Source organism: Sus scrofa, chromosome 15 (genome assembly GCF_054392235.1).
Source record: "Sus scrofa isolate SSC_HxYL_T2T_F1_AM1 chromosome 15, Sscrofa_HxYL_maternal_Yorkshire_Landrace_v2.0, whole genome shotgun sequence".
NCBI classification, from domain to species: Eukaryota; Metazoa; Chordata; class Mammalia; order Artiodactyla; family Suidae; genus Sus; species Sus scrofa.
In genome coordinates this window covers 151,496,982-151,566,569 of record NC_139397.1, presented here as the reverse complement: position 1 = coordinate 151,566,569, position 69,588 = coordinate 151,496,982, and the positions used below count along the sequence as shown (strand labels likewise).

Below are 69,588 nucleotides of genomic sequence, written 5' to 3'. Positions count from 1 at the left end.
TTCAGTCCTGTGGGCATGAACCCAATATCATCAGAAGTCACCCGGGAGGTCTATGAGCGTGGGTGTGGAGCGCTGGCTGTCTTGGGGCTGCCCCCGTCTGTCTGTCTGTGTCTGTGTGAGTGCGGGAGGCCCCTGCACCGCTGTGTGTGTGCATCCAGTCCTCAGCGGGGGGTGGGGGGGCAGAGGCGAGCAGGCTGGGCAGGACCCCCTGGAGGAGCCCAGGGTTGCTGCAGAGATGGAGACAGGCAGGGGGTGGGGGTGCTGGGGATGCTGAGCCTGGACCCCGGTGCGGGGCTCTTTTCCTCACTCGGCCGGGCTCCATCCTGCCCTGTGCCTGCTGGAGAAGGTCAGCCGACAGCAGGGCGCTTTGTCCTTACCTAGAGCACTCACCCTCCCCATGAGCCCAGATCCAAGTCACTGAGTCTCCAAGATCAACCTGCAGCAGGTGGACCTGCCCCCACCCAGTCCCGCTGGCGGGGAGAGGAGGCTGCGGTCCGTGGAGGCACCCAGAGAACCCACTCCTCACCCTGCTGGGGCCGAGCATCCGTTCTGCAGACTTGGCAACTCCTCCTGTAGGGGCCCCACCCTTGGCACTTCAGGAACCATCGGAAGATGCCAGAGAGTCTGCCTCCTTCGGGGAGGGCCTCTCTGCCGACCTTGGCTCTCCAGCCTCCCTGAGCCCCGCACGGAAAGTGGTCTCCATCTGAGAGATTTAAAAGACCCACCCCTCTCCTTTTTAGGGGCATGCTGGGGTGTCACACGCAGTGGCAGGGGTCTCCACCTTGGAGGAAATGGAGGTGCCATCTTTGAAACAGAGTGATGAAGAGATGCACGCCGTTGGGGGCCCAGCTGATTGCTCCTCCCCCTGGGCTGGAACCCCTGCTGGGTGGAGGGGATCTCAGGAGACCCCGGAGGTGTAGGCATCTGGTTCCTTATCCAGGACCTTCCTCCAGCTCCAGACAGCGGGAGGTTTGCTGTCCTGGGGGGGTTCCCAGTCTGCATTCCTAGTGGGGTGGCCTGGACAGCTTGACCCTCTGTCTCCTCCGTAGACAGTCCTGTGCCCCGGGGCCAGCAGGCAGGGGTGGCCCTCAGACGCACAGTGGGTGAGCTGGCTGCCCCTTCTGTCCACCCCCCACCCCCTGCCGTGCTGGTTCTGGCTGCCAGGACAGGGGGGAATGTTTGTGGGGGTGGGGGGTTGGGGGCGGGTGGAGGGTGGATGTCAGGGACCCTGAGCCCTCCAGCACCTGTGAGCTACTCACCGAGGTTCCCACGGGGCTGGCGAGCGCTGTGGCCGGAATGGTGACCCAGTGGGAGCCAGCTCACCGTTTTATAGCCCCAGAGGAAGGAGCCCACCCTGGCACCCACCCGTCCCTCCCCGCCCGCCTTCCTCACTGGGCAGCGTCACAAGAGAGACTTTTCCTTTTTTCTTCTATTTTTTTTTTTTCAAAATCTCTCATCAGTGATGTGATTTGGCTCTTCCTGGGTTATGTAATTTCATTGGGGCTGAGTGGTTTTAAAACACATTAGCGTCCCTCCTTCACGCTTTGGGCAGACTGCAGAGTCAGGTGCCGCTGGTCCAGGCATCACCGAGCCCTCCAGACGGCTGACACAGAGGTGACCCTGCGGCCGCTCCCCCCTCCTCCTTTAAGTCAGGGTTTCCAGTGGAAGGGAGAAGGGACAGGTCGCCCAAGCCTCTCCAGCTCTTTGAGGCCCTCGTAACCCTTCCCAGGCCTGGTCCATCGCCTACGTGGCTCTCCACAGCTGTGTTCATTACAGGCAAACCCTTTCGTCCTGTTTCCATCACTTAAAATATTTTTTCCTAAGCTTTTCCAGAGTGGATACAATTAATGCTTGAACAAGTTTATTACAATGATAAATACATATATTTCTGTTAAAAATAAATAAGAAGCTAGTTTATTTTTATTATAGAAGCAGTTTCTTTATATTTGAAAGTAATTTAGCACATACAGAAAAATGCAAAAAACATATCCATAATATCAGAGAAGCCAATCTTAGTCACCTGCCATGTATTTCCTTCTTGTGTTCTTCTCCCAAATGTTCTGGGTAGATTCACTGGACTCATGCATTTTGCTTTTTATTTTTCCAATTTTTTGTGGTCACACCTGCAGCACTTGGAAGTTCCCCAGGCCAGGGACTGAATCTGAGCCACCTTTGCAACCTACACCACAGCTGCAGCAATGCTGGATCCTTAATCCAGTGCACCTGGCTGGGGATCGAACTTGAGCCTTTGCAGTGACCCAAGCCGCTGCAGTAGGATTCTTTTTTCCTTTCTTTTTAGGGCTGCACCCACGGCATACAGAAGTTCTCAGGCTAGGGGACAAACTGGAGCCACAGCTGCTGGCCACAGCCACAGCCAGAGCAACTCGGGCCAGGGATCAAACCCACATCCTCCTGGATACACCACAATGGGAACTCCCTTCGGTAGGATTCTTAAAGCTCCGTGCCATTGCACGAACTCCCAGACCCAGGCATTTTGAATCTTCTCTTTTCAATGAACACCCATGTCCTTAAGTTCTTAAAAAATCTGTGTACTTACAGTAGCTGCCTCTTGTTGTACCACTCATCTTGCATCTGAGACCGGAACCCGTTTGTATGGTGAATAGTTACAGGTGACATCCAGGGTGAGCCGAGTGCCGTTGAGCGTGGTCTGAGGGAGCTCACTCCCAGGAGGAGCCCAGGGCCGGTCCCCTCGCAGGTGTGAGCGGCCAGGGCGGCCCTCCTCCCGCCCCTGTCAGGCTTCCAGGAAAGCTCCAGAGCAGCTCCTGGCCTCCGAAGGTCAGTCCTCCCACTGCTGCCTGTTCCTGGCGATGAAGCTTTCGTGGGTGGTGGGCTTCCCGGGAGCTGTGGGGACAGGAGGAAAGCTGATTTTAGGGCTGGCAGGGGCAGAGGAGCCTGCGGGGCGGCCAGGTGCCGCTCTGTGCTTCTGGAACTCCCCAGAGAGGCCTCGGCCGTGGACCTGAACACAGGTGCGAACAGAACACAGGTGGCCGTGAACATCCCGGAGAAGATGCGCGCACCTGGGTGAGGGGGGAAGAGGCCAGGTGGGCAGAGGAAGGATGGGAGGCGCCCAGGGAGTAGGGCCACGGAGGCCGGAGGAGGCAGGGCCCAGCAGAGGCCCAAGCCCCTGAGTCAGGGCTGGGGCGAGGGCGCCCGCCAGCAGGGCCCTTTGCCTGGTGGTCTGCGGTTACCACTCCCACCCCCACCCACTCGGCATGGGGGCCAGAGGGTCTCTGAAGCACACAATCAGCCACCTCATTTGAGATGGCTAGCCAAGGCGGGGTGCCTGCCCGGTGTTCTTTACGAGAATGCCAGGGGCCGGGTTTGGCCCGTGGGCCGCAGTCTGCTGCTCCCTCGTCTGTGTCTCTAGCTGGAACATCGTAACAGGTGTGGGCTAGGCATTCACCACACAGGGTGACCCTCAGCCCCTTGGGGAAAGACCACAGGCTGGCTTCTGGAACCGCACATACGTGGGATCTACGGACCCTGCTTGTCCCAGAGGAGGGCTTCCCAGGGCTCGGTGCAGCTCTGATTGGCCAGCACGTGGGGCACGCGTGGCCCTGCTCACTCGGTCTCATGTGTCCAGAGCCATAAGCTGTGGGCGCTGCAGGCTCTAGTCGGAATCAGGGCTGGAGAGGCCGTGGGCACCTCCTGAACAGTGCGATGTGCAGCTCCCGGTCCAGACAGAAGCTCAGAGAGGTCACTGGTGCGTGGCCCCCCTCCATCCTGGGGAGAAGGCTCCCTGGGAGCCGGGCTGCTGTGGGCCGATGCTGTTCCTGCCCTTGGGGAGCCAGGCGGGGGGGCCCCTGACCTCGGTGCAGTGAGGACCCGCTCTCCGGGATGAAGCTAGAAGATTCTTTTTTTTCTTTTTAGGGCCGTACCTACCCCACAGCTCACAGCAACCCTGGATCCTTAACACACTGAGAGGGGCCAGGGATTGAACCTACGTCCTCATGGAAACGAGTCAGATTCCTAACCCACTGAGCCACAGGGGGCACTCCGAACCTCGCCGTTTTGAGATCTCTGCATGTTTATAGTTTGCCAGGCACGCAGCGGGCACTAGGAAGTAGCGTGATGATGGATGGTCTTGGTTTGGGTATTTGGACCACAATCGTGCTCCAGAGCGGGTTCAACAGTGTCCCTCCCAGATTCACGTCCACCTGGAAGCTCAGATGTGACTTTTTTTGGAAATAAGATCTCGGCAGATGGAATTTGTGAAGATGAGCTCACTCTGGAATAAAGGAGCCCTGAATGCAGTCACTGGTGTCCTTACAAGAGGGTAGACGGGCAGAGACACGAGGAGAAAGGTGACGTGGAGATGGAGGCAGGACCGCAGGGACGCAGCCACAAGCCCAGTCATGAGGTCAAGGGCTCCAGCAGCCACCGAAGCTGGGGGAGAAGCATCAGGAAGTTTCCCCCTTGGAGCCTCCGGAAGGAACCAAGCCTGCTGACACCTTGATTTGGGGCTTCTGTCCTCCTGAAAGGTGAGAGAATGCATTTGGGTCTTTCTAAGCCACCTTGCCTGTCGTCCTTTGTCAGGACAGCCCAGGGAAAATAAGCGACACTCCATAAGTGTGTCTGAGTGACTGGTGACCCATTTCTTTCTGGCTCTTGTTCCTAGAAAAAAACTAGAGTCTGTGGTTTTGGTCCTTGTGTTTCTTAAACATGGGATTCTCCTGGACTCCTGGAAACACACAATCGGACAGAAAGGGAGCCTGGGGAATTGCCCGAGTTGTAGCTGCTGATCGATCGGCCGTAGTGAGCGGAATCTTCAGTTCCCTGCAAAGCTCTTGCTGATGTAGAGGGTGTCTGCGGATGTAGATGGCATCTGAAAATCCAGATTCTCGGGAAAATGTTGCAGCCCTCGTCTGCAGGTTAGAAAGCTGGGGTTGAAGCCAGAGACCTGAGTGAGATGGAGTTGCAGTGAGAGGCAGATGGGCAGTGGCGGGGTCTCTTCCTGCCTTAAGAGGCAGCGGCTCCGGGAACCTAGCCCTGCCCTCGGGACCCAAAGCAGGGGTGTCTCCAGGCCAAGATCGTGGCTCCCGTCCAGCTGGTTTTGAAGCTTCAGATGCAATGATTTGAGAGACTTTGGATGAGGCTTTTACTATGTGGGAGCTGTGTGCTAATCAGAGTTCTGCTGAGAAACAGGACCAAGAGGGTGTGTGTGTGTTCAGGAGAAGAGAGGGGGAGAGAGAGGCATTTTATGGAATTGGCTCATGCGACTTTGGGCCTAGTAAGTCTGAAATCTTCGGGCAGCCAGTAGGCTGGAGACCAGGGAAGAGCCGATCTTGCAGCTCGAGTCTGCAGGCCCTCTGGAGGCAGAATTCCCTTTCCTGGGGAACTTCAGTCTTTTTCCTCATTAAGGGCTTCCACTGATTAGACCAGGCCCACCTTTAATCTCACCCAAAAATCACCTTCACAGCAACCTCTAGACTGGTGTTGGACCAAACCCTGGGCACCATAGGCAAGCCACATTGACACATAAAATTAACCAGGGATGTAGCAAAGCATCACTTTCTCCAGTGTGACAATTTCCTTGGGATTCTGAGCCCAAGTGCCATCAAGCTGCAGGTATAGAAGGACTTTGAGGCTGGCTTGTTTATTTATCTCTGGGCAGACTTTGCTGTAGACGTTTTCAGGGGAATCAGGGCAATGGAAGAGCATAAAACACTCTTTCCTTGGCTGGCTTTTTCCTGAGACGCTAGAGCTGTGACAGAATTTCCGGAATGGGCTTCACCTACTTACCAGTAAATCAACTCACAGAAGTTTTACCTAAAAGCTCAAATATGAATGGATGTCTGGGGGAAGAAACTTGAGAGAGGATTCTTTTTCTTTTGCTTATCATATTCTCTTTCTCTCTCTTGCTCTTTTTTTTTTTGGTTGTGCCTGTAGCATGTTCCAGGGCTGGGGATCGCATCTGTGCCATGGCAGCTTCCTGAGCTGCTGCAGTGACAACCCCGGATCCTTAACCCACTGCACCGCAAAGGAACTCTGCTTTTGCTTATCTTCTTTTCTTAGCTTATCTATCTTTTCTGTTTTCTTCCCAATAAAGTGTAAATGTACCTCATATGTCATAGCAATTCTTTATAAAAAATAGCTTTGGAGATGCAGGCACGGTGCTTAAAGATTCCTTGGCTCCAGGACTTCCCATCATGGTGCAGTGGCAACAAATCTGACTAGGAACCATGACGTTGTGGGTTTGATCCCTGGCCTCGCTCAGTGGGTTAAGGATCTGGTGTTGCTATGGCTGTGGTGCAGGCTGGCAGCCGTAGCTCCAATTGGACCCCTATTCTGGGAACCTCCATGTGGCACAGGTGTGGTGCTAAAAAAAAGATTCCTTGGCTCCAGCCATCGTGCTGAATGCTGGTTCTTGGCCCTCAGAGGGGCCCTCCCATGTGCCTTTGCGGCTGGGTCCTTAGGCCCCCAAGGAAAGCAGCTGATGAGACCTGGGAGGTCACCTGTGAAACCATACCTGGTTTCTTCTCACCTGAAACCCCTGCAGTTCTGCCCAGGAGCCATAAAGGCACAACCCCTAAGCCCAAGGGAAAGCCTGGATTGGGGGTGAAAGACTGGGATGGCAAATGACTGTCCTCCCAAGTGGCTGCATTGAAGAGGGTCCCCCAGGACCAAGGACCCATGGAGAGCTTGCCCAGTGATGATGCTGGGAGGAGGGCGAGGGCAGGAGGCATTTGCCATTTACTGGAGATGCTGACACGGCAGAAAAACAGCACCTCTAGCCTCTCTGCAGTCCTGAGGTGGAATCTGGCCTCTGGTGGACCAGCTTGGGTGAGTCTCGTGACCTCTGTGGCATTTCCACTTTTTTACTCAGCAGAGGAGCCCACTTCCGGCTGGGCTGCTGGGTGGACCAGTGACAATGACTCTTTACTGGCCTGGGACCCAAATATGGTCACGTCTCCCATTCTCCTGATTCATCTTCTGTGTGCCCCCCAGGGGTCACCATCAGGACCTCATCCCAGGAAGAACAGGTGCCCCGGGGCTCCGTCAGCCGAAGAGGTCAGCACTGCTTCTGAGGGCCAGGTGGGAGGGTGCCCATCTGTGGCTGCCGCCACCCATGTCCCCGCTGAGAACCCTCAGTCCGGTGGCTGCGTGGCAGGTGGTGCCAGGCTGCTGTGGTCCCCCGCGTGCAGGGCTGCCTGGTGGTCGGGCTCCTGTAACCACTCCGCGAGGTCACACACACAGCTCCTGTTCCTGCAGCATTGCCCTGGGTCCGGGAGCAGGGCCGCTCGCTGCCCCGGCACAGGTGTGCCTCCTTCCAGCCTGCTTCCCTAAACTGGTGCTGTGGGTGGTTCACTTGCACAGACTGGGGCCTCTGGCCTCTAGTGGGTGCACCTGCTACTGGGAAAAGGAAGAAAAGGACTCAGGGAGCTTTCCAGGAAGGTGGGGCTGGGGGATGAGGTGCAGCATGTGGTGGCCCCGGGATGGAATGGGGGGAGAGCCGGTGACCCTCCTGATGCCCCAGGCAGAGAGAGCAGCCAGCCCTCCCAGGGGACACGAGTCCACAGGTCACAACGGTCTCAAGAAAACAATAGCACACTGACCCCACGTTACCCTGGAAACAGAAGGCCAGCTGCCATGTGACACATGACAGGACTCAAATAAACACGCTGAGGGGGGGAGAAGGCATGAGCATGTAAAGCAGACCTGGAGTCCCAGAAATAACCAAGGGGCAGCTTTGGCATAAAAATACACTCCAAAGGAGTTCCCATCGTGGCTCAGTGGTTAATGAACCCGACTAGTATCCATGAGGTTGCGGGTTTGATCCCTGGCCTTGCTCAGTGGGTTAAGGATCCTGCCTTGCTGTGGCTGTGGTGTAGGCCAGCAGTTGCAGCTCTGATTGGACCCCTACCTGGGACCCTCCATATATCATGGGTGCAGCCCTGGAAAAAAACCCAAAGACCAAAAACAATAACAACAACAACAACAACAACAACAACAAAAACAAAACCAACAAAAAACTCTCCCCACACTCCAAGGAAGGAACCCAGCCGCTGAGGGGGGGGATGGTGGGAGGTGTGGAGTGGTGCCAACGAGGGAGGCAGGGCAGCCTGGTTTCCCCAACAGGACGTGGCGTGAAGGAAAGGGTAAAAGAAGACCCTGAGCCTTGGACGGAGCCCTGGGGAGGACAGAGTTGGTCTCAGTGGGCACAGCAGGGTTTGGGGGTAAGACTGCATGGGCTGGGCTGACTTGGAGATGCAGGAGGAGGGGGTCTGTGGTGGGGACTCGGGGTGTCTGGGCTGCAATCCAGTGACAGGAGCCTAAAGCCGTGGGGCCTGATGAGGACGAAAAGGAGGCCAGACATCAAGGGGCTGGAGGGGCCGAGGAGCCGGCACAGGAGACTGGACGGAGGACTCACACCCCGCCACCCTGGCCACTGCCCACGAGATGAGCACAGATGCCCAGGCCCTGCACGTGGTCAGGTGACTCTGCTGAGTGAATGAATGAGTGTGTATGACGCTGACCCTATCGGAGCCCCTGCGAGGCCGTTCTCAAAGAGGGGACCAGGTGCTTCTGGGGTGGAGGGTCTCTGAACTCGGGTCAGCAAGGAAGCTCAATGCCCACTAAGGCTCTGGGGCAGAGGACCCGCTGTTCCTGTTACACCCACATCCAAGGGCGTGCACAGGCCAGCAGACTCCTCCTCGATGCCGGGAACTCACGTGGACTTCACGTTCTGAACAAGGAGAGGTTACGCCAAAAAGACGGACACTTAACAGGAAGCTTGTCATCGTTTTAGGCGTAGAATTAGGAGCTGCGTGTGTCAACCGGCTTTCATTCTAAGCAGCATCAGATCCACCTTTTCCGCCAATCCCAGCACAACCTGAAGCCCGGGCATTCGGATCAACTCTGATGCTGCTTTTTTTGCTTTTTAGGGCTGCGCCCGCGGCATATGAGGTTCCCAGGTGATGGGTCCAATCGGAGCTGCAGCTGCCAACCTACATCACAGCCACAGCAACACGGGATCTGAGCCGCATCTGCGAACTTCACCACAGCTCATGGCAACACCGGATCCTTAACCCACTGAGCAAGGCAGGGATTGAACCCTCGTCCTCATGGATACTAGTCGGGTTCGTTAGCACTGAGCCACGATGGAAACTCCAGGATGCTGTGTTCTGAGCAGTGCCCTGGAGCCACCAGGGGCCAGCCGGCCAACGACGACGTGATCTCTGCAGTGACCGTGACCTCACGGGCTTAGTGTGAAAGGAGCTCAGGTGGGTGGGTTGTGTCCCCAGTCGGCTCGGAAGAAGGTCTGGCATAAAAGGCTCTCGGGCATCCTTTATTCACCCCCGTCTGTCGGTTACCGTTTCATTTGGACACAGACACCGAGCCATTTGAGAGAAAGGTTAAAACTGACCCAAAGGCACTCTGGAACGTGTTAGAGCATCATCAGGTGGCTTCTAGCTCCAGGGGAGGCTCACGCTCAGGGCTCAGTTCCCTGCTCTGCACAGCGGGCTGTTCTGAGGATGAAGCTGGCCCCTGAGAGGCACAGAGCCACGCTCGGGACAGGGGTGGGGAGACAGGGTCACTGAGCTCAAGGCGGCTCTGAGGGTCCCAGGGCCTCCCCTCAAGCTGGACGAGCTGCACAGACACGCAGACGTGGCCCTGAATCCCAGACTGTCCGCAGTAGAGACCCCGGAGCTGGTCCGCAGACCGGAAGCAAGTGGCAGGAAGGCAGCACTGATGGGTGTGGCCCTCATCCCCCGGATCCCACTGTGGCGGGTGGTGGTGCCAGGCCGGACCCCGGGCTTCTGTCTGCCCACCTACAGCTCCGCCGACTGCACCTGCCTCTGGGCTCTGAATGGGTGCTCACTCGCTCCCACTCGGGGGCTCTGTCCTTGACCTCAGCGTCATGCCTCCCGCCTGTGAACCCCAGGGGAACCCGCAGACCAGGTGTGTGTGTAAGGGGCCAGGGGTCTACCCCACCCTCTTACCCCACCCTCTTATTCGGACAGACATGAGTGCAGCCACTTGTCCTGATGTCCAGCAGCAACCCCCCCAGAAGCCCCCGCCCTCCCGCCCACGCTCCAAGAGTCAGAGTCAAGAACACACAGATGGCAGGTGCAGTAACGGGTCACCCCTCTTCCCTCCACTCCTGAAAGCAAGACGAGCGAGCCCGCAGAGAAAGGCGTAAAAGATCACACTAGCAAGGTCTTTGTGTCCTTCAAAAAGTTTAAACCATGTTGCCCTAAAAGAAAGACACATCAGCTTGGGGATTCTCATGGGTCAGAGCAGGCTGGCGGGGGTGGCCTTGGGGGCTGTCTGTGAACGTGGGTGAGGCGGTGGCGGTCTGAGAACTGCTATCAGCTGGCAGATGGGACTCCAACCTGGATGGGACCCTGTGCAGCAGCACACGCAGGGCAGGTGGCGCGGGAGATGGGACAGGCCGCTCTGTCACTCTGTCCTGTGCAGACGAACCTCTTTTTTAGGGCTGGTGGGTCATCACAGGCTTCTGCGAACACACGTGGACACATCAGCATGCACCATTACAGGGGTGCACACGCGTGCACACACATGCAGGCACACGCCCAGAAACACCCAGGCAGGCACAGAGGCAATGCACTGGTGTGTTCACAGGTAGACACAAACTTAGATTATAAGTGTGTACACAAACACACATGGGCACGTACACAGACAGACACACAAATACACGTATGTACACACACACCCCTGTTAGTCAGAGGTATCAATCAATCTCTTCTGGGTCTTTATTCAGTCTTTCTCTGCCTCCGTGTCCCCAGCTATGAACGTGGGTCAACGACTCTCATCAACTGGGTTGTAAGGACGGAAAGTATTTGACATTTTCAGCTCCGACGCACAGGAAGGTGTGTTCTAATTTGAAAGCATTTAGACTTTCAAGTTTCCATTGGCAATTTCCTCCTGTTCCTTTGCGTGGCCGCACCCACAGCGTATAGAAGTTGCTGGGCTGGGGACTGAACTCTCCCCTTCACAGGGACCTAAGCTGCTGCCATTGACTTCTTAACCCTCTGTGCCACAACGGGAACTCCAGCACCTTCTAATTAATTTCCATTGGCCTCCTGCCTGCTGGACCCGTTCTGGTCAAGGTCCAGGTGGCCTCTTTTGGGCTCAGGCAGGCCTGGCAGGGCACCTCTGCCGTCTGTCATTCCCCTTCAAATGTGTCCCCTCGTCCGGGGTGGCCTAAAGCTGGCTGAATCAGCCACGTGTGCCACCCCCCTGCCTGCCAACATAAGGCTCGTACACAATCATAGAGGCTGAAATCCCATTTGAAAGTGGAGCTCCTGGAAGAACAGAGCTGTCTCCCCATCTCCCTGAACAGCCAAGCCGATGGCTCAGACTCCTATAACTGGTGTGAAGTCAGATTCCCTGCTGGGTGGTGGCAGCTGGCAGGTGGATGTGGCTGTGGACAGCTGTGGGCCTCGAGGGTGTCTGGACCTCTGGACCCCGACTGTGGTCACTGAGTCCTCATGCCCACCCATGTGAAGTGGGCATGACTGCGTGGTCCTAGGGCTCAGCTGTCTCGAGCTGTCACAGCGCCCTGTTTGTGAAGCGCTGCTATGGCTCCAGGCAGGGGGCACCTGCATCAGAAAAGCCAGCGCTCCCCCAGGCTTTCCTGTGGCTGGAACCACCAGGTCTGTAAGATCAAGGCCACGGCCCCTCCTGGCCAGCCTGATACTCCTCGGGCTTTGGTAGGAAGTGCAAGCTCCTTCTGCAGGGAGCCCCACCCACGGAAGTCGGGGGACAGCCTTGACCCTGGCAGCTGCACAGGTGGCTCACTGGAACGATGTTACAGACTTGGGGGGGGAGGCAGTGGGGCTCCCTGCCTCATGGGCTGTCCCCGTCCCCAAGCCGAGACCCACCCAGGGCAAGCAGCCCATCCCCAGGAAACTCTGGTACCTTTAAGGAATGCTTTCGATTTTCCTTTACAGCTTTTGCTGATGTGACTTCTCATCAGTTTATCCCAATCCTTTATCTGAAGATGTGTTATCAACAGGTCGATCTGACAGCGCACAGAACTGTAAAGCCGCCTCGGTAAATAGAAAACTTACCGCAAAGCTGTGGCTGGCGGCTGCCTTCCTGCCGTTGGGGTTCCTCTGAGTCAGCGACCCCCGGTACACAGATTCCCGGGGGAAGGGGTCACCCTCCTTGTCTTTGGGGGAAAGGCAGGGAGGTTGCTTGTTAATCACAAACCTACAAACAATTGTCTTTGCCTCCTAAGAAATTTTAAAAGGCGCGTAGAGATCAACACGTCTTTTCTCTTTTGGGAAAGCCCGTCTGTCCCTGGGAGAAGACATAAATCCAGTGCAGGGGAAAGGCCCCCAGGCGGGCGAGCGGAGGTGGGTGGGGGTCCCGCAGGTGGCAAACGAGAACGTCTGGAAGCCGGACACAGCAACCCCACTTCCTTCTGTAGGCACTTGGGAGCCAAGGGCTGTTTGTGAGCAGGGGAGGACATCAGAGACCCCCTTGTGGGACCAGGGAGGTGGGGGAGCTGGGAGGACGGGGTGGCAAGGGTTCCGCTCAGACACAGGCTAACAGGAGGCATGACAAGGGCCCGCCCGCAAGGGCTCAGCAGTGGGGGACCGGGTCGGGAACTGGGGCAGGAGCTGTGGTCGGGCTGCGAGGTGAGTGATGGACCAGCATCCAAGATTCCCCAGAGCCCCGCCTGGCGCTGCGCAGACGACCAGGCCTTACAGCCCTTTGGCCAAGCTGATGTCCTTGCCACCAGCAGGACATCAGGGAGGCTAATCACGCTCTGGGCCCCGTGTAAGGCCAGGAGCTGTGCGCTGCATCAGACGGTTTACAACGCAGGACACAGAAACCACCACCTCCACCTGTACAGGCGTAAAGCCGCAAATCCAGGTACCCCGACACCAACGCGCAGGGACGGTCCCTGAAGGTGGTTGGAAGCATCGGAGTGCCCTTCGGGCATCAAGGGTGTGAGATGCTGGGTCCCACGGTTACACAGAAATACAGGGCCCTGATCATTTTCACGCCCCTGAGTTTATCTCCCAGGCCCGGGGGACGAGGGAAGCAGGTGACTCTTACCTTGGCCTTTGGAGTAATGATTGAGCTTCCCCCTCACAAGAGAGGGCACAGCCGCCGCCTGGAAGAAAGATGCCGTCCCTGGGTATCCCTGTGCTGCAGCAGTGATTAGTGGGAGCTAGGTTTGAATTGGCCATTGTTCTTCCAGACTCTGATTAATCAGGGCAGGCGTCTTCTGCTCTTTGGCAGTATTTGAACTTAAAATGCATGTTTGATAAAGTCAGCACTAAATGCCAGGATACAAAAGAGACGCTTAATTTTCGGAGAATGGCCAACTTTGGGTGGGTACGGGGGAAAGCTTAACTTTCAGCCCCATAGATCTGGGTTCTAACCCCTTCCCACTGTGATAGGGGCCCTTTGCATTCTCTCTGAACTCAGTCTCCTCCTCTGGAAAGTGGGCCAGTAGCCCCCTTTTAGGATTGAAAGGCTAATGGTACCTCATGTGTCCCAGCTCCCCATGGCTCTTGGCCCATACCTTTCCCTCCCTCTCCCTTTTCCTGCTACTTGCTTCTCTAACATGGGCTAATTCGTTCTCGGATTTGCCTCTTCAGGGGTGAAGCGGGAATGAAACAGCCTAACTGCCCTGGAAGTCTTGCCAACAGGGCCCCCTGGGACTCAGCCTGGCTCATGTCATGGGCTGTACCAGGAGGCCGGGTGCAGAAGCCTCTGGGCCTAGGCTTCCCGTGACACCTTGGGGAGCAGCACAGCCCTGAGGAGAGAGGTGGGGAGTCAGGGGGCCTGAGGCGGTCACTGTGGTTGGTGTGATCTCGGTCCAGTATGTCTACCTCCCTGAGGCTCCCTTTCCTCCTCGGGACAGCGGGGGTGCCGTCCACGCCCGCCCCCCAGGTTTCGTAAACATCAACAGGAAAGATGGAGAAAAACCCCATTTTTAACTGGGAAGAGCCACCCACTGTTGTCATGAGAAGCAGGCATGACCAGAGGTTCATTATCGGTGACAGGGGACCGCAGGCAAGACCTGGAGCACAGGCCACCCTTGGTAGGTCCCTGGGTCTGGCACCTCCGGCCACACCCTGAAACCCAGGAGATTCTGCTCCCTCCCAGACCGCCCCTCCCCCACGCTCTGCAGCTGTTAAGAGTGTCACCCTCTTCCCCGCTGCATGCTGTGGGGCTGCCGCCCACACCCCAGGTCTGTCCCTGTGCCATCTCGTGCACACTGGCTCCTGGGGTCACTCCCGGAGCCCGGACCCACAGCTCCCAGAGGAGGCCTGTCCCCAGGCCCTGGAGCTGGCTGCCCCTGTGAAGAGTCACCGGTGACGGGTGGGCATGGGGGGTACACAGCCAGCACGTGGCCCCTGTACAGGACGACCCCGTGACATGCATGTCTCCAGGGCTCTGTGTTACCCTGAGCCTGCCCCCCACCCCCCGCCGGGTCCGCCCGCCTCCTCCCCTCTGCCCACCGTCCCAGGGCCCTGCTGGGCTTTCCTGAACATTCCTGACAAACCCCCTGCAACGCTCCTTCGTCCGTGTGCACCCGGGGAGGCCAGCCTGTGAGACTTGGGTTCTTAGAGCCGGAACATTTCAGCTCCCCCACCCACAGACTCGTCATGCTTCTGGAAAAGCCGGGCCAGCCGCTCACCCTCTTCCAGCCTCTGGAGCTTGGAAGGACTCACACATACCTTGACCTCATCTGAAGGGAGTGCACTTGAGTCCTCAGCAGTTCTGCCGTACTTCCCCACAAGCCGCGGAAGAAAGATCTGGAGAACAAGGAAGAAGCCTGTGCATTATCGCTGCTCATTTGACCTCTGGACACAGACACAAGGGTGGAGGGTCTCTTTCAGCCTCAGGCTGGAGCGTGGAGAGGGCGGTCAGCCCCCTGGAACCCACCACTCGGTGCTCTGTGACAAGCGCTGCCGGGCTTAGCAAATTAAAACACAGGGAGTTCCCGTGGTGGCTCATTGGTAAGGAACCTGACTAGAAACCATGAGGATGCGGGTTTGATCCCTGGCCTCGATCCGTGGGTTACGGATCTGGCATTGCTGTGGCTGTGGTGTAGGTCGCAGATGTGGCTTGGATCTCGCATTGCTGTGGCTGTGGTGTAGGCTGGCGGCTGCAGCTCCGATGTGACCCCTGGCCTGGGAACCTCCACATGCCACAGGTGTGACCCTAAAAAGCAAAAAATTAAAAAATTAAAATACAGAACTCCAGTTAGCTTTAAATTTCAGATCAACAACGAAGAAACACTTTGGTATATGTACCAAATAGCACACGGGATATACTTAAGCTAGAAAACGAGTGATCTGAAATTCAGGTCTGACTGGGCGTCCGGTGTCTGACCAGCAGCCCCATCCAGGATGCAGCTGGGAGCCCCAGTCATTCTTCTGCTGTATTTCCTCTCGTTGAGACCTGTCTGGAGACTCCTGACTTGAACCCGGGAGAAGGATGCTGGTCCCGGGGCTGCTCTGTGGCCGGGAAGGCCCCTCCCACACCCGTCCACCCGCTTCCCCTCGTCACATCTGCCGGGAGGTGCCGCTGTGTTAAGCCCTCAGCACCAGGTGTTGTTCAGCTCCTTCTGGTCTTTAAACTGTGTGTGCGTGTGTGTGCGTGTGTGTGTGTGTGTGTACACGCAGGTGGGCGTGTTTCCAGTTCTCACGTAGGAGCTGAGGGTCTCCCCAAAAAGGACCTGCTTCAGTTAGAAACGACAGGAAGGGATGAAAAGGAGCCCTCGGTGACAGGGAAGGAGGCTGCAGCGAGGAGGAGGAGGAGGCGGCGGCGGCGGCGGCCGGTCTCTCCAGCACGACCCCCGGGGGCCCGCGGCCCCTCCACTCACCGGGAGGTTGGACTTCCTGCGGGCCTTTCCCGAGGGCCTCACTGTGAGCCCCGCCGCCTGCAAGGCTGCGATCCTGGACTCGATATCAGAAACCTGGGGAAGGACAGACAGACAGACAAACGTTACTCTGATGTCCCTTCTCCAGGTCTCAGAACAGGAAGAGTGGCGGCCCCCCTTCGCGGATGTCATCACGCGACCCCTAACTCAGGTGTCCCAACCAGGGGCACCTCCTGGGGCTCCGCATGCAGTCACCTCCAAGGTTGTCCAGAGGGTCGCCCCCAGGTGGGAGGAGAGGGGCCCGTTGGTGACAGATGGAGGGAGGGGAGTGATGGGGGGAGAGGTGGAGGAGGAAGCTCTGGAAATAGGAACAGGCCCCATTCAGATCCATTCAGATCCCCAGGGGCCCCCAAATCCTCCCCTGTGGTCCCCGGGGCTCTCTGGAACCTCTCACCCATTCCCTCTCCCTCCGTCTGATCCAGCATCAGGGTTTCACTGCTGCTCTCTGAACAGACCACACCTGATAACACCCCAGGGCCTTTGCACCTGCTGCCCTCTCTTCATGAACCCTGCTCACTGATTTGTTGTCTCTCTCCTCCCGCTACAAACATAAGCGCAGTGGAGGCATGGGCTCTCAGTCTAAGACGCTCCCACAGCTGCAACTTCTGCGCCCGAATCAGTGCCTGCCACCTTCGGGCATTGAGAATTGTTGGCTCTGCAAGAGGGAATAACTGAACGCCACGCTCCCCTGCTGGTTCGCTCCTCCAGTGTGTGTGCGGCCTGGGGATGGGCAGTGGGAGCTGGATCCTCCACACTCTGGGGGGCGGACCCCTCTTCTCTGGGGCCCCCAGGGGAGGGCAGAGCAGAGTCCAGTCACCTTGACTGTCTCTGAGAGGCCCTGGCTTTGACTTCTGCACACCACCGAACCCCCGTCACCCTAAATCAAGCCCTGGACCCGAGCTCCAGCTCACAAGCTGACCCTCCGTCAGAGTCGGTCCTGAGCCCGGGTCATCCTAAAATCTAAGCCTGCTTCTGGAGAAGCTCTCCTCGTGGGACAGGGAGGGGTCCGTGTCAGCATCTTCCTTCGGTGGCTGAAAATGCTACCTGTCCCAACTTAAATGGGAAAAGGACGGGGGCGGGGGGGGTGGGAGGAGGGAGGGAGGGGGAGTCCTGCAGAGGCCCCCAAGCTCAAGCTGACAGGGGGCTCCTCTGCGTGAGCCCCTGGGGGGGGGTTGTCCTCATCTATCTGGGGGGGGCACCTGCCCCCTGGGGCTGCTCAGACTACCTCGCTCTCTGTCTGCTGCACCTCTGAAACTGTGGTGGCCACTCTGTCTTCCAGCTCCGACAGCTCCTCGTCGGTGGTCCTTTTGGGCTGCATGGGGTCCTGAGGGCCCCGGGGGTCCTTTTCCCATCTGGGTGCTTGGCCAGCAGCTGTGCTCACCTAGGAAAGGGAAGCAGTGAAAGTGACCCCCAGCAGGAGCGACCGCAGGGTCCTTACCAGCACAGGTCCCATCCTGAGGTTGCTGCTCTCTCTTAACTCCGGGGCTGCTGGACCACGGGCACCCTCTGTGGCCATTGTCCAGGGGCTTCCTGCTCCTCCGTGGTTGTGACTGGGCCCTGTTGATCCCTGGCCCTACCTCCGCCTGGGTCCTGTGGAGGCCCCCCGGGTGGCCTCACCTGTGCGGCGGGCCTGGGGAGCTCCCTGATGGGGGTGCTGCTGTCCAGATCCAGCCCTTCGTCCTGGCTCTCCTCCTCCGCGGATGAAGCCCCGCGGTCACTGACGTGGCGGGTCAACTCCTCCAGCTTCCTCTTGAGGGCCGCCTCCTCCACGTCAGCAGCCGTGGGCTCACTGCCAGCGGGACCCTGAAATGGACAAGCAGGTGGATCTCATTCAGTCGGTCACTGGGCAGAGGCAGGGCTCGGGGGCCCGGCTGGCGCTGTGATCTCCTCTGTGCCCCAGCTGAGTGTGGCCGAGGTGCCTGCTGACCGTCCCTCCTCCAGAGTCACGCTGTGCAGGCCGGGACCTTCCTGGCGATGCTGATGGCACCCGGGCTACCCGAGACACGCCATTTTGGAGCAAGACATTGGACGTTTTCGGCAGAGGAGGGCAATTCCTCCCTCCGCCCCCACATTGGGTCCCCAAGCTGTTTCCTAGGGTTCGGCACCCCAGCAGTGCCAAACCTGAGTCCAGACTTGACATTTGGCTGGGGGGCTGGTGGGCCTCAGGGCTGACAAGTCTGTTTTCTGGGTTTTTCTCTGCTCCCCTGTGTTAAGACTGAAGTACATGACGGCTGTGTGGCCTCAGCACCTGCCGAGGGCTCTGGGGTGGGTCTGAACTCGCACAAGGACGGGGACATTCAGGTCCACCATCCACGGCATGTCTTTCTGCGCCAGGCCGTGTGCCCACGGCCTCTCCCACGAGCCTCACGTCAGCTTTGCTGTGGGAAACAGACTCTCAGACTCCAGCTCGGAGCTGAATGACAAGGGTCCCTAGTGTACTTGTGACTCTTGGAAAACCACGAAGTTGTGTGAACGGCATGCTGACGTTTCCTCTGACATAGGGAGTGGTGTCCCTTCTTCTTCTTTTGTCTTTTTAGGGCTTATTGAGGTCCCCAGGCTAGGGGTCCAATCGGAGTTGTAGCTGCTGGCCTACACCACAGCCACAGCAATGTGGGATCCGAGCTGCATCTGTGACCTACACCACAGCTCACGGCAACACTGGATCCTTAACCCACTGAGCGAGGCCAGGGATCGAACCTGCATCCCCATAGAGACTAGTCAGGTTCATTACTGCTGAACCACGATGGGAAGTCCCATGCATTCCTTCTTGAATTTAGAGCCGGGGAGTCTGTCTCCCAGGATGAATTTGGACGAGGTGTATACCACGCAGAAGGTCTATTCACCTGCCTTGGCAGGTGAGGAACTCAGAGCTAAACAGAGCTTGTCTCTGGCAATCTCTTCTCCAGACTCCAGGTCTGACTCTGCTTCTTGCAACTGTTTTTCAGGGCTGTATTGTTTTGGTTCTGATTTTTAAGTCTCTCTGTCTTTTTTTTTGTTTGTTTTTGTTTTGTTTGTCTTTTTTGCTATTTCTTTGGGCCGCTCCTGCGGCATATGGAGGTTCCCAGGCTAGGGGTCGAATTGGAGCTGTAGCCACCAGCCTACGCCAGAACCACAGCAATTCGGGATCCAAGCCGCGTCTGCAACCTACACCACAGCTCACGGCAACGCCGGATCTTTAACCCACTGAGCAAGGGCAGGGACCGAACCTGCAACCTCATGGTTCCTAGTCGGATTCGTTAACCACTGAGCCACCACGGGAACTCCTCTCTGTCTTTTTTAATCTGGTTGCAGCCTGTAGGGATTTGATGTGAGCTCTCAGTTCTCAGACCAGGGAACCTGGGCCACAGCAGTGAAAGCACCAAATCCTAACCACTAGACCACCAGGGAACCCCCTTAAATATCTATTACAAATTCAGTTGGAGCTGGAGCATAACAGGAGCTGGATAAAAAGGGAACCAACAGAGAAAAACCCTCACTAGGGGCTGGGGTCCCTCACTGATTCCAGCTTTTAGTCTTCCTCTATGGGTGGGGAAAGAATATACTCCGAGCCTGCCCCCTCCATGGCCGGCCTCCCTCCGTAAGCTGCAGACCAGGGCCTGGGCAGCGGTCAGGGATGCAACCTGGGCCGCAGCAGTGAAAGCGCCAAAGCCTAACCCACTAGGTTGGGGGTCACCCATTGATGCTGCTGATGGGGGGGGGGCTTCACCAGGATGCTTCACCCACAGTGCGGGGCCAGGCAGGCCAGCTCCCACCCTGCCTACCCCCCCAGCAGAGGACAGTGCTCCTCCTCGTCTGTGAACGGGACCCCCCCCCCAAACCCCGGGCCTCACAGCTGGGGGCCGAGGGCCAGCGGAGTGAGCCGACAGGGAAGCAGCACGTTTCCTGGGGTCTTTCCTTTTTCCATTTTCCCACTAAGCTCCCAATCAAATCTCGGTGGAGGCCGCAAGAGGTGAAGAGAACCCCTAGGCTGTTTGGAGGGTGGATTCTGCTCCATCGAGGCGGAGACATCTTTCTCCGCGAGTAAATGACATCGAGAAACTTCGGAATCCTCGTTCCCTGGGAAGGTACTGTGAGGCCCATTTTCTGACACCAAGGGTTCTGGAACCCCGAGCAAAAGCTGGGAGCGGCACCCAAGCGGGGGTGGCGTTGGGGGGATGAACAAAGGTGACACATTCAGCAAGACAAGGAAGGAAGGGGCGTCTGAAGGGCCTGTGACGTGTCACTGCCGCAGGGCAGCCTTTGTCTCTGCCGATCCGATCAGCACAGGAAGGCGCGAATTGATTATGTCAGGCTGATCAAACTAACAGGCAGGAGCCCTGGGTCACCGCGGACCAGGAGGCGCGCCAGGTAATGCCCTCGAGTGACTGAAAGCACGACTCCGTCATCCCTTGAGTCACCGGGCCCTTGAGTCACCAGGGTCTATTAACTCCCAGGCCGGGATGCGAGAAAATCAATTCTTCAGTTTTCTCCCAAGCAGATGCATCTTTCCTGCCGTCATCTCGTGTGCGGCCACCTTGCTTTAAGAAGAAAATGGCCCTGGCGGTGGCGGCGAGATGCTTCTGCATTGTTCGCTGGGTAATTGGCTTGATCTTCACAGCACCGAGGGCTCGAGTGGGCGCATCTGCCCGAAGGAGGAACATAAGCCGAGAAACTGCACCTCGAGGGTTTCAGGAAGGCGCGGCCCCGGCTCTCACCTCGAGTGGCCGCTGGTAATTGAAAGCAGCCCTGGTCACGCTTCGTGGCATCTGAGAGGCAGCCATCAATACCTGGGGGAGGGCTCCACGGCCAGCCGCTGTGTCCCCGGTGAGCGTGGAACCCGGAGGGCAACCTGGGCCCAAGAGCATCACAGAGACAAGCATCCCATGAGGAGCCCTTGGAAAGTTCTCATCCTGATGGAGGAGGGGCAGGAGCTGGGGGGCAGCCTGGAGCCCCCAGAGGCCTTGGCCCAGGAGGAGAGCTGTGGGCTCAGTGCTGCTCTCCGGGCAAGGCCCTGCCGCAGGTCCCCGTGGCGTGGCCACGATAGGTTCCTGGTTTTCCATCTGGTCCTGAGGGCCGCCCAGCCCCCAGAACACCTGCCTCTCAGGTCCCACAGCCGGGTGTGCCCCTTCCTCCTGCCAAAAGCAGGTGCCGCCCTGCCCGTGCGAGCTCCGGGTGGAGGTCTGTTACACGCTACCTGGACACGCACGGATGGCCACTGACGGTGAACTCCTGGGGTTTTCAGTGTGTTTGCAGCAAAACAAAAATGTGTGATTTCTGAATGGGGTTCAGCCTTAGGCCGTGGAGAGGAATGAACTACCACAACTTGGCACTGACGAGGCTTTCGTGGGTGACCCCCAACCATGTCTGCAGCCGGAGCTCTCGGCCCCGGGGGGCTCACCGCCCACCACTCGGGGTGGGCGCGTGCCAGGGTTCCGTTTCCTGCGCCTCCTGCAACTCAGCTCCCTGGACGCCTCCGTCCCTCCTACCATGTGCTGGGCCATCTTTGGCCCCCTCTGGGCAGGCGTGACTATTTATTTATAGAAAGTCTTTGCTGAATATCCGTCACTCAGAAAGTCCTAAGCACACAAGCACAAATGCAGACACGAGCAATAGATCACGGAGGTGCATTCAGATTAACCCGACAAAGCACGGCTCTCGAGAACAAGGAGGCACACAGGGTGACTGGGTGGGTAGGCTGAACACTGGGATGTGTCTTTTTCTGAAAGTCACCAGAGTTGCTAAATTAAAAACGTGCTGAAAAGAGACAATTTAATTCTAGTCTTCACCCCACTGTCTCCTGGCCTGGGGGCCGGGGGCTCCCTGGCCTGTTGTGGTTCTGCCACCTGGGATATCTCCATCCTGGGAGGTCTCTGCTCTGGGGAGGTCTCTGTCCTGGCCACACCGGCCCCTCCACCATGGTCCCCCAGCCTCCCCAGGGGCCAAGCCAGTCACTCCTGGTCCCATCACAGGACACTTTCTTGCATGAGCACCTCCCGGCTTCCATGAAAGCAGCCTGGGTCACCTTCGCGTCACCGGCTCAGGTCCTCTCAGGGCCTCCATGCCCCGCTGTGCCCGGGGCAAAGGGTCAGTGACCTCCCTTGGAGACGGAGGTTGGAGCAGGAGGATCACAGCCCTGGGGCATGGGGTGCTTCCCGAGAAGAGAGCCAACTGGGCCTGAGGGTGCTCCCCGGAGACGGAGAGGAGGCGCAGGGTTTAAAACGCCCGGTTTCTGCCCCCTGCCCCCCTGGGATTTTAGCCTAATCAACGACTGAACAGAAAAGCCGACCCTGATGCATCGAAAAGCCACCCAAACAAAGGCTCCTTCCAGAGCTCCTGCTCCTTCCTGCTCATCATTTCTGGAGCCCGGCCCTGAAGGGACTGAGCTGAAGGGCCCCCAACCGGTTCTGGGTCAGCCCAGGCTGAGGAGCGCAGCAGATCTGCTGCTGCTGGTGGTGGGGGGATGGGGTGCGGATGGAGGGGGTGGGGGGAGCTCAGCAGAGGCCCCGCTGGGCAGCCCTGGAAAGCAGTTTGGTGGCAAAGCGGGACCACGCCCCTCCCCCAGGTGGTCCGAGAGGTCCGAAGCGGGGAGGGACCTGGGGAAGAGCAGCCGCCCAGGGCCCCCCAGAGTCACATCTTGAATTGCAGCAACCATAAGCACGCTCCCAGCTTCTGCCTCCCTGGTCTGTTTCCAGACCTTCCCACTGGGAACACACTCAACGGGGGGGTCAGTCTTTGCACCTGACACTTTGCATCTGGGCCTGGGAAGCCCCTGGCAGACCCCGCGTCATCAGTGTGCAGACGGGGCTGGGCGGCACTCCTGCAGGCTCCTGCAATGTGCGTGTGGGACCCACCTGAACGAAGCTTCGGTTCAGGACCCTCCGTCCCAAGCGGGCCCAGTGCCCTGCCCTCTGCTTCATGCCTCTAGATCCCCGGTGACAGAACAGCCCCAGTCCCACCATGAGTCAGGCCTTGTCCGGGACGCCGCTGCGTCTGCGTCAACCTCGTGGTCACGATGCTCTCGTATAAAACGTCACTGCCTTCCCCCAGCGAAGCCTACGCGCTGCATCTAAATCTCAGTCACCTGTCTGTGAACGTGGCGAAGAGAACTCACGGTCCTCCAAGAAATCCAGCCGTGAGATATTTTATAAATCAGTGTCCACAACGAGAATGGCTCTAATTTTACAGGGGTTAAGTGCTCTGAGTTGAAATTTCTCAAAACACACAGGAACCTGCTAAAGGCTTTAGACTAAGAGATCACTGCCTCTTGTATGAGACATGATACTCGATAGAATGTAAAATATATTCTTCATCCAAAGGGAGGCAGGGTCACACCTGCTACAGCGTGGAGGAACCTTAAAACATCCTACCAAGTGCGAGAAGCCAGGAACAGACGGTCACACCTGCTACAGCGTGGAGGAACCTTAAAACATCCTACCAAGTGCGAGAAGCCAGGAACAGACGGTCACACCTGCTACAGCGTGGAGGAACCTTAAAAACATCCTACCAAGTGCGAGAAGCCAGGAACAGACGGTCACACCTGCTACAGCGTGGAGGAACCTTAAAAACATCCTACCAAGTGCGAGAAGCCAGGAACAGACGGTCACACCTGCTACAGCGTGGAGGAACCTTAAAAACATCCTACCAAGTGCGAGAAGCCAGGAACAGACGGTCACACCTGCTACAGCGTGGAGGAACCTTAAAAACATCCTACCAAGTGCGAGAAGCCAGGAACAGACGGTCACACCTGCTACAGCGTGGAGGAACCTTAAAAACATCCTACCAAGTGCGAGAAGCCAGGAACAGACGGTCACACCTGCTACAGCGTGGAGGAACCTTAAAACATCCTACCAAGTGCGAGAAGCCAGGAACAGACGGTCACACCTGCTACAGCGTGGAGGAACCTTAAAACATCCTACCAAGTGCGAGAAGCCAGGAACGGACGGTCACACCTGCTACAGCGTGGAGGAACCTTAAAAACATCCTACCAAGTGCGAGAAGCCAGGAACGGACGGTCACACCTGCTACAGCGTGGAGGAACCTTAAAAACATCCTACCAAGTGCGAGAAGCCAGGAACAGACGGTCACACCTGCTACAGCGTGGAGGAACCTTAAAAACATCCTACCAAGTGCGAGAAGCCAGGAACAGACGGTCACACCTGCTACAGCGTGGAGGAACCTTAAAACATCCTACCAAGTGCGAGAAGCCAGGAACAGACGGTCACACCTGCTACAGCGTGGAGGAACCTTAAAACATCCTACCAAGTGCGAGAAGCCAGGAACAGACGGTCACACCTGCTACAGCGTGGAGGAACCTTAAAAACATCCTACCAAGTGCGAGAAGCCAGGAACAGACGGTCACACCTGCTACAGCGTGGAGGAACCTTAAAAACATCCTACCAAGTGCGAGAAGCCAGGAACAGACGGTCACACCTGCTACAGCGTGGAGGAACCTTAAAACATCCTACCAAGTGCGAGAAGCCAGGAACAGACGGTCACACCTGCTACAGCGTGGAGGAACCTTAAAACATCCTACCAAGTGCGAGAAGCCAGGAACAGACGGTCACACCTGCTACAGCGTGGAGGAACCTTAAAAACATCCTACCAAGTGCGAGAAGCCAGGAACAGACGGTCACACCTGCTACAGCGTGGAGGAACCTTAAAAACATCCTACCAAGTGCGAGAAGCCAGGAACAGACGGTCACACCTGCTACAGCGTGGAGGAACCTTAAAACATCCTACCAAGTGCGAGAAGCCAGGAACAGACGGTCACACCTGCTACAGCGTGGAGGAACCTTAAAAACATCCTACCAAGTGCGAGAAGCCAGGAACAGACGGTCACACCTGCTACAGCGTGGAGGAACCTTAAAAACATCCTACCAAGTGCGAGAAGCCAGGAACAGACGGTCACACCTGCTACAGCGTGGAGGAACCTTAAAACATCCTACCAAGTGCGAGAAGCCAGGAACAGACGGTCACACCTGCTACAGCGTGGAGGAACCTTAAAAACATCCTACCAAGTGCGAGAAGCCAGGAACAGACGGTCACACCTGCTACAGCGTGGAGGAACCTTAAAACATCCTACCAAGTGCGAGAAGCCAGGAACAGACGGTCACACCTGCTACAGCGTGGAGGAACCTTAAAACATCCTACCAAGTGCGAGAAGCCAGGAACGGACGGTCACACCTGCTACAGCGTGGAGGAACCTTAAAACATCCTACCAAGTGCGAGAAGCCAGGAACGGACGGTCACACCTGCTACAGCGTGGAGGAACCTTAAAACATCCTACCAAGTGCGAGAAGCCAGGAACAGACGGTCACACCTGCTACAGCGTGGAGGAACCTTAAAAACATCCTACCAAGTGCGAGAAGCCAGGAACAGATGGTCACACCCTGTATGATCCAGTTTATGTGAAATGCCCGGAACAGGCAAATCAACAGAGCCGGACGGCGGGCTGGTGTTGCCGGGAGCCGGACGGAGGTGGGATGCTGAGTAACTGTGGCTGGGGACCAGCATCCCTTGGCGGATGATGCTTTAGAGATGACAGAGGTGCTGTTGCACCACACTGGGAATGTACTAAACGCAACTGAACTCTTCACTTTATTTATTTACTTTTTTTTCTTTTTTGGCTGCGCCCACGGCACATGGAAGTTCCCAGGCAAGGGGCGGACTCCAAGCCACAGCTGCAACCTATGCCAGAGCTGCGGCAATGCTGGATCCTTAACTCATTGTGCCACAGTGGGAACTCCTGAACTCTTCACTTTAAAAGATTTATGGTATCTGAATTTCAGGTCAATAAAAAAATATACTTTGATGACATTGCCTATCTCTTTAAAGTAGGCTTATGCGATCTTATGGTTTTAAAACACTGAAAGGTTTAATTTCTCAGAGAGGAATGGATGTTAAGGTAAGAAGTCTCTCCCAAAGAAGCAGCTAGAAGCCTTCTTTCCCGCTACCTTACCTGGCTCTCAGAAGAGGGCCAGCTTCTCTGTCTGGAGCGGTGGGAGGTCACCCTCTGAGCCCCAACAGCTTCTTCATCTGAGGTGTCCACGTCAGCCAGATACTGTTGGGGGGGCTGCTCATTCCTGAGGCTGTTTGTCCCTTTGGAGGAAGAATGGGTCAGGATTATTTGGAGTGAGAAGCTGAAAGCGGAGTCCTGTCGTGGCCCATTGGAAACGAATCTGACTAGGAACACTGAGGTTGTGGGTTCGATCCCTGGCCTGGCTCAGTGGGTTAAGGATCCAGCGTTGCTGTGTGCTGTGGTGTAGGTCGCAGACACGGCTCGGATCCTGCATGGCTATGGCTGTGGTGGAGGCCAGCAGCTGTAGGTCCGATTCGACCCCTAGCCTGGGAACCTCCATACGCCACGGGTACAGCCCTAAAAAGACAAAAAAAAAAAAAAAAAAGCTGAAAGCATGGACGTTTTTTCCGATGAAGAAAAGAGATCAAAGAAAACGAGGACATGATGAGATTCCACAGATGTCACGGGGCTGAGGTCCCGGGACCAGGCTAAGAGCAGAGCAGAAGTGGAGTTCCCGCTGTGGCTCAGCAGTTTACAAACCTGACCAGCATCCACAAGGACACGGGTTCGATCCCTGGCCTTGCTCAGTGGGTTAAGGATCCGGCACTGCAGTGAGCTGTGGTGTAGGTCACAGATGCAGCTCGGATCCCACGTTGCTGTGGCTGTGGTGCAGACTGGCAGCTGCAGCTCTGATTTGACCCCAGTCTGGGAATTTCCATATGCCGTGGGTGTGGCCCTAAAAAGGAAAAAAAAAAAAAAAAAAAAAAGGAGCAAATGTCACATATCAGGTCCCCACACAAGGAAGCACAGAGTCCCCTGCCTGCATGTGGCAGACGTGGGTCCTGGGAAGTTCCATGAGTCGAAGTGACTTTAGGAAGCTGGTAGCTGTTCCGTGGTGGTCACGGAAGGCTGGGTTTCCTGCCGGACTAGTGCTTCAGAGACCCTGATGTGGCTTGAGATGCTTATTTTTGGGGACGTTCACCAAATGAACAGCTCCGGCTGGCCTGGAGGGCACCACACGCAGCTAGGCTGGCACGGGGAGCGGGTAGGAGCGTTTGGGGTCAACCCTCACGTGGGGAACCACCTGGACAGCAGTTATGCTCACCACTACACCCCCACATTACTGGGGGACTGCATGGGAGCAGCTACGCTCACCCCGACACCACCAACGCTACTGGGGGACTGCACAGGAGCCGGAGCCCAGGAATCAGGGTGCACGACTGTTTCTGTGCTTGATGTGTTGCCAGCTGCATGGCTCCAGCGACTCTGCTGACACCTTGAATGACTCTAGGGCTGGCCCCTGAGCTCCAGATGAGACTCTAGCCCTGCTGACACTTGATTTCAGCTTGAGAGGCTGGTGCTGAGGACACAGTGAAGCCATGCGCGTCTCCTGGCTGCCGTGAGTTCATAAATGTGGGCTGTGTTAAGCCGTTAAGTCTGTGATAGTTGTTATGCGGCAACAGCTAACAGATACAAGCATCCCACTTGGAGCCCCCGATAGTGCAACAAGCCAGGCACTAACCCCGTATGACAACAAGGCACCCGAGGCGAGGCAGTTAAGCAGGCTGATCAAGTTCACAGCACAGTCCTTTAAATCGCAGACCTTGCAGCTTGTCTGACGCATCATTAAAAGACCAACACTGCCCATCAAACTCCAACACACTCCTTTGTGGCATCCTTGTAAGATGCTCCCAATTTGAGGAGTGAGGTGACAAAACGCATCTTAGAATCCATGAAATAGGATGTTGAGTTGGTCAAAAGAGCTGGGCTTGAACCTCAGAGCTGCCCGGGCTCCTTTCTCAGCTGGTACAATCTGTGTCCGCCTCTCCCCCCCACCGCCCCCGCCACCCCATCTCCGTGCTGCGCTGGGGGCGTTACGCATCACATGTGTCCAAGCCTTGATCCTGTGACTTGGTCAATGCAGATTCATTTATTCATTGTTTACGGGGAGGCAACCCCCACCCAGTGCCTCCAGGACCCTCACAGCGTGTGGGTCATGAGATTACATTCCCTGTAATATAATGAAAAGGGCAAATGGGAAGTGAACCCACTTCTTGGCAGGCGGCCTTAACCACATTTCCCCGCAGCCACCCCACGTGGCAGTCACGTGGGAACACCTACGTGGGAGGCCTGCGCTGCTCCTGGGCTCTCATTTGCTCCTGCATAGGGAGGTCACCGGGACCCTGGGACCGGACACGGGCTCCCAGAGGGCACAGGACCAGACAGCAATTCGGGATCTCATTATAAGGCCAGTGTCTGACAACAAAATTAAACTGAGTGAATCTCAGGTCTCGGCACTTACAGGCCTCCTGATTCACGCCGGGGGTGAGGACTGGTCAGCAGGAACCTGCGCCATCGGTCCCCAGGTGCCCTTGGGGAGCCAGGTTCAGAGCGGCCCTGTCCCGTAGTCAGGACGCTCAGTTCCGGCGACCAGTGAGCCCACCATTTCAGGGAGACCTGCACGTGCCCGCCAGCTCATTGCCCCCCGTCAAAGGCAGCTGTGAGCTGAGCAGCCAGTTCAGTCGTCAGGGCTGGTGCTTCTCCTTTTTTTTTTTTTGTTTTTTTGTTGTCTTTTTAGGGCCACACCTGTGGCATACGCAAGTTCCCAGGCTAGGGGTCGAATCAAAGCTGCAGCTGCTGGTCTACACCACAACCACAGCAATGCCAGATTGGAGCCAAGTCTGTGACCTACACCACAACTTACGGCAACGCCAGAGATCCTTAACCCACTGAGCGAGGCCAGGGATCGAACCCTCATCCTCATGGATACTAGTCGGGTTTGTAAACTGCTGAACCACGACAGGAACTCCAGTGCTGGTGCTTTGAAGGTCACAGGGAGCGCCCGGCCCAGGGGGAGCAGGTGGCCGTGGCGTCTGCCTGACAAGCACAGCGAAGGAAGGGGCTCCTGGAAACCGGCCGTGTGCTGGCACCAACCAGGGTGGCAGGGCGTTTTCCAGCGTCCTTCTCCTCCACGCAGAGCGCACGTGGAAGACGGTAGCCAAGGGCACCTACCAGGAGCGGCAGCCACCCCCAGGGCCACTGAGCAGGAGTCTCCAGGCAGGCAGAGCTCGGCGAGGGCGTCCGGTCCGGCAGGCGAAAGGCCGACTGCCTGCTCCTCTGGATGCAGGCGGCGCCCTGAGGCCCTGGCATCCGCTTGGTAGGAGCTGGTTCCCTCTGCGCAGGGCTCGCCTGTGAGGGCCTGAGCACAGGGGACCCGTTGCAGGTTTTACCAGGAAGGGGCTGCTCCCTGGAAGGGGGGGGTCTCCCAGTCCACGTTTCCAGGATCCTCTGACAGACTGAACACTGGACACCTGTCTCCTGCAGCCCTTGCACCTCAATTCCCTCTAATTTCAAAGGGCTCCAGACTTGCAGCTGGAGCAGGACCTGAGCCCCAAGGACCTTTTGGGTGCTGGCTCCCAGCTCCCAGCTCCTCCCCTCCCAGGGGTCTGCGGCTCAGCCTGGGCAGGCCCAGCCCTGTCCCAGCTCTGGGCCAGCACCAGCTGAGCCCGGGGCACCCAGACGTCAGGGCCGTGGCCAAGGGGCCTGTTGCTCTGGGTTTTGAGTCCAGGCTGCACCTTGGGTGAGGGTCCTGGGACACCTACTAATATGACAGAGGTGCAGGCACACATCGGGCTCTGTCTGAGCCCTGGGTGGTGATGCTGTCCTCTGCTCTGCTCTCTTTTTCTCCCCATTTTTGGGCGCCTCTCAGCATATAGAGTTCCCGGGCCAAGGATCAGATCCAAGCCGTAGTTGCAGCCTGAGCCACAGCTGAGACAAAGCTGAATCCTTAACCCACTGTGCTGGACCTGGGATCGAACCTGCCTCCCAGAGCTCCCAAGATGTGGCTGATTCCGTTGCACCACAGTGGGAACTCCTGCCCTGCACGCTTGAGTCACGGGGGTTCTGCCTTCATCTGAGACAAGTACCCTCCCGGACCACCCCAGACCCCTGACTCATTTGCTCTGCATCCCGCTTCTCCCAGCAGCCTACCGGCTCTCTCCAGGGACTGGAGGGTGTGAGGTTTCTGGATCCTGTGCCCCCCGCCCCCGCCTGTCATCCCGCAGGGCCATCAGACTGTTTCCCGAAATGCTGTCCCCTACCGGGGGGCTGGGGGGGGGCAGAAACGAGAGCCCACTGACCTGCAGGCTGGCCGTGGCTGCTGGGACCGAGGACAGGCTCGGGGGGTGACCACAGGATGGCACGGAATCGTCAGAGTCGGCCTCGAAGTCCAAGCCGTGAACGGGGAGGAGGCGCTTCTTCTGAGCAGAACCAGACGCAGCAAAGACGAGGAGGTGGGGTCAGGCTGACAGCGAGGACCAGTGGCCCTCGCCCCGGGCAGCGGGCTGGGGCCACGGGCACGGCCACCTTCTGAGGTGGCACCAAGGGGCCACCCAGGGCCCACCCCCCATCACAGGAGCTGCATCCCCAGCTCCGCTCAGAAGAGAAGGAAAGGCCTGCACAGCCCCTGACGGGCATAAGGCTGCTCAGAGGCACAGAGCACCCGGGCCCCGGGGGCCGCAGCCTGGGGGTGGGGGGCAGGCAGGTTGCTCTGGGTGGACAGGGGCTTCTCACCTCTCACACCTTGGAACATGGGGGGGGAGCACCTGGCTGAGGGGAGAGGGAGCTCCTGAGAGCCCCAACATTTTTATTTTACTTTATTTCTGTATTAGAGTAGATTAACAATGTTGTGCCAACTTCTGCGGCACAGCGACCCAGTCATACATGTCTGTATGTTCTTTTTCTCATTTACTCTCGCATCATGGTCTATCCCCAGAGACTGGATACGGTTCCCTGTGCTGCACAGCAGGGCCTCAGGGCTTACCCGTCCTCGAGGGAACAGTTCACACCTATGGACCTCAAACTCCACCTTTAGCTGCACGCGCAGAATTTAGTTCCAAACTCCTTCCTCATATTGGTTTTGAGTCTTTAAAAGTATCATGTAGGGAATATTCCAGATGCTGGAGAGTATTCTGCATACTTAGTAAATGGCACGGATACAATTTTCTCCTAGAAGGATGGCTATGTTCCCCAGAGGCAGCCGTGCAGACCTGCCAGTGGGATCCCAGAGACCCCGACGTGTCCAAGGGCCTCCGGCTATAACATCTCCGCCCGCCCGGCCCCAGCCCTGCTCCCCTTCCGTCCTCCCGCCCAGAAACCTGGGGGGTTCCCTGGCTTGTCTTTATCGCCAAAAATACATTAAAGAACAAGCGAAAGCAGTCACAAATACCAATAAAAACAAGGCTCAGGGTTGGCTGTACACAAAACATAAAGGCTCACAGAGGAAAGCTGGAGGGGTTTGCTTTCCTGAAAGATGCGAAGCTGTCTCTGGAGGACCCCAGTGCCCTCGCGACCCTGTGACCCCAGGACTCTGGCTGGATGGGCCAGCCCGGCTGGAGGTCCAGGCAGGGTTCTCGGTGGGCTCTGCCCATCCGCAGAGTTCCCTGTGGTGAGACCGGTGCTGAAAGCTCGCTGCTGTGTGGTGCTTGGTGACCCCAGAGGCCTTGGGGCGTGGAAAAGGGAGGTGGGCCTTTGTGCTCCTGCCCTGTTAGCTAGTGGCATCGTGGGGAGCTGGAGTTTTCAAGACCTCAGGACCTGAGTCTCCAGCGTCTGGGGAGGGGGGGGCGGCTGCGAGGAGACTTACTTTGCTGCCCACAGGCTGGGCCTGGGCTGCTGTGTCCGGCCCCCCATCCTCAACCATCTGCTCACTGTCTCCGCTTCTCTCTTCAGGGCTCGGCTCAGGTGCACCTGCAATGGACACCCGTGTGACTCCACCGGGGAGAGAGAGGCTGGGGGCAAACCATTTCCCCGCTCCTCCGCCTGTTCTCCCACCGGCCAGTAGCCCGCCCACCCACCCACCCATCCTCCCTTTCTTCCACCACCCACCTATTCAACCATTCACCCATCCCCTCCTCCCATTCTCCCAACCATGCACCTAATAACCCACCCATCCACCCATCCTCCCACCCACCCATCATCCACCTGCTGTGAGACAACCAGGCGAAGCCTCTGCTGGCCTCTCAGAGACCTACTCCAGTACCAGTCAAAATTGGTCATTCTTGACCAGTTTCACCCACTGCTTCCCAGGCCATCTAAGACACCGCAGCGGTGGTGGGTGAAGGAGGCCTGGCACTACGTCACATCTCCCCGACACACCTCTTCACCCTCAGCCCCATTTCACCTGCCGCTCGGCAGGCCTGGCCTCAGGAGGCAGGGAGGCTCAGCCTCACTCTCCCCCTTTCTCCCGATCACACAGGCCTGGCCCGCGTGGGCCCCTGAGGACACTTCAAAGAGTGACCAGGGAACCTGCGGGATTAGAGCTGGAGCCTGGGGGTCATTCGCCTTCCTCAGGGCTGAGGGCAGTGGCGCCGGGGGAGCAAGAAGGACTTACCATTGACGTCGGGCGAGCCCTGCACCCCGTCGGCTAAGCCTAGAGTGGGAGAAATGGCGCTGGGAGGAACGGGTCCTTGGGAGCCACCTGCCTGAGGCAGGGCTCCCTGCTTCCCCAAGTGCCTGCCGTCTTGTTATGGCACCTTTTCCGGAAAAAGCACCCAAGGGCACCTCCACCCGCTGCACCCCTGCCTGAGGCCCTGCCTGGCCCAGCTCTCTTGTTGTTCTTGTTCTTTTTTTTTTTTTAATTTTATTGAAGTATCGTTGATTGACAATGGTGTGCTAATTTCCGCTGTAGAGCAAAGAGGTTCAGTAATACATATATGTGCATCCATCCTTTTTCAGATTCTTCTCCCACTATGTAGTCACAGAATGTTGGGTGGAGTTCCCTGTGCTGCCCAGCAGGCCCCTGCTGACCCTCCATTCTCAGTACCTCAGTGCACAGACGCCAACCCTGGACCCCCGGTTCATCCCTTCCCCACCTGCCCCCTTTGGTAACTGTAAGTTTGTTTTCAATATTCCTGTGGGCCAGCTTTCAAAACAGTAACTGTAATCTCTTCTTTTGCTTTAGTTTGGATTTTTTTTTTTCCCTTTTTTAGGGCTGAACCCGTGGCATGTGAAAGTTCCCAGGCTAGGAGTTGAATTGGAGCTGTGGCCACCAGCCTACACCACAGCCTCAGCGACACAGGATCCCAGCTGCATCTGTGACCTACACCACAGCTCACAGCAATGCTGGATCCTTAACCCACTGAGCGAGGCCTGGGATCAAACCTGCATCCTCATGGGTACTAGTCAGATTCATTTCCACTGAGCCAGGATGGGAACTCCCTGGATCTTTTTTTTGGTGGCCCAACTTCCCCAGGCTTTGTGCTCTTTCCCTGTGTCCTCTCCCCCTGTGCCCTCCCCATGTGCTATATTCACAGGTGCCAGCAGGGAGACCTCAGCCCTGGGCCATCGCCCCACCTGAGACCTGAGCAGCCGTCTCAGAGCAGCTGGTCTGATTTTTGTTGCTCCACAGCGCCACCTTCTGGCCACCAGTGGTGACCGTTTTGAAGGGCACTGGTTTCCCAGCTCTGGACCCTGGCTGGGCATCAGAAGCCCCGTGACCTTTTACCTAACGCAGTTTCCTGAGCCCATTCTGGTCCTTAGGAATCGGCAGCTCTGGTGGCTAGGCTCAGGTCTTCAGGGTTCTGATGTGGTTTTCTGCTGTTAGCGGGGCCTTTGGGCCTGAGATTCGCACATGCTTCCCCGTCCTGCCTGTGGTTCCCAAGCCTGAGCTCTGCAGAGGATGCTGGACCATTCCTGCTGCTGCGGGAAGACCCCTCGGCTGGCTCCCAATCGGGTGTGTGGTCCCGGGGTTTACTGATGAGCTCCAGCTGAGACAGAGGTATCAGCCACAAGGGAGCAGCCTGGGGAGGAGGTGGGGATCCCTCCCCCCAGGAATAGGGTGATGGTGCCACCCCATGTCACCAGGGCACTCCTAGTGATGCCTGTTGTCTCAGCCTGGTTTTCAGGGGGCAACACTTACTCTTAAAAATGTCCTGGTTTCAATGATTTGCCACATGCCTCCTGCCCCCTCATCCCCAAGAAGCCCCCTCACCCCCCAGTCTGTTACTCCTGGTGCTAAACACCATCACAGGTGAGGGTGGCCTGTCCTAAATTCAACAACCTGCTACGAGCCTCCACACGCCTGTGCCAGGCCCAGTGAGTGTGCCAACGCCCCGGGAGCGGCCGTGCCCAGCCTCTGCAGCTGCCTAGCAACTGGGGGCTTTAGGGACATAAGACACAAATAAGGCACCCCCCGGAAGGCCTGGGGGAGATGCGGGGGGGGCAATTCCAGACCCACAGAGGCCCCAGACCCAAGCGCACTCTCCACGGTCCCCACACGGGGGCAGGCAGGTCGCCGTGTTCCTAGACACGCGAATGCCCAGCCAGGCTTGAGGGCAGAGGCTCTTGCTCCAGTGACAGGGACAAGGCCTGCGCGTCCCACAAACACTGCCCAGCTATCTCCACTCGGGTTCAGGAGGAGCTTCCAGACCCAGGCTCTCACGTCCTTCCCGAAACAGCCCTCTGCCCAGACGCCAGAAGGTGGACCCGATCAGAGAATTTCTGTGAGAGCAATTTAGTGTGAGAACACAGCTGGATTTCAGGATCTTGGGGGAATAAGCACTTGGATTCAAAATATTAAAACAAACCACTGAGTCTTAACCCATCTCCTCAAGTCCTGGTGATCGCCAGGCCCACGGGGAGTGGTGGCTGAAAGGAGAGCGGCTGGGCCCCGCATCGGACGCCCCGGGAGCCAGGGCCCCTCTTACCTCCTCCCCGCAGCCGCCCGCGCAGGGACCGCACCACCTGCGCGCTCCCGAAGCGCTTGAAGCGGGCGCGCACGTGCCCGTAGTACCACTCGAGCGAGCCCATCTTCACCACCCTGTGGGGAAACGCGGCTCAGGCCTGCGCCACGGACTGGGCGGGCGGCACACGCACGCGTGCACACACACACACATGCAAATACACACCCACACCCACACATAAATCCACACCCACACATGCACCCCCCTACATATACACACACACTCACACCCACACATATACACACATATATGCATACATACACACACACACACATAAATACACACACACATAACATGCGTTTACACATAAATACACACCCCACAAATATACACACACTCACACCCACACATATGCACAGAAATCCATACACACACATATACACATGCATACACACCTGCACACACTCCCACACACCCACACCCACATCTGCACCCACACATATACACATATATACACCTTCCACACACACTCCCACACACACATACACACCCACACATTCCCACCCCCCACACTTACACACTCCCACACACTCCCACACATACCCTCCACACACATAAATACATGCATACACACCCCCACACACACACTCGCACACCCCAGAGATACATACACCCCCTGTCCCCCCACACACTCCCCAGAAGGGACAGGCTGCAACCCCAGCCAGCAGACCCGCTTGACCTCCCGGCCCGCTCACCTGGCCAGGTGGCAGGGGTCGCAGAGCCAGCCCTGCCCCTCCGGGTGGGCGTGGCCGCAGTCTTGGCAGGTGCAGAGGCCGCAGTCCAGGCACTGCCTCTTGGGGGCCGAGAGGAGCCGGTAGGGCTGCAGGCAGCGGGCGCAGTGGGTGTCGTCCGGGTGGGCCGTGTCCGAAAGCAGCTCCCTCCTGGAGCTTTCCTTCTTGATCTTGCCCTTCAGTCCCCTGCATTGGAAACAAGAGCACAGCAAACGGCTTGTTTTTGCAACAGGCTTTAAATGTACACAATTGTGTGCACATGGGTACACACACACACACACACACACACACACACGACTCTCTCGTATGCAGAGAACGGTGACCCAAAGCCAGGCAAAGGCACACAGGCAGCCCTCACGGTCGGCAGCACCAGCCCTGCCCCAGCCTTTCCATAGGGGGGAGACCAGGAGGCTGGGTTCAAACAAGTGCCATTTGGGTGGGTTGGAGCTGCAAGACGTTATTGTCACAGAAGTCAAACTGCATTTAAATATCTCTGTAACTGTTCGCAGCTATGCATTTTTCCCAGGCATCATGCCCATATATTTCTTTCATTTCTGAAGGTCTACAAACCATAAAGTTTCAGAATCACAGGCTGGGGGCGGGTCCCCCCACTGCCTGCACAACCTCACGGAGCTCAATGTCACAGGAAGAGGATGTACAGGGCTCCTGAAGCCCAGGGTCGTTCCCCAGCTCTGACCCTGAACCTGGGCTCTTCTGAGGCACAACCCACAGCTGGGAGACTCTGCTCAGTGCCCCTGTGTAGCTGGATGAGCGTGGACCTGTGGCCACTAGCACCCAGCGGTCCCGCTGCTGCCCGAACAACCTCCCTCAACAGGCCACACGGGGTCCTGAGGGCAAAGTCAGGTGGCATTTCCTTCTCAAGCAGCTTTGGGGCTCTTCCCCAGGGAGACAGGCTGAGCCGAGTCTCCGAGTCTGTCCCCACAGAGCCAGGCTCAAACAGTGTGGCTTGGAGACCGCCCAGAGCAGGGACGGGCCAGCACCCAAGTCCCAGGAAAACCAGTTCTTCTCCTGGTCAGGCTCTCAAACAGCTCCCGGGTGACCTTGCCAAAGGGAACTGACCAGCAAACATGCCCCCAGCGAAGGAACATGGCTTTTGTTCTGATGGCAGAGGATGTCGGCCAAGCATAATATTTTTAGTTTCAAATGGGATCAGATGAATTCATTCTTAGTGACGAAACCTAGCCAGACACTAGGCACCACTGTCTCCTGAGACCCCTGTGACACTGGGGCTGCGGACGGAGGATGCCTGAGCACGTGGAGGCTGAGGACGATGCGGTGGTGCCTGCTGGGCGTCTCCTCGTGAAAGTGGCCTCGACTCCACGTCCCAACTACACACCCAAATACCCACAAAGACGGACACAAACACAAGGCTCTTGTCTCGGCTCTGAGACCAAGAAAAAATGGCCAAATGCTGGCAGGAACCTAGCAGGAAACTGTCGCCTAGAGCCTCCAGCCTAGATAAAGCTGCATCACAAGATAAAGAGCATGTCTGCCGGAAGCAGGGGGCACCAGGGGCCAGGTGGGAAGGGCCCGGTACCCACCTCGCCTACTCTTGCTGTATCTGCTCCAGCCCCCAAACACAGAGGCCACCCCTTGGCTGGGCAGGGCCTCGGCCAGCCTCTCTCCCAGTAAGTGTCCCTTGTTCTCTACAGAGGCTGAGGCCCAGCTCAGCAGGAAGAAAGATGAGGGTGTGTGGAGAGCCCTGCATCCCAGGATGGGGAATCCTCTGCAGTGAGAGCCTGGAAAGGCCCAGGGTGGAGGCCGGACATGCTGAATTTGAGGGGGATGGACAATGAGGTGCGACTTCTCTTCTCTCACAGCTGGAGAACAGGAAGCGCGGGTTGAGGTGGCCCCACGCTGGTCCAGCAGAGTAACAGCAGGTGCCTGCCAACTGCAGGGCACGTCAACCGACCTGGGGGGTGGGGAGGGGCCGGAGCAGCCCGCACATCCTGCTTATCGCAAATACGGGGTTGACCAGATGTCAGGCCATACAGGTGCCTGAGCCGGTCAGAGCCTAACACACAGCCACAGGGTAAGGTCACCTTCAGAACAAAAGATGCCCTGGATGTGATTTACCACCAGAAACGGAGGAAGATGTGAAACCAGTCTGCTCGGTGTGCTGAGTGGGTACCGGGTGGAGGAGAGGAGTAAGAAGAAGCCAGGCTGAGTGAAGGGACCCTGGGCTTCGTGCTCTGAGGTAGGGAGGACTGGGCTGACATAAAGATGGCAGGGGACTGGCAGGGGACTGAGGGTGGCAATGGGTAGAATGCCGAGTCCTTGCCTGCAGCACGTGGATGCTCCCGGGCCAGGGATGGAACCCGAGCACAGCTGTAACCAGAGCCACAGCAGTGACAACCCCGGATCCTCAACCCACCGAGCCACCAGGGAACTCCAAGGCCAGTGATTCAGGGCAGCGATTCTCCAGGTGTGGTCCAGGGACCTCTGGGGACGCCCGAGAACTTCTGACAGGGTTCACAAGGTCAGACTCTGTTCACAGCAGCACTAAGGTGTTATTTGCCTTCTTTTCCCTTTGACCCCAGCACCGGTGATGCAAAAACAAGGACGGTTGAACGTTCTGGGGCCTCAGCACGGGTCGAGGTGGAGGGACAGCCCGGACCAGCCAAGACTGCTCTGCTCTCTGCCAGAAAGGAAAGGAAAGGAAAGGAAAGGAAAGGAAAGGAAAGGAAAGGAAAGGAAAGGAAAGGAAAGGAAAGGAAAGGAAAGGAAAGGAAAGGAAAGGGTGTCTCGACGAAGCGTGTCTTTGATGAGACGTGTGTCCAGTAACAGGATCTGTTGCAAATGCCGAAACTCAAGCTTTCAAGCGCGGAGAAGACTTTCGGAAAATGTATGTCCCTGCTTCCCTGAGCCTGACAGTTTCCGTCACTGAGAGATTTCCGATGAGGTCGGGGCGACAGTGATGAATGTGATTTTTTTTGGGTTACATATAATGAAATGTGTCGATATTTGGCAAGTCTGCATAGGTGTCACAAAATCACACACTGACAGCAGAGCCACCCCAAGTGCAGGAGAGACCAGACTTTAAGGAACGAGGAAGGGAAAGTGCACTGATGCGACTTCAGATTCCACGGTGAGACCGCCTTTAAGAAGCTACAGTAGTAGGGTTTCATGTGTTATCAAAACACAATGGCCATCGTCACCTGAAAAGGCGGCAAAAGCACTCCTGCTTTTTCCTACCACACATCTGCACGAGGCTAGGCTTTCTTCCAACCCCTCAGCCAAAACGGCATATTATAACACGTGGAAGGCAAAGGAACCGCGAGCATCTGCCTCTCTCCGATCACGTCAGATGTTACCAGAATTTTCAAAAATAGAGAATTAATGCCATTTTCCTCACTCACATTTTTGTTTTGGAAAAAAGTTATTTTTTGCATAAGCATTGCACCTATGTCGACATGGAAGGGGTTGATTGCGGTCTTAAATAAACGCATGACGGTTTTTAAAGTGGCCAGTTTTAATTTTTGATGAGCTAAATATCGATGGAGATATAACCCAGAAAAACAAAAGCCTTTGGGGTTCTCAATACTTGAAGAATCTAATGGGTCCCTTGGGCCAAAGCACGGGAGAACGGGATTCAGAAGTCCCTAGAAAGCAGATAAAAGGCCGGGAAGACAGAAACGAGGAGAAGGTGACAGGAAACCAGCCGAAGGAGGGCAAACAGTGGGCAGGATATTCGATGCTGCGGTCTTAGTTCCAGACCCACTGCGATAAAGGGAATATTGCAATAAAGTGAGTCACACAAGTTTTTTGGTTTCCCAGTGCAAATAAAAGTTTTGTTTACACTAAGCTAAAGTCTCTAAGGTGTGAGTGGCCCTATGCTTGAAAATACAATGTACAGACCTTAATTTAAAATATTTTATTGGGAGTTTCCGTCGTGGTGCAGTGGTTAACGAATCCGACTAGGAACCATGAGGTTGTGGGTTCGGTCCCTGCCCTTGCTCAGTGGGTTAACGATCCGGCGTTGCCGTGAGCTGTGGTGTAGGTTGCAGACGCGGCTCGGATCCCGCGTTGCTGTGGCTCTGGTGTAGGCCGGTGGCTACAGCTCCGATTAGACCCCTAGCCTGGGAACCTCCATATGCCGCGGGAGCGGCCCAAGAAATAGCAACAACAACAAAAGACAAAAGACAAAAAAAAAAAAAAAAAAAAATTTATTGTTGGAGTTCCTGTCGTGGCTCAGTGGTTAACGAATCCAACTGGGAACCATGACGTTGCAGTTCGATCCCTGGCCTCACTCAGTGGGTTAAGGATCTGGTGTTGCCATGAGCTATGGTGCAGGTTGCAGACGCAGCTCGGATCCCGTGTTGCTGTTGCTGTGGAGTAGGCCAGCAGCTGCAGCTCCCATTAGACTCCTAGCCTGGGAACTTCCATATGCCATGGTGCAGCCCTAAAAAGACAAAAAGACAAGAAAAAAATTTATTGTTAAAAATTGCTAATCCTCATCTGAGCCTTCAGCAAGTCATATTTTTTATTTTTATTTTTATTGCTTTTTAGGGCTGTACCAGTGGCATATGGAGGTTCCCAGGCTAGGGGTCTAATAGGAGCTCCAGCTGCGTGCCTATACCGCAGCCTCAGCAACGCGGGATCTGAGCTGTCTTCCATCTACACCACAGCTCATGGCAATGCTGGATCCTTAACCCACTGAGCAAGGCCAGGGATCAAACCCACAGCCCCATGGTTCCTAGTAGGATTCGTTTCTGCTGTGCCACAAAACGGGAACTCCTAGCAAGTCATGGTCTTTTTGCTGGTGGAAGGTCTGGCCTTAATGCTGGTGACTGCTGACTAGTCAGGGTGGTGCTTGCTGAAAGCTGGGGTCACTGAGGCAATTTCTTAAACTAAGACAGCCATGAAGTTACATTGGTCGAGTCTTCCTTCCATGACCAATTACTCTGCAGCCTGCAAGGCTGTTTGACAGCATTTTACACACAGTAGAACTGTCAAAGTTGGAGCCAATTCTCTCAAACGCTGCTGCTGCTCCATCAACCAGGTTTACGGAATAGTCTAAATCCTTCGTTGTCATTCCAACAGTCCTCACAGCCTCTTCACCAAGAGCAGATTCCATCTCAAGAAACCACTTTCTTTGCTCGTCTGTAAGAAGCAACTCCTCATCCATTCAAGTTGTATCACAGGATAAATTCAGCCACATCTTCAGGCCCCACTTATTTTTTTTTCTTTTTAGGGCTGCACCTGTGGCATATGGAAATTCCTGGGCTAGGGCCTGAATCAGAGCTGAAGCTGCAGGCCTACACCACAATTGTGGCAGCCCTGGATGAGAGCTGCATCTGCGACCTACACTGCAGCTTGTGGCAATGCCAGGGATCAAGGCCAGGGATCAAACCTGCACCCTCATGGACACTGCTGGGTTCTTAACCCCCAACAGAGCTAATTCTGGATCCTTAATTAGCAAGGCCAGGGATCAAACCTGCAACCCCATGGTTCCTAGTAGGATTCTAGCTCTGTTTCTGCTTCCACCGCATCTGCAGTTATTCCCTCTCCTGAAGTCCCGAACCTCTCAAAGGCATCCAAGGGGGCTGGAATCAACTTCTTCTAAACTCCTCAACTCCTTATAAACATTTCAAAGTGTTGATACTTTGACCTCTTCCCATGAATCACAGATGTTCTTTTTTTTGTTTATATTTTGGAATGGCTGTTAATATATTTTATTTTTTTAATTTCTAAAAATTTTGTTGGAATATAGTCGACCCACAAAGTTGTATTAATTGGTGCACAGCCAAGCAAGTCAGTTACACACAGACCCATACCCCTCCAGAGTCTCTTCCCAAACAAGCTGCCACACAGAACTGAGTAAATTCCCCTGTGGTACACAGTAGGTCCCCGTCACCCATCTGTCCTGTATACAGCGGGCATCACGGATGCTCTTCATGGCGTCTCGCATGATGCATCCTTTCTAAAACGTTTTCAATGCACTTTCCCCAGATCCATCAGGGGAGTCACTATCTGTGGCACTACAGCCTCGTGAAAAGTATTTCCTAAAGAATCAGACCTGAAAGTTGAAATCAGTCCTTAATCCATGGGCTGCAGAATGGATGCTGTGTTAGCAGGCATGAAAACAACACCAATTTCTCCCTCTCTCTCATTTTTTTTTTTTTGTCTTTCGTCTTTTTGGGGCCGCACCTGTAGCATAGGGAGGTTCCCAGGCTAGGGGTCGAATCGGAGCTGCAGCTGCTGGCCTACACCTCAGCCACAGCAATGTGGGATTTGAGCCACATCTGCGACTTATACCATAGCTCATGGCAACGCCGGATCCTTAACCCACTGAGCGAGGCCAGGGATCAAACCTCACGGATACTAGTCAGATTCATTTCCACGGAGCCACAATGAGAACTCCCCAAACAACACTACCCTTGTCGTCCAGGTCTATTGGAGCTCTTGGGTGACCAGGTGCCTTGTCTATGGGCTTTCATACTTTGCAAGGAATCTTTTTCTGAGCAGTAGGTCTCATCAGTGAGCTTCACATATTCAGTGACATATGCTGCCATCCAGGCTTTGTTTCATTTTCAGAGCACAGGCAGCGGAGATGGAGCATAATTCTTCAGAGCCCTGGGGGTTTCAGATGGTTAACGAGCACTGGCTTCAACCGAAAAGTCACCAGCGTCATCAACCCCTACAAGAGAGTCAGCTGGTCCCTCGATGCTCTGACGCCAAGCACCGACTCCTCCCCTCTCACGAGGAAGGTCCTAGGTGCCACCTAAAATCAAGGTGTTGGCAGGACTGGGTCCTTCCAGGAGGCTTTGGGGAAAGTCTGTCCCTTGCCCTTCGCAGCTGCTAGGGGGCACCTGCAGTCCCTGGTTCCTGGCTGCTTCTTCCATTTTCAGAGCCAGCACGGTGGGCGGAGTCCTTCTCACAATGACCTGTACGCATCCTGTCTCCTTTCCATCCACTTCTCAGGCCCCTGTGACTACACTGGCCCAGCCGGAAACCCAGCACCTTTTCCCCGTGTCCAGACCCCTGATGAGCAGCCTTAATCGCATCTGCCATCTTAATCCCCCTCTGCCGTGTAACCTACGACAGGCTGGGGGGATCAGGGTACGGGCGTCTCTGGGGGCTTCACTATCTGCCAGGGTTCTGAGCGGAACGTGTGAGAGCAGAAAGCCGACTCCCAGCTGCGAGGCTGCAACATATAAAATCCCCACCCTGAGCCATCGCTGGGAAGAGAGCTGAAGATGTGCTCCTGGGGATCGAAACACGCATTTCAAGGATGGTGCTTAAGAGTCACGTTGCTGTACAGCGGCAGGTGGCGCAACATCCTGAATCAACTACACTTTAATAAAAAAAAAGGTTTTGAAAAAGACAAGTGAGCAAGAGAGATCTGAGTCACAGAACTGAGAGACAACATGATGAAAAGGATGCCAACCAAGCGAGACACGAGTGTCAGGGAGCCGAAAGGGGACAAACACAACGTCACAGGGATTGAAGAGCAATGACGCGGGTCTGAGGTCCTGATTCTATGGCTAAACATCAGGCATTACCACGAGGGAAACAGAAACCCGTGAAAGTTCTCTGAGGTCTTCTGAAGAGACCGACCCAACAATGGCCAGACGGATAAAGAGCAAATACGTGTGGTGACCTGTGAGCGACAGGCAGCTGAGAGGGGGCGCCACAGGAATCCCCCACGGATCCCAGACCAAAGGCTGGGCGGGCAGCTGACCTCCTGTCTCAGCCCCTGTGATTTTAGCGCTGGAGGTGCCCGTCTGAGGGGCCATGCCGCCCAGCCCAGGGTGACTTCAAATTCCTTGTTATAATTTATTTATTTTTCAAGCAAGTCCTGGTTTGCCGGCCGTGTCTCACACCAGGGCATCTTTCGCGGGTAATCGCAGGCATTCGGGTCTGTTTGCAGAGATTACAAACCCACATCACCACCTGTTTGCCTTTCTGGGGAAGGATCACAGGCCTAATATTTGACTTGCAGGCTGTGCCCTTGAAAACGGGGCGTTCTGTTGAGGCCACCTTCGGTCCTCACCCAGGGACATGAGTCAGCCATGCAGTCTCATTCAACCTTTTTCTACTTAAACACTGGGATTTTGGTGTTTTTCTAATTTGGAAAACTTCTTTATCTTTCTGATTCTAAGACTCTCTTTCCATACCAAGGATAAGAATTATTGCCATTTGTTAAAACTGTTTCTTCTGATTTTTTAAAAACTTTTCTTTTTAAAATCAGATGTACCTATGTAGTCCACAGTATCAGTATTTTGCGCTGTGATTTCTGCCCGTGTTGCCATAGGTAAGGTTTTCCAGCCGAGATTATGAATCTATTTACCTATACACCCTTTTCTTCCAGGAATTTCCACGGTTTCATGTCATACATTTTTAATAAAATAATAAAAAGTCTGAGCTCAGCTTCCCTCCCTTAGCCCCACACTCATAGTCCACTGTGACTTAACTTTTATTAATCCTTCCTTTTCTTACTGATACGAAATGTTGCCCTTATTGGACTAGAAATTGTTATGTATACTTGGTCGCATTTTAGGACTTTCATGTTATTTCACTGATTATTGACACCTGTGAAAAGGCCACCTTATTTTCTGATGTGGCATTAACATTTTTTTCTGTCTTTTTAGGGCCGCACCTGTGGCACATGGAGGTTTCCAGGCTAGGGGTCCAATTGGAGCTGCAGCTGCCGGCCTCCACCACAGCTCACGGCAACGCTGGATCCTTAACCCACTGAGTGAGGCCAGGGATCGAACCCACAACCTCATGGCACCTATTGGATTCGTTAACCACTGTGCCACAATGGGAACTCCAGCCTCAAATATTTTTTATTATCCCAGGGAATGAGGCCCCTCTGCTACTCTTATTTCAACTGCTCCCTCTCACGTCTTTGTTTTTCTGTACTATTCTTTTCACATTCCCTGAATGCCTTGGGAATTCGACATGAATTCCTCAGGAGCCAGCATTTTTGCGGCAGAATGTTCATCTAAAGAACATGGTATCACTTGTTATAATTTACAATTGGGGGATGTTGTCTAATAATATTCTGTACTGCTCTTCATATCTTCTTACACATTTCTTAAATGTGTATCTTTAGGTTTCTCATACTTTTATTATAAATACGATTTTTTTCTATATATGTTCTAATTTGGTATCTTTGATGTCTAAAAAGGGGACACTGATTTTCTTTTATATTCTTTTATCTTATATAATAAGACTATTAAATTGTCTTCTTGGTTTTGCAGGTAACTATCTTGGGTTTTTATGATCCGCAGGTAACCTCCCTGTCCATCCATATACTACTCATTTTGCTACCTTCTCTAATTGCGTGGGCTAGCACTTCTAGAACATGCTAATCTGGTGGTGAGAAGTGATGACAGAAATGCTTTTCTTGTTTCTAATATTACTTTATCAAAATGGCTGTTGTTTGAATAAATTTTTTTCATCATGTTAAAAAGTATCCTTTTATCACAATTTATTAATTAAAAAATCATTAGAAACAGCATACTACTAGAGTTCCCATTGTGGTACAGCAGAAACGAATCTGACTAGGAACCACGAGGTTGTGGGTTCGATCCCTGGCCTTTCCCAGAGGATTAAGGATCTGGTGTTGCCATGAGCTGTGGTGTACGTCGAAGACTCGGCTTGGATCTGATGTTGCTGTGGCTGTGGTGTAGGCTGGCAGCTGTAGCTCCAATTGGACCCCTAGCCTGGGAACCTCCATATGCCGTGGGTGCAACCCTAAAAAGAAAAAACAAACAAACAACCCCCCCCAAAAAAACCAGAAAAACCAAAAAATGTTTTTCCATAGCACAGGTTTTGTCTCCTTAAGCCAGTGTTGTCCAAAACGACTTTGTGTGATGATGAGAACGTTCAATTTCTGCCTGTGCAGTATGGCAGCCACTACTCATGTGTGTGGCTATTGAAAACTTGACATGTGAAGAATGACACAGAAGAACTGATTTTTAAATGGTATAGAATTAATTTAAATAGGCAGAGGGGGCTGGTGGTTTCCATAATAGACAGGGTAGCCTGAGGCATAGTAACATGATGATTTAACTGGGCTGGAGTTTTCTTCCTTTATTTTCGTTAATATATAGGGCATCAAGGTGAGCCTAATGAATTTTTTTTCCCCTGGTTTGAAGCAGATAAATAATAAAGGAGTCCTTTATTCTTTGGGCATTTGAAAGATGAAAGATCTGTCCAAGAAAGCATCTGGATCCTGCTCCTTTGAGAAGACATGTCTTTGGCAATTTCTTCCTTTACTGGGCCAGGGGGAAAAAGAGGAGCTTGCAAAGCAACCACAGAGAAAAGCCAGGGGACGTGGGAAAAGGAACCCCAGGGACAGACACGGGGCGGCGAGGAGGGCAGAGCCCCAGGTCGGGGGGGCCGGGGCCGAGAAGGGGCTCCTGACTGGGCCTCTGGGGGTTGCTGCCAGGATGGTCCAGTGCAACAGGAGGTAGAGCAAGGATGGGATGGGCAGCTCCTTCAAATAAAAGGAGCAAGATGTGCCGGCTTTTAGCTGGATGCACGTTAGGGACAAAGGAAAGCAAAAGAAAGTCTTTCTGTTTGTTTGTTTGCTTTGGCTTCTCTTCTTATTTTAAGTTTTTTGGGGCCATGCCCGTAGCATGTGGAAGTTCCTAGGGCAGGGATCAAACAAACTCTTGCCACAGCAGCAACAATGCCAGGTCCTTAACCCTGCGCCACCAGGGAACTCCTTGCTTCTGTGTTTTTGTTTCAATACGGTGACTAATTACACTGATATTCCCAGTAGGACAGAGGACAGAGGGAGTGACGGAGGCACTGGGGACAGAGAGGGAAGGGCCAGGGCAGGGCAGATGGGGGGTGTGAGCTCACGGAGGCCGAGGTGGGGGCAGTGATGCCTGTAGCCCAGAGCTTTCTGTGAGCGGGTGAGGGGCTGCCAAGGCCTGTGGTCTGGAGGGGGTGAAGGCTTGAGGAGCCACTGTGGGAGCTCAGGACCTTGCTAAGAGCCGGAGAGGAACTTTTGGGCAAGGCTGTGGGCTGGGTTAGACTGGGGACCCCAGCCTGCAAGGGTGTAGGACGCGTCCCCTCCAGAAAGGTCCTTAGCGCAAAGCTGTTGGTCACAGCAGTCAGCGCAGGGCCAGCAGGGGTGACAGCAGAGAGCAGCCAGGGGGGTGGGCCACAGAGCAGGAAGGAGCTGATGGGGGGACCCGGGGGGGGCCCGCGGGGTCTAGAGGTCTCAGTGAGGACAGACTGGATTCAGAAGGGAGCGTGAGAGCAGAGGCCAAGGGCCGAGCACGGGAGGTGGGGCAAACGTCGGCAGAAGAGGAGCAGTTCTGAGGGACGTTGGGCAGTGGGCACCTCCGCCCCCAAGGGCAGGGCTGAGGGTCCGCAGGGGGCCGAGGACCGGGGGCCTCACACACGAGGGGCACGGTGGGGGCTGGGGATGTGGGAGGGACTGTGGGGGGTGCAGCCTGCAGTGTGGGGCTGAGTCGGCCGCGTCCAGATGTGTGTGTCTGTGCAGTTGTGACCCTTGGGGGTGATGTCACATTCTTGTGTCTAAAAGCCTCAAGAAGAGGGAAGCCTCCCTGCCCGCAGCCCCTGGTCAGTGGGGCCTGGGCTCTGCATTTTCCTTCCTCTCAACAAAGCCCTAGTCTTGGGGAATCACCTCCTGAGAAGCCCCGTCTCCCTGGGGGGTAGGTGACAGGCTGCTCTCCGGGGACTCTGCTCACAGTGAAGGAGACCTGCCCCACCCCGAAGCTCTGAGCCTCGTGCAGGCAGGTGCGGGCAGGGACAGCAAGCCCCTCCCCAGCCCCCAGCCCCCCAGGGAGCTGGTTCTCCGACCATGTGCCCAGGCGCCCAGGCCACCTCTGCGCTAGGACTGCCCAGTTAGCCCAGAGCATCCGCCAGAAGAGCTCGTTCCTGCCCCCCACCTTCCCTGCCTTTCTAACTATGCGGGGAACCCGAGAGTCTAAGCTAAAAGTGACAGCAGCCGTGTGCCTGGAGAGGCTGTGATCTTCCCGTAGGAAAAGCCAGGGGACTCTGTGGCTGAGAGCGTGTGGCCCTCAGCCCTGGGGGTGGGTGGGGGGCTCCAGGCCCAGGCTGAAGCAGAGGGAACTGCTCTGGGGAAAAAAGTGAGCTGGGAATGAGTGGGGGGAGCTCAGAGCGTGGAGAAGCGGGGGTCGGAGGGACAGGGAGGGGTGGGGGCAGGGTGGGCGGGGCGTCGGCCAAGACACCAGGGCGGTGAAAGTGGTTTCAAAACGGAAACACGGGAGAGGGGGTGATGTGCAGCCCAGGGCAGGTGGTGGGGGCTCTTGGGGGGGGGGGCAGCCGGAAGCCTCATGGGGCTGATGTAGGCCCCCCATCAGCACCACAGGCTCTGGGCTCCGAGAGCTTGTTTCACCTGATGGGCTGTGGATGTGTGTGAACCCCTCCAGGCGGGACCAGAGGCTCCTTCTCTGTCTCCTCTGGGGCCCCGTCTTCCTCTGTCTTCCCCCCAAACCCAGCCCCGGCGTCTCTTCTAGTCCCAGGCCTCTAAATCCAGGGCTCCGCCCAATAATGCTCCCTCCACCCCCAAACATCTACGGCCTTGTCCCTAGAACCCGAGACTGTGTCACCTTACACAGCACAAGGGACTTGGCAGACGTGATTCAGTTACGGCTGTGGGATGGGGCATGGTCTGGACTCTCTTGGTGGGACAGTGTCATCGCAAGGAGGGCAGGGGACTCAGAGAGAAAGCGGGAGATGGGACAGAAGCAGGGGTCGGGAGAGCCTGGAGGTCAGAAGGCCGATGGCCTGGAGGGTGGGGGAAGGGCAGGAACCTCGGGGTGTGGGCACCTCTAGACGGAAAGCCAGCACTCAGCCTCTCCCCTGGAGCCTCCAGAAGGAGGGCCACCCGCCACACCTTGATGGTAGGACTTCTGAACCCCAGAGCCAGGAGAGAGGTTGGTGTGCAGTAAGCCACTAAGTCTGATGTGGCTAGAGCAGCCAGGGCGTCTGGCGGGCAGCACCCCACTTCGTCTCTCCAGAGCTCCTGCCCAGTGCCGAGCCTGCCCGGCCACTTGATGCCTGGCAGTCCACCCGAGGTCAACACTCTGCCCGTGTCCTGCTTCCTCCCCACCTGCTCCACCCTCGCCTTCCCCAGGTGAGGTGACCCCCCACCCCACCCCCATGACTCAGGCGGAGACTCTGGAGTCACCCTTGACCTGGATGCCTCCGTACCCAAGACCCCACATCCAACCTGTGGGCAACCTTGCAGGCTCCACCTTCAAAGCTCATCTGACAGTGTCTCAGTAGCCCCACTGCCTGTGAGGTCTTGTTACTCACCTGTGCTGGGGGGCATGCCCTGCCCAGGTCCTCAGCCCTGGGCCCGCACCCCCTACGCCTCTGACCTAGTCTCCGTCGTCGGCCAGCAGCCTTTCAGGCACGGGCATGCCTACTTCCCTGCCTCGCTCGCGTCTTTGCTCAATGTCTCCTTCGCAACAGGCCGCCCGACCACAAAAGATGCCAACACGAGACTGCAAGGGAGCTAAGCCAAGGTTTGGTGGAGGGATATGCAAGGTGACGGGGTGGGTGCAGCTCAGCCCGGCGGGAAGAGGTGTGCAAAACGGCACCGGGGCATCCACGGCGAGGACGGGCCACCACCCACCCTGGAAAGAAAGGCGTCAGTCTGCCTTTGTCCTAAACGCCCTCGATCCTGGCATCGGGTGTTTCAGGCCAGCCGCAAGACTCCCCTGTTCATCACCTTCAGCTCTTTTATTCGTGCAGTGCCGTGGCCTCAGCATCACCTGGCCTAGGGGACAATGTCACCCGGGGCTGGATCGAGCTGAAACCAAACTATTTAGCAAGCATCTGACTGTCAGGAGGAAATGCACGTCCCCTCGTTTTAATTAAGAAGAGACTGAGGCCAGAGAGCAGGTGTCTCCCAGCCCCGGGCTTCCAGCCAGTGTCCTGCACCCAAGCTTCCACCATCTGCCCACCCAGAGGCCCCAAGGGGACGGCCCCTCCAGACCGCAGGGCAGCCCCAGGGCTCAGCTGCGCAGACTTACGCTAGCCTTTCCTCCTCTTTCCTTCGAAGCTCGAAGTCCCGCTGAACCACCTCCCAGATGTGCTTGGCCTCCTCGTCCGTGAGCGTGGAAAGATCCAGTTTTTTCCCCATCTTTGCTTCTGGTCAGGGTCACACCTGGAACCACAGGATCATAGCGGTCAGCCCAGGAAGCCCGCAGATGCGGCCCACGCACAGAAGAGGCAACACGGAAAGTGCCAGTTTCCAGCCTGGGTTAGATGGTTTTCTGGAAACGTGGACAGTGGAAATCAATGAACCCATGTGTGGAATTCCCACGCCCCGGGGCACACTTCAGAAGATGTTATCAGGCCCCTCTTTGAAGACACTGAAGATCCCAATCAATGTCAAAAGGACAAAAGAAGGAACATCCAAATATAAAAAACTGGAGTTCCCTGGTGGCTCCGTGGGTTAAGGACCTGACATGGTTGCTGTGGTGGTTTGGTTGTTGCTATGATGCAGTTTCAGTCCCTGGCCTGGGAACCTCTGCTTGCTGCAGGTATGGCCAAAAAACCCAAACCAATCCTCCCCCAAAAAACCCCCCAAACCCCAAACCAAATGTCAAATACCAAGATAAGCAGAGCTTCGCCACTCTGCTCGCTACTCAAAGTGCGTGCTCTTTGGACCAGAGCATCTCCTGGAACCTGTTAGAAATGCAGATTCCCAGGCCCTGCCCCAGCCTCCTGATGCAGAATCTGCATTTCATCAAGATCCTCCGATCGCGCTCTGCCTGTCTCCCCACCCCCCGCCCCCACTGCGCACACTCCTCGGACATCGCTTCACACGCCCAGCAGCCGGTGACGTCACATATCACCATGACGACGGTGACTTCTCCCGGGGTCGCGGGGGTGCTCCTCTGTGCTCCCGCCTCCCTGGTCTCAGCTGGCCATCCAGGGGCCCCTGGGACAGAGGCTGTGGCTTCTACACGGAGGCCAGCCCCGCGCTGGGCACCAAGGCTGTGGGAAGATTCTGCTGGGGAGACGGTTTCCCTTCGGGAAGCTGAAAGTTCAAGGAGAACCTGTGTGTCTTCAGCGAGTCTTTTATTCTTTTTCTTTTTAGGGCTGCACCTGCAGCACATGGAACTTCCCAGGCTAGGGGGCAAATCGGAGCTACAGCTACTGGCCTCCACCACAGCCACAGCAGCGAGGGATCTGGGCCACATCTGTGACCTACTCCACGGGTTGCAGCAATGCCAGATCCTTAACCCACTGAGCAAGGCCAGGGATCAAATCCGCATCCTTGTGGACACTATGTCGGGTTCTTTACCCATTAAGCCATAATGGGAACTCCTTTAGCAAGTTTTCATTTGGCGGCCTACAACACAGCTCACCCAAATGCCAGATCCTTAACTCACTGAACCAGGCCGGGGATGGAACACGAGTCCTCATGGATACTAGTCGGGTTCGTTACCCCTGAGGCACCATGGGAAATCCCTGCCTTTTTTCTTTTTTAAAATTATTGTTTTTTTTTTTGTTTTTTGTTTTTTTTTTGCCTGCTCCTGCTGAAGTTCCTGCCTGGGCCAGGAATCAAACCCAGGCTGCAGCAATGACAAAGGCAGATCCTTAACTGCTAAGCCACCAGGGAACTCCCGGTTACTTAGGAAAAGTGACATTGTCTGAGCAACACGCAAGACACCCGTTAAAATGAAAATTTCCACAGAGATCCTATGGCTGTCAATTAACTGTTTCCTGGCTTGTGTCTTAAAATCAGTGAAAAATAATTTCTTAAATTTTTTTGCACTAACCCCGCCCCATTTCAACCCTCAAGCCCCAGCTGACAGTGTACGATGGGTTACGGGGCTGCCCTGGGGTGCAGGACACGAAAACATCAAAACACAACTGATGCCTCATGCTCCCCAGGGCACAGAGTTTCTGGGTTTTAAAAACTGGGACAGCAAGTTATTTGATGGAGGACTGGGGTTTATTCATTTTTAAAAACCATTTTTGAAAACTATTCTATCATGAGAAGCACATTCACTGAAATTCTGTTTCCAAAGCCGATAAAAGCCGTGACCGTCGGCTGAGTAATTCCCTTTTCCTCTCCTAAAGGAAACGTCACTTCAAGTAAGGGAAATACTGTAAAGATGAGGGAGAAAAGCAAAACAGAAGGAAACGAGTATATTTTTCTTGTCATGCAAACGTTACCACTGCAGAGCGCGCCAGTGACCGAGAAGCGGATGGATGCACAGGTCACACTGGTGCGTCAGAACCGCTGCCCAGGGCTTCACATTCAGAGGACGCCATCTCCCCTGGGCGCCCCCTCCAGCCTGTTCCTTCTGTCTGATGTTCTTTTTCTAGGAAGGATGGTACTTGGGCTCCCAGCTCAGATAACCGAGGTGACTGAGACCAGGGAACGGACATAAGCTGGACCAGGGAGGGTCCGGGTACCGCTGCCAGGGGAAGAGGCCCAGGTTGGCTACCCGCTGCCTGGAGTGAGACTGGGCAGAAACCCGCTGAGATGTGAACAGGGGAAGCGGACGGCCCCCGAGCTTAGAGGGGACCATGGCAACGTGGCTTAGCACCATTTTGGAGGTTCCGGTGATGACCCTGAGTTGTTACGGGAGGGAGACATATCCACTCTGCCCCGTTTAATAAAGCCATAGTGGCAGAATATACATTTTCAAAACAAGCATCCCCCAGAGCTAAACCAAGAACAGACTGTAGGTACTTTATGGATGAGACATCATCTGAAAAATTTTACTCTGGTGCCCGTTTTTTATTTTTATTTTTTTGCTTTTTAGGGCCGTACCCACAGCAGATGGACGTTCCCAAGCTAGGGGTCGAATCGGAGCCATAGCTACTGGCCTACACCACAGCCACAGCAACTCGGGATCCAAGCCACGTCTGCGACCTACACCACAGCTCACAGCAATGCCAGATCTTTAACCCAGTGAGCGAGGCCAGGGATCGAACCTGCGTCCTCATGGATGCAGGTCAGATTTGTTAACCGCTGAGCCACGACAGGAACTCCTCTGGTGCCTATTTTCAGCCCCTGCCCAGCAACTGGGTGGGCAGGAGGTGCAGGGTCAAGAAGGGAGGAAGATTCCAAAGTTTAGCTGCGCCCTCTAGGACACTGTGCCCCTACACAGCAAGGGGATGCTCCCGGGATGTATGTTCCTAGGATAGCCGGGCTCGAGAGCCCGAGGCCTGTGACTTGGGTCATTATACACTGTGATCAAATCTTCCCACTCAGTGAATTAATGAAAGGCAGAAGTTTAAAGCCTTTTAAAAACTACCTTTAGAAAAGAGAATCTTAAATCGAATGATGAGTGTGTTTTCAGCATTCGAAATGTACAAATCGGAGTTCCCTGGTGGCTCAGTGGGTTAAGGATCCGGCATTGACATTGCTGTGGTGCAGGTTCTATCCCTGGCCCGGGAACTTCCTCATGCCATGGGTGTGGCCAAAAAATACATAAAGCAAAAGTCACAGGCAGCTGGGGAGTGTGCTGCCAGCACCCCTTCCGGCTGGCGTCAGGCTGGTACCTTCATGGGGGCAGCTGGGGTGTGGTGGAAAGGTGCCCTCCCGCCAGGGGCTGCCATGCCTAGGGTTCAACTGCGCAGGTTCACGGAGGGGACGGCCTTCCAGCACAGTCATCTCACCCATCAACCCCGACTCTGCTCCATCACTGAGACCCTGATGTGACCTGGTACCCCTCCACCGTCAAGGGGGACCATGAGCACAGAGGATATGCTGGACCCGTGGAAGGTGCGAGGCTCTGGGCCTGCCCGGGGCCTGCAGGAACCTCCCAGGGCGTGCGTGCTGGCAGGCAGCTCCACCAGACTCTCGCCAGTCCTGGCTCCATTTCAGGGTAGATAACGCCTGTCATGAGGTTCCTGAACAAAACACTTTCAATTTGCGCCTGTTCCACGGCTCAGATTTAATCACCTTTTTGATCGCTGAGACTGTGAGCCTTCCCCAACCGTTTAAAAGCTATAATGGAGAAAAGAGAGGGTCACACGGAAGTTAATGAGTTGGAAAGAGATCGTGGAACTGGTTTTATAAAATGCATGTCCTGGAGTTCCCGTTACGGTGCAGTGGTAAACGAATCCAACTAGGCACCATGAGGTTGCAGGTTCGGTCCCTGGCCTTGCTCAGTGGGTTAAGGATCCAGCGTTGCCGTGAGCTGGGGTGTAGGTTGCAGATGCGGCTCGGATCCTGCGTTGCTGTGGCTGTGGTGTAGGTCAGCAGCTGCAGCTCTGATTCGACCCCTAGCCTGGGAACCTCCATATGCCATGGGAGCAGCCCTGGAAAAGGCAACAAGACAAAAAATAATAAAATAAAATAAAATAATAAAATAAAATAAAATAAAATAAAATAAAGTAAAATAAAATAAAATAAATGCATGCCCTGAATCCAGACCACTGAATTTCAATGCTGTATCATCTTTTCTCAGGCAAAGAGTTGAAGTCATATTTTGGCTGCATTAAAGGGAGATCTGGTGGGGGTGGGAGGAAATGCCTCCTACACAAAGCTTCCAGTGAACCCCTGAGCCTGGGAACAATGGCAGTGACGAGGAGTCACCGTCTGAGCAGATTGCCAGCAGAGCTCTTCAAAGTTCCTGGTTAAACGCCTCAAAACAGTGCCAGGAATCTCCCTGACTCAGAATCAGGGGGGCGACTCTTGCTGATAGAGGTGTGGGCACACTCCTGAGGCAAAGCCCAGGTGCCAACTACGGGGCCACTGCATTGACCCTTTGTGGCTGTTCCCATGTGCTGTCGGCAGAGCTGGCCTGTGTGGTTAGTTCTGAGGGCAGTGCCTGCTGCCTGCTGGTAGAAACCATGCCCTCCAGCCTCGTCAGCTGCAAAATGAGCACATCCCGCCCAGAAGGTCCGCCACTCCCTGCAGGTGCACCAGGCACCCTTGCGGTGCAGCTGGAGGTTCTGGAATCATTCCAGCAGCAACAGCACAGGGCGGGCGCCCTGCAGCGTGCCACCCACCTGCCCATTCTCTGCTCTGCCAGCTTCCTGGGAAGTGGCTGGAAACCCTGTTTACATGGCCATCGGTCTGTACCTGCAGCTAAAGCCCAGCTGTCGACTCCACAGCAAGGGCGGGCGGGTCCCAGGCCCCAGGGTGGGGCCGAAAGTTGGGAGCTGGGTGGTGCAGGCACCAGCTGGCCCTGCTCCCTGGGACAAGTGCCCTTCTCCTCTCTGTCCAAGGACGGCAGTTGGGCTCCATGACCTTTCTGGCCCTCCCCAGGCCTGGTGATGCCAGGATGTTGGGATCACAGAGAGAGCCTACAGGCTGGGTGGAGGGGAGAGGGCTTTTCCTCCAGTGGTTGCTTCTGGAAAGATCAAGACATAGAGCCCTAGGAGGCGGGAGCTGGGGCGCCCATAAGCAATCCCCCTACTGTCACCCCAGGGCACCAAAGTCACCCTTCTGAGTAGACCCCCAGGTTCTGGAACCTCTTTGCCCCCCCCCACCCCCAGCCTCCCACCAGACCCACTCAGCCACCTTTGATGCTTCAGCCACTGGCGCCTTCATCTCGCTCCTCACTTGCTCCTTCTTCGACCTGTAACCTGCTGTTGGCTCCTTCTAGTGCATTTTTTATCTCAGTCATTGAATTTTGGATCTCTGCTTGTTTAATCTTTAAATCTTCTACTTAATGTATCGATCCTTGCCTCCAGTTTTTTGGTTTTTTCCCCCAAGATCTCGGATCATCTTTACTGTCATTATTCTAAAGCCTTTTTCACAGAGGCTGCTAATCTCCAGTTGACTGGGCTTTTTTTCTGGGGTTTTGAGTAATTCCCTCATCTGGCTTATATTCCTCTGTCTTTTCCTTTTGCAGTTTTCCGTCCGGGCTCCTTTTTGCAGGCTAGAGGCTTGTGGCCCTCTTGCTACTGGTGTCTGCCCCCTTGTCACTGATGCCTTAATCCATAAGTCCCTCTGACTTCTCGTCTGTGAGCCTGGGTTTGTCTCCAGTCAATACTGTGAGGTACCTACATCCAGATTCCGGGCATGGGGAGCACAGGGACCGAGGCTTGGGGCTTGGATCTAAGGCGGGAGGCCCTGGAGACTCAGAGACGGGGGTCTTGCCCAGGAAAGCTGTGGCTTGGGGAGGTCGGCGGGGGTGGGGGGGGGTGGAGAGACAACTCAGGGGAGGGGTGGATGTCAGGACAGAGGTGAGTGGGCTGAACCCAGGTGCCAAAGTCACTGCTCTGCTGCCACAATCAGCAAGCCCTGGCCCTCTCCCTGGGGCTTCATGACCATGGGCAGTGCCACCTCTGCACCTAAGGGCTAGTGGGGGCCTCAACTCTCCCTTAACCTTCCAACCTTTCACAAATATGTGACGAAGATTTTCAAAAAACACACATAAAATGCAAAGGCCCCAACCCAACTGGAAACAAAAAGTGTGGTTTTCAATACTCAGCTAAGGTGAGAGAGTCCAAGCCTATTGAGATCTTAGAAGACAAGGGAGCCAGTGCCCACTAAGTGATCCCATAGGCCCAGCCCCTTCTCACAGCTCTGTAACAAGGTGGGTGGGCCGGTCTGGGGACCTGACACAAACAAAAGACAATTCCACAAAAACTGGGGCTTTCAGAGGACTGGAAATCCAGGATGCCTTCTCCCCTGCAGACACCCCCGAGCCTGCACCTCCTTGCAGGAGGACTCCTTCTGCAAACAGCCTGGGACCCGAGAGCTCCATTCTGAGTGAGTCCGCCAAGCCCACAGCCTCAGGCTGCTCTGCAGACAGATCCGCCACAGGGCCTCTGGTTAAACCACTGCTTTGCCCCAAATGGGCGCCCAGAGGATCCAGACCAGTCTCATCTGGTTCTCCGGGTTGGGCGGGGTGTGGGTTTGGGGTTCCGTGGGCCGGGCACGTTCTCCTCAACAGCTGGGACGGTGGGCTGGGGGCTGCTGGGGGCGTTTTCACTCAGCGGAGCTGCGCTTATCACCGTGGCCCCTCTCTGATCCTGGGGACGCAGTCCTGGTGCCACCCAGGCCCCTCTTTGATTCTCCCTCTCTCCCAACTCACCGACTCCTTTCCGGGGCGTGCAGGCCCTGGCCGGGCCCCTCGGGGGTGGTCTCTCCGGTCCCTCTGGGCTGGGGAGAGGGAGGCGACCAGGCCGGGCGTCAGGTGCACTGAGGCCAGGCGGGCTGATCCGGGCCAGGCAGGGCGCAGGGCGCACGGCGCGGCAGGGGCGAGGTCCCCGGCCGCCCTCCGGAGTCACGAGGCCCGCGGCCCGCCCCGCCCAGCTCCGGGAGCGCCGGGCACCTCCGGGTGCCAGCCAAGGGCGGGGCGGGCACCTCGGGCGCCGCGCCGGAGTGGGAGGCACAGGGCAGGGCGGGGCCAGGGGCTCCTCGCCCCACGCCGACTCCCGAGAGGAAGGCGGCAGCGGGGAGAGAGGGCTGAGCCCACGTCTGGCGGGTCCGCGACTTTCCCCGGGTGATGCGGTCCCGCAAAGGGACCCGCCAGGCTTTGGCGCCCTCGGAGCGCGCGGTACCGCGTTTACCTCCCTTCCCACCTCTGCAGGGAGAACGCTCCTTACTCTGGCTTGACAGATGGGAAAACCGAGGCTCAGGAAAGCGCCTTCCCCAAAGCCACCGGCTAACACGTGGGGACGCCACCTGGTAAGTGGGACTTTGGATCCAGGATTTCCTGCGGCAGATCCGCGCCCCTCCACGCCTTCCCTCCTGCCTGGACGCGGCTGGAACGCGAAGCCCGAGCGCCAGTAGCCCGGCGGCTGGCCAGGCACCTGAAACCTTGCCCGCCAGGAAAAGCCGCTCAAGTCACAGCCGCGGCTCCCGGCGGAGTCAACTTCTGCGCGCAGACCCGGCGCGTGCGCGTGAGGATGCGCTGCTGGGCGGCGGGAGGACGCGGTGCTGGGAACCTGCTTTGAGCTCCCGCGCCATCCCCTCGCTCTCCTCGTCCGGACTCGCGCTCACGGAACTGCAAACCCAGAGCGTCCCAAACACCGCCACGAGCTCCAGCCCACTGTGCCTGCTTTGCCTTCCCCAATCTCTTGGATCATAAGGGCATCGCCTTCTCCCTCTCCCTTCCAGAGTTGGGCGCATCAGAGCCCTCTCCCCTCCTCCCTCTCACGTTTACGAAAAAAAGATCAAAGGAAAAGTACAGTCTTTCCCCCCAGGAAATCCCCCCCCCTTTTGAAACTTTCCATGTTTGCAACGTGGGAATAGGAGTAAGTAAGCCCGGATGCGGTCAGTGCTGCGAGGTGAACAGACGCTGCCATCTCCATTTCGCAGAAGAGGCAACTCTACCTGTAGGATCTTTGCCATGTCACGTTGGATAATTTATAGGGCGCTTTCAACAGCAGGGAAAAGCACTGTCCAGCCCTTGGGTGTTTCAGGCCCGTGGGCTGCACTGGAGCTCTAGCCAAACACCACCAACGGGTGGGGTCCAAACCTGGAAGTGGCTGCCACTGACGCTTAACCCAGAGCTCAGACACCCTATGCGCTGGTTCTTATGTCTTTCGTTTCCTTATCATATACTTCATTCTCAAATGAAAAAACCCCTTAAGAACTTGTATCAGGACTATAAGTCCTTAAGGGCAGAATTAAAAAAGACTTTTTGTCTTTCATTTTAAAAAATTGTAGTTGATTTTGGAGTTCCTGTCGTGGAGCAGTGGTGAATGAATCCGACTAGGAACCATGAGGCTTCGGGTTTGATCCCTGGCCTTGCTCAATGGGTTAAGGATTCGGCGTTGCCCCAAGCTGTGGTGTAGGTCGCAGATGTGGCTCAGATCCCGCATTGCTGTGGCTCTGTCGTAGGCCAGCAGCTACAGCTCTGATTAGACCCCTAGCCTGGGAACCTCCTCATGCCATGGAAGCGGTCCTAGAAAAGTCAAAAAGGCAAAAAAAAAAAAAAAATTGTAGTTGATTTACAGTGTTGTGTTAGATAGGAGTACAGCAAAGTGATTATATATACAGTTTTATATCTATATAAAGTGATACATATTTATAAAGTGAATATATATATATATACTTTTACAGATTCTTTTCCATTGTAGGTTAAATATAAGATATTAAGAGAGAGTTCCCTTTTTGCTCAGTAGGTTAAGGATCCAGCATTTTCACTGCTGTGGCTTTAGTTACAGCTGTGGCGTGGGTTCAGTTCCTGGCCTGGGAACTTCCATATGCTGTGGGCGAAGCCCCCCCCAAAACCCCCAAGATATTGGGGTATAGTTCCCTGTGCCATACAGTAGGTCCTTGGTGTTTATGTGTTTTATATATAGCAGTGTGTGTCTGGTAATCCCAAACTCCTAATTTATCCCATATCCCTTTTGCCTTTGGTAACTATAAATTTGTTTTCTATGTCTGTGAGTCTGTTACTGTTTTGAAAATAAGGTCATTTGTTCTTTTTTTTTTTTTTTGATTCCACAAATGATATTGTATGATACTTGTTTTTCTCTGTCTGACTTACTTAGTATGATAATCTCCAGTTCCATCCATGTTGCTGCAAATGGCATTTCGTTCTTTTTTTTTATGGCTGAGTAGTGGTCCATTTTGTGTGTGTATCTCACATCCTTTTTATTCATTCCTCTGTCAGTGGATACTTTTAGGTTGCTTCCAAGTCTTGGTTATTGTAAATCATGCTGCTGTGAATATTGGGGTGCATGTATCTTTTGAATCAGAGTTTTCGTATTTTCCAGATATGTGCCCAGCAGTGGAATTGCTGGACCAAAATGTGTACAATTGATACATGGTGATACGTGGTAAAGAATATAGGAGTTCCCGTCATGGCGCAGTGGTTAACAAATCCGACTAGGAACCATGAGGTTGCGGGTTCAGTCCCTGCCCTTGCTCAGTGGGTTAACGATCTGGCGTTGCCGTGAGCTGTGGTGTAGGTTGCAGACGTGGCTTGGATCCCGCGTTGCTGTGGCTCTGGCGTAGGCCGGTGGCGATAGCTCTGATTCGACCCCTAGCCTGGGAACCTCCATAAGCTGCGGGAGTGGCCCAAGAAATAGCAAAAAGACAAAAAAAAAAAAAAAAAAAAAAAAAAAAGAAGAGGAAAAAAGAATATAAACAATACAACATGAAAAGTCAAACTCAGTCTTATTTCTCTTCCAACACCACCTCCCAAAGACAGATTGGCACTGGTGTCTTGCGTAATCTTCCCGAATTACCGTGTGTAGTCAGGCATGCGGACGCTGGAACCAACTACAGGGGTTGGGCTCCCAGCTGAGCGCATCACCCGCCAACTGTGTCTCTGTGGCTGTGAACTAATCCCCCCGCCCCAGGCTCAGTTCTCCCTTCCACATGGAGGAGCTGCACCACTGGATTGTTCTGAATCGGTACACACAGAGCACTCGGATGGGGTCTGCCCTGTGGCGAGCGCTTTGTATTAACCGATGTGAGTATAGACCTGATTCGTTCTTTTTGGTCGTTGCGCAGTAGCCACTGCATGCATTCACCGTCAGTGTTTTCCTACTTTCTTATCAGCGGAAGTTAACTTTTTTTTTGCTGTTTAAAATATTTCTGCCAGGAATATATTGCAGAGAACACTTAGTCTCATTGGCATGGCTATCTACGAAGATACATAAATATTATTGTACATACGTACATAGCATTGTACATACATACAAATACAAATATATTTACGTGGTAAAAATCCCCAAATTGAATCGCTGAGTCAAAGGGTGTATGGAATTTTTAAGAGAAAATTCTAGAATTTTTTTTTTCTTTTATAGCTGCACTTGAGGCATATGGAAGTTCCTGGGTTAGGGGTCGAATCAGAGCTGCAGCTGCTGGCCTGCACCACAGCCACAGCAACGCCGGATCTGAGCTGCGTTTGTGAGCTAGGCTGCAGCTTGCAGCAATAGCAGATTCTTAACCGACTGAAGGAGGCCAGGGATCAAACCCGCATCCTCACGGAGACTATGCTGGGTTCTTAACCCACTGAGCCACAATGGGAACTCCTAGAATTAAAAAAAATTTAATTGTTGAAACAACCTCAAAATTGCAGAAATTTACAACTATGATACAAAGAACTTCTCCCCCTGATTTGGAAGTTGCTGACACGAGACTTTGTGTGTATTTTACACAAACAAGGACAATCTTCTACAAAACTTCAGTCTAACCATCAAAATCAGTAAATGGCATGTTGGTATCTCTAATCATGAGAACACTTTCTATTTTTTTAATTGTTGTTTGTTTGTTTGTTTTGTAGGGCCATATCTGCGGCATGTGGAAGTTCCCAGGCTAGGGGTCGAATCGGAGCTGTAGCTGCTGGTCTACACCACGGCCCCAGCAAGGCAGGATCCAAGCCACGTCTGCGACCTGCACCACAGTTCACGGCAATGCCAGATCCCCGACCCACTGAAGGAGGCCAGGGATCGAACCCGCATCCTCATAGATGCTAGTTACGTTTCCGCTGCGCCACAACGGGAGCTCCCCGCTTTCCAGTTCTGACGGTTGCGTCAGTCACATCCTTTGCTGTGCAGGACCCAGTTCAGAATACCTTGGTTTCTTTCCTTCTTTCTCTTCTGGCCTTGCCCACAGCGCGCAGAAATCCCTGGGCCGGGGATCAAACCCACACTACGGCAGTGACAACACCGGACCTCTAACTGCCAGACCACCAGGAAACTCCTAGAATACCTTGATTTCTTAAGGTCGCTATTTAGGGGGAGCAAGGAGGGGACAGAGATAAAAGGAGGGTAGGGGCGCAGCGGGGCTTGGTGGCTCCTGGCCAGGATCTTGGGCTGGGTTGTTTCTCCCCGACCAGCGTTCCCGGCTTGTCTGGGCCTCACCTTTGCCCCCTCTCCCCAGCTCTCAGGGCTCCCAGGGCCCTGCTGGTATCCTCTGGCTCCCTAACTTTTCGCCTTTGCCTCTGTAACTGCCCTTCCTTGTTCATTTGCCTGGAGCTGGCTTTCTTTTTCTAAGGCTGTGTGGTTCCACCCTGTCTCTTAAAGAGGAGAAAACTGATGTTCAGAGTGGGGGTGGCATATTCTCAAGGTCACAGCGTGAGTTAGAGACCGCTTACCTCCCCAGCTGTGAGCCTCTCCCTAAGCCGTAGGGACCCTCCAGAAAATTTTGTGGAGGGCGGACACCAGAGGGCAGTAGAGGGCCATGCCCGCCTCCTTGTTTTAAAGGTGGCGGAGACCCTGCCTCCTCTGGGATTTAGGGGCAGATGCCAGGAAGGAAGGCCCGCTGTCTTGGCCATGCTCTCAGGAAGCACTCTGGTGGAAGACGGCCTTGGAAGCGGACCCCGTCTCCAGGGTTAGCTGGGCAGACCCATCCTACTGAGGGCTGGGCCAGGACTCACCTCATCTACGCTCAGAGAAGGGACCCCGGGGTGATGGGTCAGCGGGGGGGCTGTCCCTGGCCCAGCAGGGGGCATCCTGTAGTGTCTGGAGGTGCCATCTTCTAAGCAGACGCAGGCTTAGTCCTGAAAAGCCCGTGGTCCTTCCCCGCCCCTCTTGGGTCCTCTGGGGAGCGTGCCAGCAGGCAGCCGTTAAACCCTTCCGGACCTTTCCTCTGTTTAAATTCTCTGGGCTGGTTTGGCCCTGGGCTGACTGGGGCAGCGGGAATTTGAGCTGAACATCTAGGAAGCTGAACCCACGTCACATCCCACCCCAAATCCCAGTCCTGTTCAATAAACTGTCTGTAATTTACCAGAACATCCATTTGCACCACATGCCAAGTGCATCTGAAAAACCAAGAAAACTCCCATTTGGGGAGACGTCCTCCTGGCTGTGGGTTGTCCTCCTGGGCGGGAAGTCATAGGGCCTTTGCGGAGATGTCACCTGACCCTGCTTCCTGCTGGCTCTTGAGCACACAGGGCCATGTGACGGTCCTCCCTCCAGGGGGGTGGGGAGCACACACACTGCCCGGAGCCGTGGGTCTCCTGGGGTCAGAACCACGCCCAGGAAGCCGGTCCGCCAGCCTCCCAAGCTCAGCCGCCTGCTCTCTTGCTCTCCGGGCTCCAGCCCTTTGCTGAATGATGTCCAACCCCTCCCCCCGCAAGTACTCACTTGCTCGAATCCTGCTCCATTTGGGTCTCAGCTCAACTGGCCTCCATCAGAAAAGCATTTCTTGACTGCCCAGGCCCCACGTCCGACTCCCTGCGTTCCCCGCTCATCCTTGCACACCCATCCTCGTGGTTCGCCCACCAGAGTGGGAGGTCTGTGCTCCCTGCTCTAAGCTCCGGGAGCCCAGAATGGTCACGTGAACCTGCTGCCACCGGCCTTTTCATGAGCTGACCTGCGGGAGCTCCTGTCGTGGTGCTGTGGAAACGGATCCAACTAGGAACTATGAGGATGCAGGTTCGACCCCTGGCCTCCGTCAGTGAGTTAGGGATCTAGCATTGCTGTGAGCTGTGGTGTAGGTCGCAGATGCGGCTTGGATCCCACCTTGCTGTGGCTGTGGTGTAGCTCTGATTAGACCCCTAGCCGGGGAACCGCCACATGCCTCGGGTGTAGACCTGAAAAGCAAAAAGCAAAAAGCAAAAAGCAAAAACCACAAAACTGCTTGTGGAATCAGTATTGTTCAATAATCATGCATATTTGGAAGATGCCCTTGGTTTTAACTTTGACGGATGGGCGTCTTCCAAACAGAGCTGTGCCCCCACCGCCCAGGCAGATGGACTGAGCTCGAGGCGCCTTGTGGGGAGGAGGGCTGGTGGGGAGGGGTGCAGGATAGGGAGAGGGAGGGCTGCTTCATCCTTGTGTCCTCGAGGAGAGCTCGGCTGCTCTGGGGCCGCCCTTCCGCTCTTCCTCTCACCCTTTGTCGGCCCTGCCCTTGCTGTGTTTTGAGAGGTCGGCTTTCAGCCCTGCTCAGCCCTTGTCCCGTCTTCGCTGGCCCGAGGTCATGTCTGCTTTTTTCCCCCTGGGAAGGATGCGTCCCAGACCAGGAAACAGTCCGCATCCACTCAAAGGGCAGCAGGATCCAGTGGCCTCTTTCCACCCCAAGTTCAAGTGCTCAGGAAGTTAGGCTTTGCAAACTCATTTTGGCAAGTTGCTTTCCCTCGTCTGAACGCATGAGGAATTGGATTTTGAAAAGGGCTTAGAAGGAGCTCTAATCAGAGAGGTCAGCCAAGAAGAGGGAAAAAAATCTCCTGAAGAATGAAGCCCTTGGCTCTAAAGCCATCAGACCCCTCGGGCTTTCGGGGCTTGGGAAACTTCAGATCATGGGAGGCCCAGGCCCGCGGGCTCTGGCTTTTCCCCAACGTAGCCTATTCAGGAGCTTTTCACCAGCAAGGATTCGGGAATGGAGCAGAAATGGGTCCTGGAGAAGGGAAGGAATTAGGCAGTAAAGTTTTATGCTCTGTTCTCAGAAGATGCCCTTCTGGAAGTCTCAGGTGTGTTTAGGAAGGAGCATCGAAGGGAACTGGTCCTCGGTGAAGACCTACTGGGTGCCACTGGGTGAGCACTGCCTGGGCGCCTGGGCTGCACACTGTTGTCTGTTGTCTGTTGTATCGGGTGTCTGTTGTATTGGGTGTCTGACTTACACATATTAACTGGGTTGTGTAGGTCAGGAGGCTAAGACGCTCACCCACGTTCACGCAGTTCAAGAGGGGAGGTCAGATTCCAACCCAGGTCTGAGTGTCTCAAAGCCTAGGCTTTCTGCACACCCAGGAAAAGCTGTGAAGAGCAAACCCAGAACCTGGAACCCAGAGCCCCTCTGGTGGTGCCGTGCCTGGGCACGTGGCAGGAAGTGGTCAGGTTAGCCCTGAGAGCGTCCTGTGACCACCCCACCAAGTTCCCAAATTGTGACCGCTAAATCGGAGGCTACAGCAACACGCCCCCCCGCCCCGGTCATTCAATGAGTGACCTGATTTCAGTTTCAACAGCCCGAGTTGCCCTCCACACCTCACTCGAGGCTCTTGTACAAATGTTCCGGAACATTTCAGGGTTGCTAACGACCCTCCCATAGTGAAATCTCTCACGAGATCCCTCCCTTGGGCTGCCTGCCGCCACCCCGATGGAGAGTACAGGGCTCAAGGTCAGTGCCAGCTGGAAACCAACCCGGAACCAGGGGAAGGATTCCAGCGGCACCCGACCCAGGGCCTCCCCACCCTGGGGCCAGATCCCAAAGCCTCTCCCAGCCAAGCCGGGTACCCACCCAGCCTCAGCCCATCAGCCCTCGCCCTTACACTCCCCACGCTGTGCTCACTCCCCCTTCCTGTTAACGTCCACCACCCGAACCCCAAAACCCAGGTACAGTTTCCAGCTCCTCCTACAGCCTCCTGGTCCCCGTGAATCCAAACAGCCTCGCTTGTTTCCTAGAGCACAAGATAGGGCTTCACTTCAGGGTGGAAACTCCTGTCCAGCGGCACTTTCCTGCCTTCTCTTTCTCTCCCTACCTGTCCACGGCTAACCCTCCAAACTGGCTCAGAGTCTGGCTGCTCAGGAGACCGGGCTGAGGCACTGAATTTTTTTTTTTTTTTTTTTTAAGAATCTACTGTGTGTAGATTCTTAATAGTTTATTTATTTATTTTGTCTTTTTGTCTTTTAGGGCTGCGACGGCGGCATATACTGGTTCCCAGGCTAGGGGTCGAATCGGAGCTATAGCTGCCAGCCTACACCACAGCTACAGCAACACCAGATCCGAGCCGCGTCTGTGACCTACACCAGAGCTCCTGGCAACACCGGGTCCTTAACCCACTGTGAGGTCAGGGATCAAACCCGCCACCTCATGGTTCCTAGTTGGATTCGTTTCCGCTGAGCCACGACGGGAACTCCAACGGCACGGATTTTTGAAATTCGCTTTGGAAAGTGTGTTTCAAGGGCCTGGAGACAACTTGGTTAGAATTTTCAGGTTTTGACGTTGTTTGGAAGCTGGACTAAAATCCCGGCAGCCTTGGGAGATGGAATGGCAGTGCCAGGTCTCTGTCCTCGGGGCACCTGAACACCAGAATGTTTCAATGAGCGAGTTTAGAGACGTCCACGTCCCCTGCCACCTTAGGGCAGACTGCTCATCAGAATGTAACTGTCAGGGGGCTGGGGCAGGGTTTCCAGATAAAGTACAGGATGCCCCGTTAAATTTGAATTGTAGATAAACAGTGAACATTTTTTTTTTTTTTTTGTATAAGCGTGTTTATGGGGCATACTTATTTACACTAAAGTATCATTTGTTGTTTATTTGGAATTCAAATTTAACTGGGTATCTTGTCCTGACATCTGGCAATTATGTGCCAGAGCAGCAAAGGGAACACCCTGAGCGTGTCTTCTGTAGTAAAGGCAGGGCCTTGAGAGGGAAGTGGTGGCATCCTGTGACCTGGGATGGGGACATTTGGATGGATGTCTGAGCTTGAACACCGAGATCTCCCAGAATGCTCTGGGCATGGAGCAGCAGCCCTTCCCCTCGCCCCAGAGGTGCTGGTACCCCGAGACTGGGGAGGACGTCCCCCAAGGTGGGATCCTTGCCATAGGATGCTTGTCCTCAAGAGCTGACCCATCTTCTTATTTCCTCCCGATTAATCACTGGGGCCAGGTCTCAGCAGAGCCCTGGTGGGAAAGTAAATTTCCGGGGAATGAAGAGGCACCCTCACAGTCGCGGCCACAGGTCCTGGCTGATACGTGTCACCCAGTAGCAGGGGGAAAGTAGATTCCAGATGGAGTTTATTGATTTGCAAGAACGCTCCATGTGTCAGGAAGAGGACACTTAGATTATCTGAACACAGCCCTGAGAGGGCTCTGCCAAGCTCGGGCATGCTGTAAATGAGACGTAGGTGCTGCCAGTGCCCGGCAAGGGATTAGGTCAGGGCTTAGAGGGCGCGGGGAAATAGAAAGGTGAGACTGGGTTTATATGAAAGACTGAAGCCCCCGCTCCACTGGACTCTGGCCACCAGGGCAGTCAGGACCCACGGAGGAGGAGAGTGCCTGCATCTTTGGGCCACTTGGTGTTGGTTGTTTGCTGTCGTTAGTATTGGCACTAGGAGATTATGCCATGAAACTGCCCTGCCTAGTGTCCCAGGGGAGGCCGGGATTCTGAAACAGCAGAGGTGCCGACTCTCAGAGGCAGAGTGGACAACACAGCCACAGTGGCAGAAAGGCCACAGAGACGACCAGGGCCCCTTGGCTCACAGGTACAAGGGAACTGGCTGATAGACCAAGGTCGTCCTTGGGGCTTGGAAGACTGGCATCCAACAGGGCACCTCCTGATGGGTATGTGCCAAAGAATTTGAGAATTGGTGAGCCCAAGCTTGACAGATGCTGCCATGAAAAACCACAGTCCCACAGCCAGCTTCCAGATGGAAACCAGCTCTCAGCCCCGGAGCCCATGGAGCAGCAGGTCACTGCAGTATATACCAGAACTATGCCTCATCCCTTTTCCCAAAGGGGCCTATGGCTGTTTACCAGAGTACCTGCCTGTGGGGAAAAGGAACTACTCAAACTTTGGGGGGGCACTGATACCAATTCTGAGCTGACCCTTCCCAGGGGAGTCACCACGCCATCATCAGAAAAGAGGAGCCAAAGCAGTTAGCTTTTATGTGGGAAGGACAGTAGGACATGGCCTCTCTGTCGTCTCAGGGCTGTATGGACTCTCTGGTCACAGTCTCAGTAACCTTGACTGTGCTTGTTCAACTTATGGATGCTCTTCTCCTAATTACACCTGGTGTCCTGGAATGACCCTGGATGCCCAGGTAAGACCTAGTTGCCAGAAGCTGGAAGCAGATCCTGCAGAGATTCAGGGGGATGCAGGGTGGGTGATGTTTCAGGGGTCTAGCGGTGTGGAGGGTGCTGGAGGGCACCTTCTAAGGTCAAGGCAAGTTATTTGGTTTATGGTCCCTACCGCAGAGACAGAACCACACAGAGCATGTGCCGGGACTCTGGAGGCAACATATGCCTCCCCGGGGAATCCTGCTGCAATCCATTTAGCAAGGTTTTGGGAAGGCTGGCCGGTCGGAGTGGGCTCAGAGGGTGGGAGAATTCTGCAGCCGGTTTAGGCATCCACGCCAGCTGCTCTGGTTGGTCGGGGGACTGGGGGGAATGAGGAGACGGAGAGTGTGTGTGACTCTTGGGTGTTGTCACCACGCGTGCATCTTTCCTCACGTTGGTGCTCAGCAGAGGCCATCTCCATCGAAGGGGCCCTGAAGGAGTGGGTGTCCTGGGTGACCCTTCCTGTGGAGGTCAGCCGCTGCACTTGGCCGCCTCAGGGTCTACACCATGGGTCCAGCTGAATATCTGAGTGCCGCCAAGCCCTTCGCATGGCCCTGTCCCTTGAGACGATACCGCCCCTATTTGGGGTATTTAATGGGAATTGTCAAGAGATTGGAAAGTGCCGTTAAAAAGGACTTAGGGTTTGGTTCCGGAATAAGATGCATAGACTCAATTTCCCCTGCTCCTCTCTCCTAAAAACAAATAAATGCCCTGGAAACTATTCAACAGATGATGAAAGGTCTCTGAAAGTTGGGTGGAAGAGGGTGGACTGGCCAGAGACATGACGACCAGAAAAGTGAGTGTGCAGAGAACTCCCTGGGCTTTTCTCTTGTCTTCTGCCAGCCCCGGGCTGGACACCAGAGACCCCTGTAACCTCCAACAGGCATAGATTTGAACTCCCCCCAACCCCTAGAAACGCCTACTTTCTCCAGCTAAAGGACTGAGAGAGAGACGTAGTGAAGGGTCCCTGATCCCCCTCAGCAGCCCGGGTCCAGCAAGCTGTCATCAGATCTATGAGCTGCAGTGACAGCCCCCGGGCTGCTGGCCGTCCCAGCCCTGCCTCATCCCCGCTCCTGGGCTGAGCATCTGCCCACAGAGGCTGCAGCAGCGATGCTATGACTCAGCCAAGCTTGGGTCCACTCGCCCACACAGGAAAGCCGATCTACTAACACAGGATTGTAGGGAAGAAAGGGCAGCGGTCACTGCAGACGCCAAGCAGGGAGTCCAGGCAGCTGGTGCTCAAAACACCCGAACTCCATGCGAGTTTCAGCAAAGCGTTTTTAAAGGCCCAGGCAGGGGAGGGGCGTCCCAAGGTGTGGGATCAGCTCGTGCGCAGGTCTCTGATGGCTGATGGCCAGGCAACAGGGCATGTCACAGGGGTTCAAATTCTCCATCCTTAGGCACTGGGAGTAGGGGCTGTGTGCTCACGGCCACCAAGCAGTTAATTTCTTCCATTTGGCAGTTTTAGCATCTGTAAAACAACTCAGGAAATGTGATCGGACACTGTTATCTAGAACCTCAGAAAGGCGCTCAAGCAGAGGCTTGGGGGGAGGGGTTGCCCCCAGGAGGCAACACAGAGTCCTGCTGGGTGGGTTACAAAGCTCCTTGTCTTCCACCCAGTGGCATAATGAGACCCAGGGGCAGTGGCTTCCCCCTTCTCCTCTGAAGGGACGTCCCCCTGTGATGGCGGGTAGTCCAGATCAGTGGCTTCTGCCTCCTTCAGACCCACCAGTCGGGGCTGCGTGGAAGCCCCAGCAACACTGGAAGAAGAGAGCCAACCGGAATGACACGGCAGGGGCTCAGAACTAAACTGTCTTGGGACTGAAGCCCATAAAAGTAGGCTGGAGCCTACTCCTCAGCCTGAACAGGTGACTGTTGCTAAAATAGAAGCTTCTGTTACGGTCAAGTCTCCTAACACAAGAGCCGAAATATCCAGGATGTCATATACAGCATCGCCAGTGCTCCCACGAACCAGGAGAACCTCTGGCGGAGGGAGACGGCCGGCAGAGGCCAGGGCTGGGATGGATCAGAGGTAGGAATTTTGTCAGGGATCTTAAAGCTGCTGTCATGTATCAATGTCAGTGCTTCAAAATCAATGTCAAAAACGACGCAGTAATCGATGATAAGTCATGGATTTTTAATACATTAATACTTCGAGTCGGGAGGCCAGAATATCATCCACTCGCTGTGTGATCCTGGGAAAGTTTCACCCTTACCAAGCCTGAGTCCCTCTGTCTACAGGGTGGAAATAATATGTCTCACCAGGCAGGTGAGGTGACTCAGATGACCGCGAGGATGGACCACGAAACCCACTTCCAGAACCAAACAGGAAAGCCCTGTGTGTCTTTCCCTTTCCTGTTCTTTCTGCCTGGAACTTGGACGTGAGGTCTGGCGCTGCAGCAGACATCTGGCCACCAAGAGGAGACAGGAAAGGGTAGGAAGCCGATTGCTGAGGGTCTTGGGGTGGACACACAAGCCCCGAGCCCCGAGGGCATGGCTGAGCTGTGCTCTGGGCAGACAGTCGGCCTCTGAACTCCTTGTTATGGGGAGAAATAATCGCCCGTGTATTTAGGCCCCCGTCAGTCGTGTTTTCTGCGCTCGCAGCAGAATGCACTCGTAACGGGTGAAGAAGAGTAT

At 55.3% G+C, this 69,588-nt stretch overlaps 2 protein-coding genes across 13 annotated transcripts in view; both read right to left on the bottom strand.

The window, feature by feature from the left end:
• Positions 1 to 153, bottom strand: part of PRLH (prolactin releasing hormone) — a 1,451-nt gene extending 1,298 nt beyond the window's left edge. Inside the window, exon 1 of the mRNA XM_021075904.2 lies at positions 1 to 153. This exon is cut by the window's left edge and continues 460 nt beyond it. The gene's annotated coding sequence lies outside the window, so the exon portion shown is untranslated.
• A 10,032-nt stretch (positions 154 to 10,185) lies between these two features.
• Positions 10,186 to 57,175, bottom strand: MLPH (melanophilin). Of its 12 annotated transcripts, none has more exons than XM_084997898.1 (16): positions 56,881 to 57,175; positions 49,380 to 49,513; positions 35,329 to 35,550; positions 34,598 to 34,710; positions 32,284 to 32,322; positions 31,537 to 31,640; positions 30,035 to 30,154; positions 28,908 to 29,094; positions 25,836 to 25,975; positions 17,516 to 17,701; positions 17,124 to 17,279; positions 15,842 to 15,934; positions 14,691 to 14,768; positions 13,057 to 13,114; positions 12,060 to 12,160; positions 10,186 to 10,483 (listed from the first exon to the last, which is right to left on the bottom strand). In XM_084997898.1, exons 2-16 carry the CDS (start codon positions 49,487 to 49,489, stop codon positions 10,457 to 10,459), a joined length of 1,734 nt encoding a protein of 577 aa, XP_084854024.1. In that variant the 5' UTR covers positions 49,490 to 49,513; positions 56,881 to 57,175; the 3' UTR covers positions 10,186 to 10,456.
• Between the last annotated feature and the right edge of the window lie 12,413 nt (positions 57,176 to 69,588).

Bases quoted from the DNA above. Each gene is read 5' to 3' on its own strand.
- MLPH (XM_084997898.1), bottom strand. From the start codon at position 49,489: ATGGGGAAAAAACTGGATCTTTCCACGCTCACGGACGAGGAGGCCAAG. The intron at 29,095-30,034 runs GTCAGTGGGCTC...CCCTGTGCTCAG, and splicing joins CAGCCACGGCCAGCCTGCAG to GCCCTCACAGGCGAGCCCTG. The intron at 14,769-15,841 runs GTGAGTGGAGGG...CTTGTTCTCCAG, and splicing joins GCAGGAAGTCCAACCTCCCG to ATCTTTCTTCCGCGGCTTGT.